Below are 72,089 nucleotides of genomic sequence, written 5' to 3' on the forward strand. Positions count from 1 at the left end.
GGGAGAAAGACGGGCACCAAACGACCAACCCCCTTGTAACTTGGTAGCTGGTCTCTGGCTGAGCTTGCCACGCTGAGTCGAGGGCATCTCCTTTGTGACCGAGACCGCTACCCCCACACGCTCTAAGGGTGTCTGGGAGCACAAGAAAAAGTGCGCGAAGTGGTGACATATTCTGGCGTCCGCGTCAGGACTGTTTCGTGCTTTGTAAGCGCAGAGAGCGGAGAAAGAGTCGGAAGCAGTTAAGCGAAGAGTCGTAAACGAGTGTTTAGCAGCAGAGCGATATTGTGAGGAGTCGCTCTGAAGCGGTTAATGAGGTTCGCAGTGTCGAAGTAATCTTTGTCTTGAGGACTTCGTTCTCCAAACATGGGGTTGCAGGAGCTAGTTGAGATTGGCATCCAGATGGGGATAACCGGAGCCGAATTGGGAAAATGGGTGCACGAGGAGAGAGAGAAGGCTGAAAAAGAAAGACAGAAGGCTCGAGAAGCCACCGAGAAAGAGAGACAAAGAGAACGAGAAGAGAAAGAGAGAAGGCCAGAAGAGGCGAGAAGAAGCAGAACAGCTCGCCTTGGAGCGAGAAAGAGAATTTCAGAAAGAGTATGGAATTCTTGCGAGGAAGCTGGATGAGGTTCGGCGTTTGAACAACGTCAGGGAGCCAGCGGAGCTTATTCCCGGAGGGGCCGGGTGGAAGACTAACGAGTTTGATTTGTCAGCAACCACAGAATAGGTTGTAACTAGCTCACTAATTGAGAGTTTGGATGTGGAACAGCCCGTTCCTACAACTCAGATTAAAGAGAGTGAGGACCAGACCATAGGGTCGCTCTCTCAAGGAAGTGAAAGTGCAGCTACTACCGAGGTAGAAGGCAGTGTGGACCTGGCCAACCTGACACCTCAGTCAGAGTGAACCTTAAGGAAGGCGCCTGACGTTGAGGAAGAAAGCAGGACTTTCACCGAGAAGTCATAGTGCTGCAAGCCTGATTGGTGCAGTAGTGACCATAAGAAAGAGCGGCCAAATCACGCAGAGCGCGAAGGCACTGTCGTCACTGTAGTTGCGGATAGCGCTACAAGTGAAAAACCGGACCCTGTTCAGGAGGAACCCTCGACCATCCAGGAGGACTTTCCCGATGAGGAAAGCGAGGTAAATTCTTCCTGCGGGGAAGCTGAATGTTCCGCAGACAAAAAGCCTTTTGGTGACTGCACTGAAAGTGACCATCTGAAGGAAGGAATTGAAGAAGAAGAAATGAGTGCGATTGAAGACAATGCGTCTCCAACCTCTGGTGAGCCGTGCCCTGAGCGCGCTACATGAGGCAAGGTCCGAAAAAGGACCACAAAGGAAACATCTGGCCGAGAAGAAAGTTCATTCCTCGAAGAACATAGGGGGACTGAACCAGCGGCTTCATCGCGAGAACTAATCTCGAATGATGCAATTAAAAAGAAAACGGGCTTGCCCCAAAGAAGAATGAGGAAGGAAGTAGGATAAAAGAAAACCAAGCTGAAAACAGCTCAGTCGGGTGCAAGCAAGCTGCACGACCATCGCAGCAAAGTGAAAAAGAAGCTGCGACGAACGAGCCCCACTTACAGAAGGGACTCAGTGTGGAAGCGGAAGCGCAAACAGAAGAGCGCACGCCGAGAAGAAACACACGAAAAGAGGAGTCGTCTGAGCGAACTGGGGTCAAATTTGATCGCAACAGACGTGCTAGCCGATGGAAAAGAGGAAGGGCTCGAAGTCCGAGCAGAAACACACCGAGAAGTACGAGTAGAAAGCGGAGCCACAACCGCGTTCGGAAGAGAAGCCCCAGTAAAAGGCGGAAGAAGAGTAGAGCTCACCACAGGAGGAACGGCCAGAGTCGCGTGCAAAAGAGAATCAAAAATACGACAGAAAGCTTGAGGGAAACAGTCCTGTTTCGAGCACACGTCGCCCGAATATGGAAATATAGGCGCAAGATTGACTTGAACTTGAATGCTCCCTGTTTGTGTGGTGTTCATGTATTGCCGAGTTGCGGTATGCGTTGAAGTACATTGTGACTTTTGTCAAGTGCCATGTATGTAAGAACATGATTGAATGTGCGTATTTTGGCATTCGCCATTGAGTTTGTTAGCGCAAGCATGTGCGCGCGAATTTTGTGTTTTGTGAATAATGGTGCACAGTCTTCTTAAAGGAAGGGGCAGTGTCACAAAATTTGGCGCATATTAGAAAGATAGGGTGCAGCGTGTTAGCCATCGCGCCCGCGCGCGTAAAATAAAAAAAAAACGCGGGGAAAGACCCCCGGGGAGTGCGTGGCTTTGCGCGTACTGCTGCCTCTCAGCTCGCCGGCGCGGCGCCGAGGGAGTCATGGCCGCGCGGGGCGTCGATTTCTAAGCTTGTCGGAGAAGTTTCGGCTCGTTGTCGATGGAAAGGGGGTAACCTTGTCCGCGCTGAAGTGATACCCTCCTCCTTCGCTGCTGCGCCGATGAGTCAGCGTGGCGAGAATAACCTAGATTTTTCTAGACGGTGATTTTCGCGCTCGATCAATGGGGTCGCGAGACCGGCGCGAGAAGGCAAGAAGCTTTTGCAGTTGATACTGCGTGTATGTGCGCGCCTACCTTGGCGCGAAGAAGAAATAGACGCGGACTGCGCCTAAAAATGAGGGGCTGCAACCGCTGTCTGTTAGCCCGATCCGCCGATCAAGCTTCCGATAAGCTCGCTCGCTCGACTCCCGGGAGAACACCACTCGCCCAGCCCGGACCAGCGAGGCAACGTGCGCCACACGGCGGGACGGCCCCGTCCAGCTCCTCAGGTCGTCGGACTGTCGCAGTTCCAGGTGAACAAATTGTGTTTTCTTTGTTTGTCTCTCTATGTGTTAGTGCACTTTAAGTGCAAATTTTCAGTTAAATTGTAATCACTCTCGATTGTTCCTTTGCATGAGTTGCATTGTATTTGTAAATCACTTTGCATGTGCTAGTACGAGTGACTGTAAATTCCTCTGTATCGTCTCTTAACAGCATAAACTGTGTTGTTTTGTGAACCTTTGGCTCCCACCCATCCTCTAGCTTGCGACCGCCGAAAGCCTGGCACCAAACGAGCAGCCCCCTTGTCACTTGGTAGCTGGTGTCCGGCTGAGCTTGCCACGCTGAGTCGAGGGCGTCTCCTTTGTGACCGAGACCGCTACGCCCACACGCTTTAAGGGTGTCTAGGAGCGCACGCAAAAGTGCGCGATGTTGTGCAACCGTCTCGGAAACTCGGGACGTGTTGGTGACAAAGCCGTGCAACTTGGCCAGGAAATCCACAGGCATAGATAAAGGGCAGTTATCCGGGGTGTGCCATGTGTTATGACGGCACGGCGAGGCAACGGGTAACGACACGGAGCTGCCGGTGGTGGTGGCGACGGCACGACGGATGGGCAGGATACATACGAGTGGAGGCGCAGTTGTCTGGAGGAAACAGCGGCGTAGGTGAGTGGGGTGGTGACAGGTGGAAGCCGAAGCATGGAGGGCAAAATGTCGGCGACCTGCTCCTGGATGGCGGGTTGAAGCGTGCGATCAAGGAATAGCGCAGGGTCTCCAGACACAGGCAGGGAGGGCAGTTGGCGGGCCTCCGCTTCCCTTATGACTGACTCGATCTCGGGAAGTAGTGTGGTCCGGTCAGGAGGGATACCACAAGCTGCCGGCGCAGGAAGCAACTCGTTATACACGCCAGAACGACGACTAGAAACCAGCTGTTTCTTCAGGAGATCATAACTTTATCAAAGCTGTAGAACGTCGACGACTGCTCTCGGATTGTTGGCGAGCAGCATCTGAAACGCGTCGCCGAAGATACCTTTTAGGATGATAATTTTACCAGCCTCAGGCATCTATGGGTTGATGTGCTTGCATATATCCACAAATCTTTGATGTAACACGTGAAAGTTTCTTCCGGGTGCTGAGCGCGGGCGCGGAGCCGTTGGTCGGCGTGCAGTTTGAGCACAGCGGGGCGGCAAAATACCTCCGAGAAACTGGTCTTGAAGGCATACAAGGTAGTCAAGTAGGCTTCGTGATTGCGGAACCACAAATTAGCTACGTCGCATAGGTAGAATAGGACATTACCGAGCTTGGTAGCATCGTCCTACTTGTAGCCGCTGATACGCTTGTACGTCGACAACCAGCCGTCGACATCGTGGTCGTCGGCGCCGCTCTAGACGATGGGGTTACGCTGCCGGAGCATCCCGGAACAGGTGATGGCAGGTGAAGGGATGGGGCTGTCTGGCTGGTAACGTCAGGCATGTCGGAGTCGGAGCTAAAATGCGGCTACGGAGCTCCGGGTTGAGAAGGAGAAGGTACTGCAGCCGCTACCAAAAGTAAAGGGGGTTGTGACTCAGTCTAATTCGGGTCACTTGCAGCGTCCCATAACAGTCCTGGCCAAGCGTGCGGTCGGTATGCAGGCTTCACACCTCAGGGTCGTCGTCTTCTGTCACCTCCGAAATTGAGTGTGGCTGCCGTGCTAAAATTGCAATACCTGCTGAAGATTTTGCTTGTCACAAATCGCTTTGGACGGCTCACAGTATTTTGCTACTTTCCCAGCAATTTCCCGGCCACTGCACATTTTCGTTTTTGCACTATGTTACTCGAATTAATCTTAACCAGCTGATCTATCATCTTTGATTGAGCTGGGTATTTACCAGTAGCCTCCGTACTGTGTCCTCCTCATGTTGGTTACTCCTACCTGACACGTTTGTTTTTTTTTTTTGCGTCCACCGTAAGAGAGAACAGAACTCTTTGAACGCTCGTACGCTAAAACCATCCGCATTCTATAACTGCGTGATGATTTCAAAATAGGAGCTCCTCTTCTCCATCGGTGAAGTGGAGATTTTACCTGTTGCTTCTTCGAGCGGCACTCATTCTGTGTTGATACATGTAGGCTCGTTGACGTTCTCACGCTCTGTGCTCAATGGAGACTCGGAACCAAATGACCAACATAACATCGTTATTTCCAGAATTAGGTTATGTGAAATTATTTGATCCTTCTTCCTTCTTAACGCTGAAACTGTACTAAATTTTAAAAGAATTGCGGCAAACGTAGCAGATAAAAACCCTTCTCCGCATCGCAGTGCACTGTCCGAAACGTCGGCGTGCAAAGGTAGTGTCCTAATTTATAAGATGACTTTAAAGAGGCACAAAACCGATTCAATTTGGTTTATAAAGTGCCTGATGTTAAAAACAGGCATCTCTACCCGTCGCGTATTTCACCACCAAAGTAGGGCAACATCAAGAACATTTTTTGTTTCAAGGTTAGATCTCAGCGCAATTAATTTGGAATGGAAGACTGTCGTTTTTGGTCTTTTTGGATTAAGTTTGATTCAACAAGGGATAAAGTTTACATTTTTAAATTAATTTTTCTAAAAATAAATACAACTTTCCCCTCCGAATCAAGGTCAGCTCAGCCACATAGCGGAAAAAATGAGTTTTTTGTCACAAAATACATGAAGTTGGCATCAGTTCTCCCCGAAAGTGGCAAGGCGGCTTTCAAGAATTTTTTTTCGTCGTCGATTTTCACGAAAATATTTCTGCATATTAATAATAACCTTCTTCTATTTTCACAACAGTTTTTTGTTATATCTGAGAGGAAGTTTGTCTGAACTTTACTGCTATCCTGAAGACATAAAACACATCTGCCTTGACAAAATGCCGGTGTAAAATGAGTATTCATACGATATTTTAAGGGCATTGCTTGGACTGCGGCATGCATAGAAATTTTTATGCAGAAGACATGTTTAGCTCACAATTCTGCTGCCCAATCGTCGCACACTGCCAGGAGTAAGAACAACAATTATGGAAAAAATATATGCTTCAGAAAACTGAACGTAGAAGAATGCCATGGGCTGCATTTTAGTTGTTTAAGTGAAAAAAAACGCGGCTAAAAAATCAGACAGCAGTGAATAATTCTGTTCCTTACTATGAGCGAAAAGTGAGAACAATGAGGAGATGAAGGGATTCAACGCTGACCGCCACATTTACTCGTATAAGTTGCGCTAAGGTTTTATTACTTGGTGACATTTTGAATGCAGCCTTTCCCTGCCGCCTCTTTCCACAATCTCGCAGTCGACTTTTGCGTGATAGGAAAAGTGAGGCGTCCAGCACAAAAGCCTACTTGCCAGTCTTTACCGTTTGCCACTTTCGCTTGCATGTGCCCGTAAAATGCGTATTTTGGTAATTCTTTCAAACATGAACTTCGGTACACCGCATAATTTCGAATCCAAAAACAGCGTCTTCGGTTCGTATTTGATGGCGCTGCCAGAATTATATAAACCGAGACTATCGAGCAAGCGTAGCAAGCCTAGCCGAACAGTAGACGCCGCTCCACTGGCTCCCACTCCGGCTCCGCTGGCCACTGCGGCGAATGTTGACAACAGGCTCCACTCAGAATTTAGTATTCTTAAACTTTCGTTTACTTCTGTCAACTCGAAGCACAGTCTCCAAGAATACACTTTTGAAAACAAAATTTATGGGTTTCTGCAGATCTAATCATGTTTTACGGTATGCACCACAGGTGTTAATACAACAAACTTATCGGAGATTTCAGTCAAATTAAACAAATGTTATGGAAGATTTAGTCAAATTTCGCTTAATTAGCAAAAACAAGTATTACGACTGAACATTAGGTATTTTTTACATTTGGAAAAAGAATAACCTTTAAATGTTTTTGTTCATGTTAAATGAAATCAACTTCCCCTTTCATTAGGTGCGGTTTGGATGGCGTCTAAGGATAGAAAACTTGGGAATTCAGAAACGAATTTTTCATTCTTGTAAGTGACGCCATGAAAAACACGCTGGGTGTTTGACAGCTGATCCAGAATCACTGCTCAACTTCTAAAGAGGGAACCGAGTTCTTGGATGCGAAGCTAAAATTTCCTGCTCTGCCTTCTGAACTAATCGCTGGCTTTGCAAAACATTACCAATGGTACATAATATTAAATCCAGAAACAAATTTTAAGGTCAGACTGGCGTGACCTCGCATGTAATCCAACGTAATCAAAGCGCAGCCAATGTATTCAGGAAATTAATGAAAGTGGCAGTAGCGCACACCAATGACGCATCGCGCCAGTAGCCAAAGAGGAAGTAAAGAAAGCCTTAATGGCAATGAAAACGGGAAATGCAAGGTGAGGATAAGGTGACAGCAGATCTGTCAAACTAGCCACCCTGTACACGGGAATATCTTATGACTTCGAGCGTACCAGAAGCTTGGAAGAACGCTACCATTATCTTAATTGATTAGAAAGGAGACGTCATGCACTTGAAAAACTACAGACCGATCAGCTTACCTTGAAATTTCTTAATGATATTTACTAAGGTAATCGCAACTAAAGCCAGGAAAACCTTAGACTTCATTCAAAGAAATAATCAGACATGCTTTCCTAAAGGTTTCTTGACAAAAGACCATATTTACAAAATCAATAAGAGGGTACAGAAATGCACAGAATATAACCAAACTCTTTAAATAGCCTCGATTATTTACAAGAACTCATTCCACTAAGTGGAAACTTTAGCAGTCATACAGGCATTGCGTAACCAGGGTGTAGAAGAGCCTTATGTGAAAATATTGGAAGATCGGTTTCGTTTGGTTTATGAGGGTAAACACCCCAAAGAAACTCAGGCTATGAGAGACGCCGTAGTGGAGGGCTCCGGAAATTTCGACCACCTGGGGTTCTTTTACGTGCACTGACATCGCACAGCACACGGGCCTCTAGAATTTCGCCTCCATCGAAATTCGACCGCCGCGGCCGGGATCAAACCCGCGTCTTCCGGGTCAGCAGCCTAGCGCCGTAACCACTGGAAGATATCTATAACGAATGCAAAGCTAGAATAGCCCTCCTTAAAAGCAGCAATAAAAATGCAATAAAGAAAGGTGTCAGGCAGAGAGACACGATCTCGCCAATGCTGTGCAGAGCACTTTTAGAGATGTTCCGTTGGCTGGATTGGGAAGAGGAAGGGAATAAGAGTGGGGAGGCCACCTAAGAAATCTGCGATGCGCTTATAAAATTATCTTGCTAATTCACTCAGGAGATAAAATGCAACGCTTCATCAATTATTTAGGCAGCCAGAGCAGAACGGTGGGCCAGAAATTTAACATGCAGAAAACAAAAGTAATGTTCAACAGTCCCGCAAAAAGTACAGCAGTTCACAACTTGTAATCAGGAGCTGGAAGTGGTAAGAGAATACGCTTGCATCACCTGCAAGCCAATATGTTGCTCTAAGAGGAACTTCTACGCCCCCTTTAAAATTAGCAATGATCAGTATAGCATGTAGCCACCGACGTCACGGGCACTAGCGCAAAGCCGAAGAGGCCGAAGTGTCCCCGACACGCGCTCGAGAGAACGCTCGGGATATGCACCAAACCCTGGCCAACCCCCGACCGTGTGTATGTGCTATCGTATTTGAGGCAACAGCAACAATAACAACAACGCCCGGGACCTTGGACAGGGTCAGACGCTGCCGCCACCGCTCCGCTGCTGCTTTCTCTCCGGCAGGCCTCAAATAAATGTGGCCGCGGTCGCCTTCGTCGGCGACCTCCACATTGTGGTGACCTCTTACAACTCGAACGCCCCCACAACCGGCGCACCACAGCTGTACTTTCGAACCTTCGAGTTCCAGCCTCACCATGGAACCACCGCAAGATGAGTGGCGCCCGATCCCGCCCCAGGACCCGTCCCGAGTACAGTGGTAGCCATTCCTCCCGCACAGCCCCATTGCATGGTTCGTTTCCCCAGCACGCGCTAGACAGAACGCTCGGAACCTTGGGCAGGGCCGGACGCTGCCGACGCCGTTCCGCTGCTGTCTCCTCTCCGGCAGCCCTCCAACAAACGTGGCCGCGGTAGCGCTCCTGGGCGACCTCCACAAGCACTTTATGAAACGTTCAACTTCAGAAATAAAATTCCTTTAAAATTTCTCATGAAAGGAATCGGTGTAAAATGCCGCGACAAAATAGCAAATCACGCTTTAAAACAACCGTTTAAAACGGCGTTGGGTAGAAAGTTATAACTGTAAACTGAAAAAAGCAGCACAACTTGACGACTGATTCTTAACAATGGTGCCCTAATTTTACGATTAAATGCTATGCTGCCTGTACTGCATCAAATATTTCGATATTATTCTGATTAGAAAAAAAATATTTAGATATGTACAAATGCCAAGTTTACCAGATACATTGACATTCACAAGTAGACGTGACGCTAAACACGTAAGGCGAGCCAATTAAAGAGGTACCATAAGCATCTTTGAGCAACTAACAGGAATTGCTTGTGAGTAATTTAAAACGGGATGGCACACCTATTAGCAGAAGAGTGAAACAGCAAAAATCTGATAGAAAAAGAAGACATTAGCGCCAGTTTTGTCTAAAGGCCAGAACAAGACGATCGTTGTTAACAGCAATGAATGGGGCACGAGCACTGCTGAAGGAAGTCTTCCTCTCCCAAGAAAGAGTTCCTCCGACAAGAAACTGACCAGCTTCCTTCGAAGGCGGCCAAATACTGGCCACACAGCGCGGCGTCGAAAGCCACCAGCGACCGCGGTGCATCGACCACGCCAAAAACAAAAAGACCCAAAACATTTAACAGGCTAGCAGAACGGCCGCTGGGGAAGCGGCAGCGGAAGAAAAAGCTCGAGATGTTCTGCACATGGAATCCCGCAAGAACCTTGTGCCAAAATACACGCGCTACTACGCAGTTGACTCTAGCGTGGCAATTAGATTCTTAAAGCGGGCAATTCGAACAGGTACTGTAGCGTAAAACATCCCACCGCTCTAGTCGATTACAAGTAGGCAGCACTGCCCAACCAAGTTTCCAAACGAAGTCGCGTAGATGGTCTGGGAGAGGTGTCGACGCTAATCGCGCCCACTGAACGCGGCGCATCGGTGAGTGGCGAGCCGCCGGCACAACAGACAACCACAGCGAGCCCATAATGTCCACCACACGGTCTGCAACGATGTAGACATCAGGTGCTAAAGCGCTTACATGCCTGAAAACGCCACTGACGTAACATGGAATGCGGTAGGCTGCTCTGATTGAGGTCCATGAATAACAGGGGCCGAGGGATTCAAAAACCGCAAAGAAGGGCCCAAATAGTACCGCGCCAGGGTTCGCGCGGGAGATGCGTTCCTCAACAGGATACGCAAAATGCACTTCAAAGCTAAAAATGAGGACGTGATAGACGAAGTTCACAAGGCAAAACCACCTCTCTCCCGTGGTTGTCCAAGAACAGCACGAGCCACAAGCTTGGTTCCGCCTAACCGAAAAAAACAATAAATTGTAGTCGGCACCCGCCTTATGACGCGCAGGTGTGGTCTGACAATAAGGCAAAGGTACAAGATGGCACCCAGCATGACCGACTGAAACAGGTAGCGCCTCTCAAGCAGAGGCAGGGCAATTGTCTGTGCCCTCCGTACACGCGCTGTAATGTCCTCTACGCCCGAAGACCACATACCGTCCCATATTCCACCACTGTCTTCACTTCACTTTATTACCTTAAAGGCCCCCAGGTGACGCCTAAAATGCGTATCTGCGCACACCACTGAAATAGTATCGCACATGTAATACGTCTCTGAGGAGACCCCACAAAAAGTAACGACTCTTCGAATAATTAAGAGCAGCCCCCAACAAGGAGGCGTACTCACGAAAAACGTTTAAACCTTCGAGCAGGCTGCGTTCATGAGTGAAGTATAGTGTAATGTCATCTGCTTAAGTGGTGACGCGTACTGCCTCACTGCCTGGGAAAGCCAGACCTCTAATAAGAGGGTGGTGATTGACTGCCAAGAGGAAAGGCTCTAATGCTAAGACAAACAAAAGGGGGAGAGCGGACAACCTTGACGGATGCCATGGCCAGCATCCAATGCGCTACTTTCCCGGCCATCGAGGAACAGAGTGCTTGAAATATCGCTGTACATCTCTTTAATGAGGAGCACGAAAGAAGGACGGAAACCGAAAGCATCCAGTGTACCGTACATATACTCATGGTCTAAAATGTCGAACACCTTTTCTTGATCGATGGAAACAAGAAGACCCTGTGCGCGCCGCCGTATAGTATGCTCTAGGATATGTCGCGTTACGGAAGATAAACTCTGTATTTCACGACCCCGGATGGAGTAAATCTGGTGGCAGGAAATGAGGGATGGCAGGAGAGCCAGTAGATGGTGAACGAGTAATTTTGCTCATACTTTGTAATCTGACTTTAGTAGGGTGATAGGGCGCCAATCTGCCGGACATGTCGAGAAAGGATACTCTTTAGTTATAACGACAATGCGACCTCTTTTAAATAAATCAAGAAAGACATCCTGAGTGAAGCAGATTTTTAGCACATCTGGGAAAACGGGGCTACAATATTCCACAATTGTAAATAGAACTCTGGAGAAAGCCCATCTGGCCCAGGCGTTGAGCCTTTTTTCACGGAATGTAACTCGTCCTTGATTTCACCTGTTGTTGGCGGAGCCATAAGGCCGTCATGAAGTTCAGCGGCAACTAGTAGGACGCGACCCCGTGATGCCGCGACTTATGTGCAGCACCTTGCCATAAGGAGAAACAGCCTTGGCAAGGGTATCGCTTTGTACGCGGGCTGGCAGAAAAAGCAGTCACCTGAGTCACTTGCGGGCTCAGGGGGACGATGACGACGCGTTCCTGGCCGATGATGAGGTAGGATGCATCAACGATTGCAGCCATGGAGGCTTCACTCTTCACGGATAGTTGGTAATTGCGTCCACCGAAGTGCTGGACACGGTAAACTTCTTCCAATCCAACTACGGAAGCTGTCGCATCGATGACACACTGCGGACTAGCACCCTCAGGGACGACAACGTCAAAGGCAAGAGCCTTTGTACGTGGCTGGCTCACCATTTTGAGGCGCCCGCCAGCCGAAGGACACCCGAACGAAAGAGCACGACCGCAGGCCGAACACCGGCCACCGACACAGAACTCGCGCACGGGAGCTCCACAAACACTATGGCACGGAACCGTATTCTGTGTGGGTGGGTGCCGCAGGCAGAGGCAAGGAGGCGCTTGTAGCCATCACGAACTCCTCCGCACAACCGATTGCCACCCTTCACATATCGCCCACTGCCAGATCTGAGGAGGCTGACGAGTCCGCCATTGCCCTAGCCATCACGTGCACAAGGCTCGGTATATACCATCGGACTCTAAAACTGCCATACTAAATTTTGCTCGCGGGAGAGTTCACGTCTCTGCATTTCGCACACTGAACTCCCTCGCCGCACACCCGCCCGCCACATGGAGCTCATATGGGTGCCTGCCCACTCCGGGAATCCCGGAAACGAGGCTGCCAACGCTTTAGCCCGAGGTTCTCTCAACCGGGCACCGGCAGCCTCCAATCTAGGGTTCTCACGAGGGCGCATGATGAACTGACGCAGGCCTGCAAAACTACTGCGCTCCGAGGACCCGGACAAGCAAGCCATCGCTAGTCTCGGCTGCCAGCGTCATGAGCCTCCGAGACAAACGTTTGAGTGCAGTGGGGCCGTGCGGGACTCAAGGACCTGCGTGTCCTAAACTGCCCTGTGCCTATTAAAGTTTTCATCACCACCACCACCGACGCAAGCCGGAAAACACACAAGAACAAAGTCCAGGAGAATCCACCACCGCACATCGCGACGTGTGCGATCCTAAACCTCACAGAGGGATCAGGGCGCTGCTCTTCACCGAAGGCCCTTAAACCACATAATGAACGAATTTTCAATTTTCAAATTTTCATCTATGCTCTAGGATCACGAATTGGAAGCAGTGCTATTATTCTGTACTTTACAAACCTTCGACTTGCCTTCCTGGGCAATTGTGGGGCCGATTTTCAGTGTATTATTAAGGAGTCACACAGAATATAGATGACTGGGCAAGAAATCCACATAATAATAAATTTATATTCAGCTTTATTTTAAGGGAACGCTTTATGGTAGGCAGCAAACTGTTGGAAGTGCTAAGATATGCATTGACTTCGGACATGACTGCACATGCGGACCATGACGTGATGTAATTACGAGAAGTGGATGGGGTGCCGGGGTGGCACCGCGGTTCCCGGGTTTGAACCCGGCCGCGGCGGTCGCATTTCGCTGGCGGCGAAACGCAAAAAGGCGCCCGTGTGACGCAATGTCAGTGCACTTTAAACATCTCCAGGTGGCTGAAATTATACCGTAGCCCTTCACTACGGCACGTCTTGCTGTCTTCTTTCACTCGCACCTTTCGCCCTTCCTTACGGCGCGGTACGGGTGTCCACCTGGCCTCAACGCAATTGCTGGACGCTCGACTACTGATCCGGAGTTCCCGGGTTCGAACCCAACCGCGGCGGCTGCGTTTTTATGGAGGAAAAACGCTAAGGCGCCCGTGTGCTGTGCGAGGTCAGTGCACGTTAAAGATCCCCAGGTGGTCGAAATTATTCCGGAGCCCTCAACTACGGAACCTATTCTTGCTTTCGTCTTTCACTCCCTCCTTTATTCCTTCCCTTACGGCGCGCGGTTCAGCTGTCCAAAGATATATGAGACAGATACTGCGCCATTTCCTTTCCCAAAAAACCAATTATTATTAATATTATTATTATTATTATTATTTCCTTTCCTTAGAAAGCAAACACAGATATGAAAAAGTTACTGCATCATCCCCTCTCTTAAAAAGCCGCAACTGCGGAGATCAGTGCCGCGTTGGCAACGTGCGAAGAATAGTCCACCACCGACGTTCGCGAAAAGTGTGCGCAAAGGAATCCTCGCAGATTCGCTATGCAGGCGGACGGAAGTGGGTATTCTTCATTACGACGGTAATATCGAAAGCCTGTTGATATCCGAGCTTAATATGCAAGATCGCACCGCTAGCTGCAGTGCTTGCTCATAAATTAGCGAAGCCCAGTGGCCGAACGAGTTCGAAACAGAGAGACTAAGCAAAGTACCCAAATGTCCTCGAAACAGGCAGTCCAAATGGAAGTAGGTAAAGAGCTCGAAAAGAGAGGCAAAGCAAAGTAGCTAAACGAGTACGAAATAGAAAACCGAAGCCAAGTAGTTTCTTGTTTGTCAGGTTGGCTCGTGGCTTGCATAAAACGACTGTAAACACGTGCCACCGCTACAGCACTCGGTACATGCAAGCAACAGACCGACCAACTCCTATCGGTAACTCCGCTAATTACAACCAGCTTTCACTGAATATTGCGATAAGCCGGTAAGCATAGATTTACTGTATTTAAAGATGACATCATTTTGCTTATTCTCATGGAAAATCGTTTTGCTTACTCTCAGGAAACTCCTTCAGACATGGTCCAATGCTCAAGAAGAACATGAGTCGGAACCCCTCCTTTATCCCTTCCCTTACGGCGCGGTTCAGGTGTCCAAAAGTATATGAGACAGATACTGCGCCATTTCCTTTCCCCGAAAAACCAATTATTATTATTATTATTAACCTCGATAACACATGAACGCGAAACTGAAGGGCTACATGAGAACCAACTTCTCTGACTATTCTGAAATCTTTTTATCCGAAGAGGAAGAGTAAGAAAACTGTCCATACTTATAGCCGAAGGTGGAATTCGAACCAACGGCTGGGCAGACCGCTCAGCTTTGCTTCCTTCGGTCTGAGACCACTGGCTTATGCACGGATTTATTTTTTGTAATGCGAAAGCATTTTATTGATTAGAGGCAAAAACCTGGCTTCGTTCATCGCAAAAGTGGTCAAGAAAAATCCAGGTGACGTCACCGTTGTATCAAATAAACATAATGTTTTTCTAAGGTACGGGGTATTGAAAGCAGGACTTTCAGATTGTTAGGCGAGAAGGGAACCAGTAGCCTACAAAAACGCGTTGCGTTAAGAGTGTATGGAAATGAGCAGGCTGTAATTGGAAAGGTAGAGAAAAATATAAAGTATATACATATAAAACAATGATTTCGCATTCAAAGCACGCAAGTTCTCATTAGTGCCATCCGTCATTTTTTAGATGCTATAAGTTATTATTAACGGCATGCTCATCCCTGCAGCATAGTTAGTCTTCAAACTTCCTGTCAACATTTTTCTCACAGAACAAATCTGCCGTAACGATTCTCTTCAAGGGTTTAATTTATTTTTGCGGAGCCTGTTTGTACCTCAGCATCCTGCACGCAATGAATTCTTTTTTCGTGTACTTTTCTTCAGCAGTAATTGGAGAAGACTGGCTGAGGTACATCATTTTCTCCTCTTGCATCCTGACATTCTTTCATGAGGTCTGGCTTGAGTTTTGGCGTGACTTCAGGGACAAATTTTGCTTTGCTTCTTAACTGCCTCCCCGTTACAGGAACTGCAGGGCAAACACGTTCGGCTGCTCACACACATACCTATGGAGGTGTGCCAATGACAAACAGCCCAGGACTGGATCAGCCGCGCAACCACATCATGTTCGTTGTTCCCATCACACTCACGTACCCGGCAACAAAGAGCAAAATGATGACAAAGGAGCACCGGTTAAGAACGTGGTTCCAATGTGGCAGAAAGAAGTGGCAGGTGGGTGCGCGTTCTGGACAGCTCTTTTCGCGAACTTCTGAACTTCGGCCTGATTGGCAGCATGCGAGAAAATCCAATGAATAACATGGTCATCGCCAACGCTACCATACGGAGCACTTTGATTCCAGGAGAGTCAATCGCGTAGAACCTGCACATTAAACCACCAGCTGCTCTTGGAGAACATGTCCTGCCACTGCTCTCCGAGGTGGTTGTCCTATGTGTGAGAGTCTAGGCTGCCGAATGGCGTGGCGCTGCAGCCGTCTTTGGTGACCTGCCTCCAGCTCCAAAGCTCGTAGCGTCTTGCGATGCCGGCAATAATTCAGTTGCTGCGCAAGCTTCAGAGCAACCCTTTTCCGCCGTGCTTTGGATATAGACATTTTTCATGACTCTGATTGTGCGGCGCGCATATGCAGGCAACCATGCCGCTCAACATGTCAGTCGCATAGCGTCGCGGATACTCAAGCGATACACCTTTTGTTGATTACAGTATCCGAGGTGACCTCCGCCTCAAGGAGCGGTGGAGAAGACATCTGTCAGCGCCCTTCGCTAGACCTATTAGAGAAGCGGGCTGCGCTGCCCCTCCCAACCACCATTTGTGCAAAGTCTTTCAGACTGCTGGCAACCTTGAGATAGGGCATTTCGTTTGAAACCTCCCAAAAGTATGGGTGGCAGGCCGAGTAGATGGTCGCCAGGCTGGAGCCTCCTACCGGCTGCTCACTCTGAGAGAAGGTAGCAGCGTCCAGCTTTCATGCGTTTGTTCTATATACTGCTTGCGTTTCCGGATACACCTAAGAGAACTTTTTTAGGAAAAGATGCGTGCATTAACTGTCCCACCTATCATTTACATCTCAAACGTTACTGAGGAATGAGAAGTTAAAGGGATTGAAAAAAAGGAAGGGTAATTGTCGCAGTGGGCGATACTGTAAAAAAACTCTACGGGCAATGAATGCACTCTGTAATGCGAAACTTGAGCTCCGCGCTGCAGGTGTTTCAATTTCGCAATTTACGGAGGCAGAGATTCTGAGATACATCTATGCATGTTCAATTAAAAAGCTATGTTTGTTTCCAACGGACACTCTTTGTTCAAGTAGAGCTCCTCTCCCAGTTTTTTATTCTAAAGAAGGTGGCTTCCTGTTTGGAGAAATAGAGGAAGATATGTCAAACCTGCTAGACCAATGTATGAATTATAAGCAGATGGTTTATAACTGAAACACAACGCTGTGAGTGGCCTGGCCTAGGCGGACAATGTATTGCGTACAGCACATATTACAGCAGCGCCTGCCAACGGAGCAAAGCAAGGCGCCGCAGACAAACCTCCCCTCGCCCAGCCACATTCCTCCGCACTTCTAGTCCTCATAGACAACGAAGCGCACGGTGCCCACAACTCTGGTGCCATATATGAGCGAGCGGCGCTACTATCGTTCGCTCGGCACAACCGCTGTCGAGGGAGCGCGCACGCTCTCCCCTCCCATCTCTCCCCTCGTGCTCGGCTACACCGAGGGCGACTGTGTTGTGGCTCAACCCACGAACAGGCGCATAAGAGCTGCGCTCCAATCTTGGGCCAAAATGTCGTTGCTTGACTGCGATGACATATTTTCCAGGGTGCAGATCGCCTATCGGCAGCGGCGTCCAACCGGGCCGAACGTCCGAACGTTTTGGGCAGCGCGTACTGGAGCACTCTTCTCCTTTTCGGCACTTGGTGAGGCTTAAAACCAAAATGCGCCCATTTGATGTGCCATGTCAGTACACGGTAATGATGTCCAAGTAGCCGAAATTATTCCAGAGCCCTCTACTATGACACCTTCCTTCTAGGCGCTTTTAAGGTGGCCACGGAGACAAGTGAGACCGCTACTACTGCGCCCATTCCCAACCTCATACCCAATTTTCATCATTGGGGTCACTACCGACCATTAGCAGCGAATGCAGCAAAGTGTGCTTTGGCTTTCGAGGGAAACCTAAGCGCATGATTGGGGGCGTTCCTTAAGACTCCAATGGGATTACCACCATCTGTGTGCCATCCTGAAATATGCTACAACTTTCATGCAGTGTATTCATTCTTTCGTCTGCTATCGATGACAAAACATGTTTTCAATTCGTCATAATTATTGCGCTTTCTTTTCAATCCTATTATGTTGGGTGTAATGTCCTAAAGCGACTCGTGAGATACTAATGTTGCTGTTATTGAGCGAGCCTTTTGCATTTCCGCTCATTCAAAATGTTGCCAGTGCAAGCGCCCTTCGATCCCGCATACCTGGGAGCAGCTCGTCATCATCATCAGCATGGCTACGCCCATTGCAGGGCAAATACCTCTCCCTTGTCTCTCCAATTAACCATGTCCTTTGCAAGCTGCGGCCACCGTGTCACCGCAAATTTCTTAATCTCATCCGCGCAGCAGGGGGGCGCAGCAAGCCTTCCCTTGGAGTCCACTTCGTTGCCATTAAGAACCAGCGAGTATCTTGACTTCGCATTAAATGCCCTGCCCAAGCTCATTTGTTCCTCTTCATTTGGACGAGGATGACATTAACCCGCGTTTGTTCCCGCACCCACTCTGACCCCTTCCACTCTCTTAACGTTACACCTATAATTTTCCTTTCTATGGTTCGGTGTGGTGCTTTAACTTAAACTGTACACATTTTCGTTAGTCTCCAAGTGTCTGCCCCATAGGTGAGTACCGGTAAGATACAGCTGTTGTACACTTTTCTCCTGAAGGAGATTGCAGACGGTGCAGCTGCCGAGCGCCAAATCTACTGAGGCACCAAAGCTGGTTCCCTAACCCATGTAACGGCTGATATTATGAGTTGCTGTCGCGTAAAATTCCGCAAGTTTTAGGTAATAAGAACAGCAATGGTGGTTTCAGGGCAGGGTAGATTAGATCCCGCTCTCAAAGAGCTTGTGAGACCTAGAAGAGACGGTTGCTTGACAGATTGCGTAGAGTGCCAATTTCTTCATGTTGTGACTTTTCGGTGCATCTGGCTATCCGCAAAGAAACAAATCTAAAACTAGTTTTAAAATAAAAAGTAAAAATTTAGTTGTTCTTGAGATGCTCTACGATTTATCGGCTATAATTTAGCCCTAACGGTAACTCGTTATATGGTGGTAATTTGATTTGGCTTCAGTTTTCATTTATTTTCATTACAATTTTATTATATTTGAACAAAATATAAGAAAATGATCTATTTTGTGTATTGGCCAAGAACGTGATCGATTGTGCGTCCCTATATTTTGCGCCAGATCATTTTTAATTGTTAGGTAAGTTGGGGCACCAAGTTTTATTTTTTCAAGGTTAGTTAGGTAAAATGTAAGCGTAGCAAAGAGTGGACTTGCTTCATACCACATCAGAAATATTTAGTGTTTATTTGTAAGACTACTAGCATTATCTTTACTAATACGTGAAGGTTCTGTATATTTTAAAGCTTACCTTAGTGACCTCCAGGTTACGTTCATGAGAAGTCTCTTATAATGTGAAACCAGTACTAGACCTATTGTATGTTAGCCTGTTTACTCACATATGGTAAAGAAAATCGCAGCGATGGCGAGAAACATCAGATGACGGCGATAAGCGGTCATAGGGCGCACACAGAAAACCAAGCTCCGCCATTTCAGTCAATTATATACATGTCGTTGCTACATAAAGCACCACTGACTTACCTCAATGTGACGCCAGTTTTCCAGACTACATTTGTACCAAAATTATGAGCAGCCGTGTGTCATACAGTTTTCCAAATGGTGTCACACAATTTCTCGTTGCAAGTAACATGCATGTGTTCGTGAGTTTGGAAGGTTGTTTGCGGTAGGGATTTGAACCGATGACATATGCAGCTTCAGTTTTTTGCCTTTCAAGACTTTTTACCTCCTCTTTTAAGGTACAGATGATGTGTGCACCTAGATATAAGACACTTACTGTGCCATATCCTTAAAAGCAATTTTCGTGTCAAACTTGTGATGAAACCGTTCCTCGTACACTTCTGCGGATGGTGTCATACCATTTCTCGTTGCATACAGCATACCTTTCTTAGGTTGGAGGCTAGCTCGCGAAAGGTATTCGAACCGAGTGTCCTAGTAAATCACTCGTAAGTTCGTGGAATCATCGCTTGTGGAGTACACGTTCGGAGGCGCGTCTTTCTTTCATTTCTCAGTGCGCAAGCTGCGTCGTGGTCGAACACTCACGATGACACATATGCGCTTTCGCATTCCACCATGAAGAAGCCTAAAGTGCCCTCTGAATTTTTCTTACTTCCGTGATAGGCACAAGACAGATCTTCTGGCCATAGGAAGCCTAAATTACGTCTAAATGCGTGTGTATGCACTTCAGTTGATCTGATGACAATTCATATGCACTGTGATTCTAATGAGCAGCGCCATTTCGAACGTATGACAACCCATTCATACATCGCACACATAGCGCGAAAGGATAACACAGGGCTAATGGTGGCTTTGTCGTTTTTTTACTGTGGTCTCTTTTTGCTCTATTTTTACTGCGCATTGTAACATTCTCAGTCAGCTATTCGACCTTCTAAAATGTTGATCGGCAGTCATCTCTGAAAAATAGGTTATTTTAACTAGTGAGTGTTTCCTCTGAAATGACCATATTATTCTGGCAGTGCAGAAATAGAACGGTTCAGTGTAGCTAATACGAAAGCGCAGATGTGCATCCGGCTTTAATCACAGATATTATGTTATAATTTAGTACTGAGTCTTCGTAAAAAGTGGGCGATATTAAACATTATGTCAGCAGAAATCAGCGCCACACCATTAGGATAGACCACAACTACTACTACTCGCACTTTGGATGAGTCTCAGCTGGGTTTCTTAGTGCTTACACTTAGGGCTCGCTTTGCTGCCATCTTTACATCGAGTCGAGTAGCGAGTCCACTCCGTCTAACTACCTGCGCGGCTTGAAGTTCTACGACCATTAGCAACTTTCCTTCGATGAGCGAAAAAAGTTTGGTGAATTGGTACATATTCATTATTTGCCCCCTATTTTCTTTAACCCACGGGGAAACCTATACACATACGGTACAAAAGCAACCTTCTTAGGGTCACTGGGAAGCTTTTGCTTTCTTGCGCCTGTTTTTACCAATCTCATCACCTTTTTCACTCAGTAGGGTTATGATGTAATCCGGGTGCCCACTCATTTTCAGCCTGGCCAACTCCTCTGACAAGTTGTGATTGATCAAGTGGGCGTAAGACCTGTAACAGGCTGACCAGATACAAGACGCCACAATACAATCTGGCAGTATTGTGCTGGCAGTATCATCCACGAACTGCGAAACCTTTGTTAAAGTTCAATTCAGGTCGCTCAAAGCTTGTAAAAGATAGTATTGTGGTTTCTTGCATTCGGTCAGCTGTTTACAAGTCCGGTGCCCAGTTGTTCAATGATAGCTTGTCTGAGCAGTTGGCTAGGATGAAAATGATTGGGTACCTGGATCACCTCATAACCATAGGGCGTGAAAAGGTGATGAGATCGGTAAAAAGTGGTGCAAGAAAGCAACAGATTCCCAGGGACCCAAAGAAGGTTCCTGTTGTACCGTAAGTGAATAGGTTGTCCCATGGGTTAAAGAAGATAGCAGGCAAATATGGCGTTATGGATGTTTTTAGGCACCCAATGAATTGAGTGGGATCTGTGCACCACAAAAAAGATCGCACATTAGTCTGCGTGGCTAAACGGTTGGGTGTCAGGCCAAGCATCGGCCAATGTTCATTTAATGCAGTGTTTGAGTTGCTTATAGAATTCCGCTTTCGTGCGGTGTCGTGTATTTTGGCCGGACCGGACGATGCGTTAATAAAAGGCTTCAGGAACGCTCCAATTCCTGCAATAATAACATGTAAAAGTCATTCATTCATCTCGCACTGCACCTTCGTTCGTGCGGTTGCACGCTAGGTTTTTCTGCTGCAGCCATTCTTTTTAGGCTTAAGGACCATTTGGCTAGAGAAATAATGAAACCCTATTACTAGATTGATTGTGCAGAGACTTACGTCAGTCCGTCTTCAGTAGTGGCGTCACAGAATTAACTAGATTTCCCAAAGGGTGCCTATCTTGATTGATAGCGCGATTAACGACTCGTCTAGTGTTATCTTCCTCTGGCCGAAGTGGTCTTGTGTTGTTGGACATGTGCTCGTTAGGTCAAGCCTTGTACGCCGGCTCCGTTTGTGTTTGTTTTTTGTAAGATTCGAAGATGTATTAGAGAACTTCTTGTTTGGCTACTTGGTAATTGATAATTGTACTTTAAGAGCGCCAAAACCACACACACACGTACGAGAGAAGAGAACGGGACAGAGAGCCACTCACAACTGGTTTAATTTGCAGAAACCACTTCCATGCATATATATACAGTCAGCCAGAGCTGCTCAAGAAACATATTCACAAATCAAGTCGTATACGATAAGAATCGCTCAAAAAACGTTTTCCGTCTTGTAAAGAGACTGCCTTTCTTGCTGATATATAAAGCTTCGATCAGTTTTCTGGCTTTTAAATTGCTACTTCTGGCAAGATTTCACTCCATTGAAAAACATAGCTCACAAGAGCGTGAAGGGCCGGATTTAATATGATTAGGTAAATTTGGGCCCTCTTTATTTTGTTCCATGTTTCTTTCGTGTTCCCTGATTCGCTCATTGACACAGCGCCCGGTTTGTCCCATATAGGAACGACCGCACGAGAGGAGAATTTCATAAACTACCCCTTCGGTACATCTCATGAATGGTCGCCCATGCTTAGTTCCACAGCCTCTTTCTTTTTCTTTTCGCTTTCTTTTTTCCACTCGAGGGCAAACGCTTCCGAGCTTCAGGGCAGCTGAGAAGACGAGGGGGACACCATGCCTGCTCGCAACCTTTTTCAGGTTGTTGGCCAACTTGTGCACATACGGCACCGCAACAGGTCTCACCTCTGCTCGAGGGACATCTGCTCCAGCTCTCGCTACCCAAACTTTATATTATGCAAGAGGCTTTCGGCGACCCCTGTCACGAGCGAACCAGCGAATCCGGCTGAAGCCAGCCTGGCCAATTGGTTGTCAAAACTCGGTCGCATGTTGTGAACGCATGACTTTCTTAGCGCAGACTCAGACTCAAGACACAGTGATGCAATGCTTCTTTTCACTAACTGGGAATGCGAGGAGTCAAATGGCGGAAGCCCTTTTTTTGCTCACGGAGCGTAAGCCAGACTCACATGGCCCGTACACAACTCAATCTTAAGATCTATGAACTGTAAAAAACTGTCCACAGGTAGTTAACATGTAAACTCTAGTCTTTGCCATGTTGTCTAAATAAGGAAAAAACATATTGTGCAGCTTAAGCAAAGTTCAAGCTTGCGTTCTTGGTTAAAATAATCAAAAGAGCTTCCACGTATCTAAAAACTATAAAGCCTTTGTTAGCTGGTAAAACCTGAGCAAGGAATTGGTCCATTTGTGAAAGAAAGATGCTGCATACTACCGGCGCGACAAACGATTCAATACAAGTGCCGCATTCTGCAGAAAATACCGCTGGTCAACTGTTATAAAATTGGACTTAAAATAAAACTTTAAAACAGTTAAAAATCATCAATGCAAATAACAGGAGAGTTCTGGAAGGAGACAGGATCATTTCTTTTAAAAATAAATCAACAACAATCACAGAACAAGCACACCCAACCTCAACTTCAGATTTCACGAATTCACAAACTTGTTCGGATTGTTTCGTTAAAAATGGATCTCCTACATCTAGTTTGCTTCAAATGGTTCAACAAGAAAAGACTAATCTGCTTCTGCCACGAACCTTTTTCCGTAACTCTTGTTCTGAATGGCAAGCCTCGCGTATGTGTTTTACCGCAAAGAACACTCTTAGGGCTTTATTTTTGTTTTTCTTAATTTCGTGTTTAACAAAAAGATCCGAAGATCTGTCACGTTCTATTCTTTCGTGCGTGAGTGTGTGTGGATTTGGCGCCTTTAAAGTACAATGATCGAAGATGTATGTATTCTTCTCTTCCCGTAATAAATTTCAGTTGAAGTCAGCACTGGTTTTCTCTATTTCCACCTTTTGTCCGTGTTTCCTACGCTGTTGTGAATCCTTTCTTTCGCCGTGCTACGGGGGCACATGGTCTTCCGCCCTCCTCTTAAGCCTAACAAAATAAATTGTTTCCTTTTCCCGTAAAAAAAAAACTATATCTCCCTGTATGCACAGAGGGATTCCTGAGAACAACAAATGACATTCCTGACAGAATAGAATGTGAAAAACTTAGGAAGGCTTCAGAGCATCTGGGAGGGGCGAGGGCGCTTGAGATTTGTAAGCATTAATTAGGCTTTGGCAAATAAAGTGGAACATAATGAATAAATAGATGAACCGCAGTAGGGTACGATGAATTAGTATATATAGTACATTGCTCTCTATGGAAATGTGAACTTTCGTTGCCCACAGCAGGTCACAGCTACTGCTTCACGTGAAATATTTTTATTTTGCTATTTACAATATTCGGCACATTTTAATAAAACATTCTTCTGTATATATTCTGAGGTTAGCACCATGTCACGAATTATCCTTTTTGAAGGCAGAAGAAGGTATTACTTCTATGTGGTGTAAAGAATTTAGTGCGGTGATCTTTTGAGGAAAATAAGCATGCTGCAGCTGTGGTTTGGAAGTTAAAATGAAGAACTTGATGAAAATAAGCGACAGCATAAAGACTGAAACTTTGGGAAGAGTTCAGTAGCCTGAAATTTGGAATGAAGGTGACGCCTTGCTTCACGTTCAGAGATTGTCGTTGATGAAATTCTGGAGTGTGCAGAGAACGCTTTCACCAATGGACCGAAGATGACGCTTTGCTTGACATTCAGAGATTGTCGCTGATGAAATACCAGAGCGTGTAGCGAACGCTTTCACCAATGGTTTGACTTGTTATTTTTTTAAAGGCACCAAGAAAGCAGTGATCTGTGAAGTACGTCATAGTTTAAGACTCGCGACAATTTATATGCTTTAAAAAGTTTATATGTACGCCACCTATGATGTAGCTGCGACGGTTTAAATCAAATGCTCTGTTTTGGGATTGCGAGCCAAATGCTGCAGACAAGTAGCCGCTTTCCTTTTTCTAGATCTGCATGATTTACGTTATTTCGTGCGACTCCAACATTTAACACCACCAGTTGCGTCGGTTACACCACCCGGCGCGGCAAATCAGTGGATGTAGCGTTTAGCTCCTGGGCTCAAATATGCGGGATCATATGCCGGTCACACCGGCTTCCTTCCAATGCAGCAGACATGTAAGCAAACCCCACCTGCTTTAAGAGCAAACCCTGTGTAACTGCAACCTAAAAAACACCACGAGCTCTAAATCATTTGTGGGGTTTTTTTAGGTTGCAGTGACACAGGGTTTGCTCTTTAAGATGTGTTTTTTGACATGTCTGCTGCGTTGGAAGCAAGCCGGCGTAGCCGGCATATGATCGCACACTTTTGGGCCCAGGAGCTAAACGCTACATCAACTAATTTGTCGAAAAACTCCACGAGCTCTAAATTATTACCCGCCGCGGTGGCTCAGTGGTTAGGGCGCTCGGCTACTGATCCGGAGTTCCCGGGATCGAACCCCACCGCGGCTGCTGCATTTTTATGGAGGCAAAACGCTAAGGCGCCTGTGTGCTGTGCGATGTCAGTGCACGTTAAAGATCCCCAGATGGCCGAAATTACTCTGGAGTCCTCCACTACGGCACCTCCTTCTTCCTTTCTTCTCCCACTCTCTCCTTTATCTCTTCCCTTACAGCGCAGTTCAGGTGTCCAACGATATATACGAGACAGATACTGCGCATTTCCTTTCCCCCATAAAAAACAATTATTATTATAATAATTATTAGTAAATCATAGCGCAGTCTTCTACTTCGGCATTCCAGACTAAACATCTAATCTTCGGAATTACAGAGTATACATATAACCATATATTACAACTCTACAACCATTGCAAAGAGGAAATGGTGTGAAGGTGAAGTTTACCAAGTCATGTGGTGAACGTAGAAGGAACGAACCTCAAAGTAGGCGCAAGGACACAAGATGTGAATGCAGATAAAGGTGACATCAGTGACACTTTTTCCATCATGTGAAATTGCCGAGAACGTAGTAGTGGCCTGATCTACGCGAAATGCAACCTGTTAGCTCTTCTCGTGGAATATAAAGTCCAAGAATTCGTGGGCATCAATTTATTTTTGAGGCAACCAGTCGAATACTATAACTTACTATTATAGCAATATTGAAGGTATTGGTCCAGCCGTCCGATGCGCCGCAAAATATTTCTTTTAAAGTATGTCCATCACTCGCATCTTCTAGTGAAGGCTGCCTTAGAAAACCAATGCGGAACCTCTTTGACAGCAAAAAAAAACATTTAAAACAAAACATTAAACCTCCTGAGAGAAGATTTGCAAAAATATTGATTGCTATAATGAAATCACACGATAAATGAAAAAAAATTGCGTTCAGAAACCACTTCCAGTTAAAAAATGTGTATGTCCAGAATTTCCAGGAACGGCTACTGTGACCAAATTTCCTGAAATTGCGCCCACGTGGTGGGTGAGGGAATGCCTACGGCTATGCTGGACTGAGGCCAATATCCCAGTATTCTATTTAGTAGATTATAACGTGCGCAGCATGTTGCTCAGCGTTTCTCCCACGTGTAAGAGTAGATTTCCCAAAGAGTCAAAGTCAGGCCGTCTAATAATGCTCCTAAATCCTGCAAAATCATCGCTCGACCTGATATCAAACCGTCTAAATTCACCAGCAAGCTAAATCGCCAGTCCTGGAAATGACAGTGTTTTCACGTAAAGAGTAGTAGCTGAGCGCTGTCAAATTCATCTAGATGTATTGCCCGGGTTTCGGCGCGAATGCTCGTCTCTTGGCAAATTGGTTAACCTGCTGTCACCCATTCAACACGAAAAAAAAATTGAGGAGCGTGACCGCCGCATTATTTCTAGCTGTTACAAAAGAATATGACATTGTAACTCAGCAGATCATTTTGGACTCTCAGAGAGCCCAGCGCTCTTCACTCGAACTTTTCAGCCATCCCGACTTACTGCTCCAGTGAGCGCAAATCTCAGTCTGTGGCGACGACATCTCTATTTGGGTATCAGGTGTTGCATGCACACATGTTGGACACATCAAAAGGCGGCAAGTAGTGTTATGTCCTGCCTCCGCAGCAGGCCTTGATATCGCTACTGAAAAGTGCGCTCTTGTTGAAAAAAGTGAAAGAACTGTGCCTGGTTCGTTGTTCATGATGGTAGCAAGGAGCTACACTTCTTACTGAATTCTTTTAGCCTTCGTTTTATCTTCTCCTTGAAACGTTAAACGCAAGACGCAAACAAGGGCATGTTTTATTACACTGCATGTAAATTTGGCTTAGAAAGGTCTGAGAAAAAACTAAGCGCTTTTTTGGAGCTGTCATCGATAGAAATCTTGCCTCGCAGCACTCGCAGTGTCTCAATGATTTGGGCGATAGACTACTGACACCAAAAATCCGTTTCGCTGCCGGCCATGACAGGCGCATTTTGATGCAGGCGAAATGCTAGAGGCCCATGTGCAGTACCTTTAAAATGCACTTTAAAACGATCCTGGTGGACGAATTTCTTCGCAGCCGTCCACTACGACGATCTTGGTAGCATTAGTCTACTTGGGGTTTTAAACCCTGAAAACGCTAACTCTATCCTGGGACTCCCATACCTCGTGAAGAAAAAAAGAAATGGGGAGCTATTTTTCACTTCCTCTCCATTCCCGTAGTAGTCCTTTCTTATGCAATCTAGCTCCACAATACTTTATTCGAAGGATTTTCCGGTACAGCCTCGCTGTATTTGGACACATTTGGAAAACAAAAATACTTGGTATAGATAGCGTTCAAGATCACAAGCACCATTCCTAGATGACTAGGAATGCCGATATGTGCCTCAATGATCGGAACAGTACAATTCGCTCAGCAAAACTTAGTCACTACCTTTATTACGGTTGACGCCCTGACACCACATCGACAGCTTTCTCGAATTCCTTTTCACTGTCTTGACAGCCTTCCTAATACCAGGCAGCTTAAATCGGCTGCAAAAACTATTGACTGAATTGGATTTTGATTTTTTTGTTAGGAAAGGAAATGGCGCAGTAACTGTCTCACATATCATGGTGAACACCAAAAACGCGCCGTAAAGTGAGGGAGGAAGGTGAGACTGAAAGAGTGAAAGAGTGCCTTAGTGAAGGCCTTCGGAATAATTTCGGCCACCTGGGGATCTTTAACGTGAACTGACATCGCTCAGCACACGGGCGCCTTTTGAGTTCTGCCTCCGTCGAAATGCGGTCTTTGATGCCATCGCGCCATTCTGCATTGCCTTTTGCACCTGACTATAGACCTTCCGCTACATTATGGAGCACATCCCCGGCTTTCTGAAAGGGAACGCTATCGCATACAGGTTTCAACAAGAGAACAACGAGATCAAACAAAACAAATTGAAGCCGTATTAATTATTTAAAGGAAAAGGGGCCAATAAAAAACGCACACGCCAAGAAGAAAAACACACACTCAACAAGCGTACAACACTACAGAATAAAACGAAAGAGTACACCAGGTACTGAGCCTCTCAGGTGAAGCGGGGATGTTTTGCAGACAGGGCGAACGCAGTCTATGTAGTGTGACACGTCGCTGGCGATGCGACGAAGGACGCGGCGGAAGGGAGCCAAGTGGTAGTAGGAGCGGAGAGGAACACAGGGAGACGCCGCTGGTCTTCCGTCAACAGCGCGACGAACTTTGTAGCCGCAGGAAAAAAGTAGCCAGGCTTCGTCGACCGCGTCACGAAACGCCCGAGGCTTAAAGCAAGCTATCCAAGAATGCCTTTCGACAGCACGGACCCTCAGTCCATCGGCTGCCACCTCTAAACTTCCAAAGATCGACGTAGGCTTGCGTCCGTGATCCAAAGGAGCTCACGGCAGCACGGACCCAACGTCAGACGGCTGCCACCTCCACGCTTGAATGACACCACCTCCGCTGCGCTGTTTCCCTTCACACCTCCGTTTTCTGACACGTCAGCTCTCCGCTCCTCGTGCTAGCCACGCGCTTTGTCGCCGTCGCTTCGCAAACACCCTTCACACGCCCACACGCTCGGTTGGAACGCGCAGCGCTCCGTTGTCTGACACACCGCTGCCGACACACAGCGTTCACAAATCCTCCGAGGATCTTTTGCGCACTTCACATATGCCCCCCCCCCCCCCCCCATTCGAAAAATCATTTTCACATAGAAAAAACTGCCGTTGGTGCACACAACACTTATGTTCATGTGACAAACAAACAAGTTAGACGCTGCTGAAGTCACGCAAGGCCCTTTACACAGTAACATATAGAGGCACATGGAAATACGCACAGAAGCAACATGGGGTCAAACAATTTACATCTAGAAAAGAGGGAAAATAAAACCACACAAAACATCAGACACACTGTAAACATGTCTGTACCATAAATGCGAACATGTAAACGCTGAACAACACATACCAGGAGAACTAAAAAAGAAAAACAACCTACAAACAATACACAACCCATGCGTTTGCACAGGTTAACATTGCAAACACACCGGACAGTAGCACTGCACACTGGGCATAACCGTCCGGCAAGTTACAAACGACTCATGCAAAGGGTTGGTGGTCAGACTGAATGATGAAGAACGTCCCGTACGAGGATATGTGGAATTTGTCAACAGCCCAGACTATCGCCAAACACTCGCGTTCAATCGCTGAGTAGCAAGATTCGCGAGGTAACAACTATCGACTCGCATAATATACCGGGTAGAGGATTCCCTCATGGTCCTGCAGGAGAACGGCGTCAATGCTGACCTCGGAAGCATCCGTGCGAAGCACCAACTGCTCGCTGAGAATTGGAGTTCTTAATAGGGGCCTGAAAGTTAACGCGTTCTTGAGCTCGTCGAAAGCGGCTTGTCGCTGTCGTGTGGTGTCCAAGAGACAAAGTTGTATTCATTTTTTGCGTGTCAACTCCACGAGCGGTTGGACTTTGTCGGCATAGATAGGGATGAGATTGCGATAGTATCCGGCGAGCCCTAAGAAGGAGTGCATTGCTTCTTCGTGTTTGGAAGCTGTACAAACACAAACTTTTCCTTCACCGTTTCCAACGGTCGGATGGTTCCTACCCTGAGCTGGTGTCCAAGAAGAGAGATTTTAGTGGATCCCATTTTACTCTTCTGGGGCTTGATCGTGAGGCCGGCCTCGCGTACTCTGCTAAATTGCCGGTTTAAAGTCCTAAGATGTTCTTCCAAGGCAGAGGTCTTTACAAGAAGATCTTCGATGTATGAACGACATTGTCTATGGTTTGTAACAAAATGCACATCAAGCACGTAAAGATAGCCGATGCTGTCTCAATGCCAAAGGGTATATAGAAGAAGTAATAGTGACCGAATTGGGTAGAGGATGCTGTTTTTTGTCTCAAAGCTTCCTCAAAGGGTACTTGCCAGTACCCTTTAGAAAGGTTAATTTCGAAAGATACACCATGGTTTCAACGTCAGTAAATATTACGTCTGTTCTTGGAGCACAAGGACATCATTGATGCATCAAAATTCGATGCAAGTCCTATAGGCGTTGTCTTTCTTTTTAATCAGAACCAGGTGGGAAATGTATGGAGAATTTTAAAGTTCAATGACCCCTAATTTTATCATCTCGTCTATCTGCTTTTCGGCCTCGGCCTTCATTGCAAAAGGCAACAGGTATTGCAGGGTATTCACGACTTCATATGTCGAGAGTCTGAGTTGAGCCTCCACTAGATTAATCTTCCCGGCAACCTCTGAAAAGATGTCTGCATACGTGTCATCTAGGCTTCGAATCTCCTGCTGTTTTTCGTCATCGAGCTTGTTAGAGTTCTGCACGGCTTCATTTCCTTTACCGTGGCTCGTGCTAAGGGTAGGCAGTTGTTCTTTGGAGTAACCTTATTCGATTACGACTGAAGATGACGTCTGCACGGTCTCTTTAGGCGCACGCTCTTCGTACCGTTTCAGCATATTCAAGCGCAATAGCTTATTAGTGTGGTCCAAGTCGATTCAATAATCTACGTCATTTTTTGCCAACATTCACAAATGAAGCTTTCCACTGCATCAGGAATTTATTGTGGCTACTCGGCAAAGGAATGAGGGCACGATCTCCAACGCTTAGCTTCCGCTTCTTGCTGTTCCTGTGATACTATCTCTTCTGAGAGTGTTGGGCACGCAAAAGATTCTGATGTGCCACTCTCACAGTTTGCTCGAGACGTTCTCTTAGATCGAGAACGTAACCATTTGTCGTCTTGGTGTCTTCACCTAGCTCTTCTCTTGTCCAGAGCTCTCTGAGGATTGCGAGCGGTCCACGCACATGTCGTCCAAATATCAACTCAAACGAAAAAACCCCAGACTCGCCTGCGGTACCTCTCTGTATGCGAACAGAAGCGGAGCGATATAATGATCTTATGTTTTGGGCTGCTCATGACTGAGCTTCCGCAGCATCTGCTTGAGCGTGCCGTTAAATTTCTCCACCATCCCATTGCACATTGGATGGTAAAGGTTCGTGCAGAGATGTTTCACTGCCAAGAGATTATTGAGCTCTCTCATCATTTCAGAACTCAAACAGGAGCCTTGGTCACAAAGGATCTCTCTCCGAAAACCTATTCAGGAAAACATCTCCACCGAACCCTCGGCCACGATCACTGAATATATCTTTGGCAGAGCCACGGCGTCGGGATACTGCGTTGCAAAATCGACAAGAGTGAGAGTATGTCTATTCCGTTCCACCGATGTGGGCGACAGCGGACCTACAACATCGACAGCGACCCGATCAAATGGAGTGTCGATAAGAGGCATGCGTCCCAACGGAGTTTTCCTTACTTTGCCTTTTGGGCGCGTCCTTTGGCAGGTGTCGCACGACCTGACATACCTCTTAATCTCCTTCTGCACTCCCGGCCAGTACAATGCTTCCAGAACTCAATCTGTAGTCTTCTCAATGCCCCGATGCCCCGCCAACGGGATATCGTGGTCAACCCTTAACAACTGTGATCGCCAAGACTGAAACTACTACCTGTCGAACCTCTGTGCCAGAGGCGAGATGATAGAGGCGATACAGCATCCCCTTTTCGAAAGAATGCGAGTGCGAAGTGGCGTGCTTGCCATGGAACACCTTTCCTGCTTTCACCCAACACGCCTTCAAATACTCATCGTCTCTTTCCTCTGTTTCTAGCATTTTATTGGTGAAAGTAATGGGACCAGTGCTTGAAGCAGTATTTTCCCTCCTTCGTCCAGAAACTTTATTTCCAGCCCTCGCCCTCACAATTTTCATTGAAGGCCTCGTCATTGACTATGCTAGGACATAATTTAACAACGCCCTCCGATTTCTTGAAATTAATATCTGGATGTGACGGCTCACTGGCCGCCGGTATATTTCCAATTATGACATCGTACAATGGTGTCTCCATGCATTTCATCAGGGCCGTGCCGGTGTAATAAGAGGAAGTGATATAGACCTCTGCCCGAGAACTTCCAGACTACTAGCATCAGCAAAGAACACCGTAGATCTCGAGCCAGTGAGAGCTGAGTCAGGAACTAGAGCTCTCCGCACCCCCACTGTACGGCTCCCCGTGCCCCGTAAAACATGTACGAGTTGGCCTCGCAGCTCGCTCCCTAGTATAGGGATGTGTTGGGCGCCTGCAGGCTTTTTTTCGGACAAGTCCGACCCCCACCTTATAATCAGCTGGTTCAAGCCTATCTGCTATTGTGGACACCGTTCCAGACGCAACACTCCCTGTCTTAACAGAACACGACGACTGCTTCTGGTTTTCGTTCTTTCTTCAGCGGGAGCTTATATCATGCCCTGTTTTCCGGCAATACACGCAGTAAAGTTGTTTTGGCTTAGAGCGATAGTCGGCAGCCTTATGTCCAGGTCGGTGGCAAATGAGACACCTTCCTGACTGCCTACTAGATGAAACCTCCTTCTCTCTCGGATTCCAACCTGGAAGGATTCTTCGAATGAGTACACGTTTCTGTGCCGCTCGGCCTAAAGAAAGTTGTCTGCTGCCTCAGCCATTTTGTCCAGCGTCTTGCACTCCCTTTCTCGAAGGAGAATCGCTAGACAGCTATGACAGTTCCTCATGAACTGTTCGGCCAATACTAAGTCTCGTAAATCGTTGTACGTTGCGGCCGTTTCCGACAGCTCGACCCATCGATCTAAAAGACTGAGCAAGCGTGCTTGTATTGTTTCTCTGTTTCTTTATCTAGCGGCTTATTTTCACGAAATCTTCCGTGAGAACGCTCTGCTTTGAATCCAAAATGATGGAGCAGAGCTAGTTTCGCTTTATCATAGTTCATTGAATCTCTGGGAGACAAACGACCGAACACATGGATGGCATCCGCAGTCAAAGACGTACGGAGTATTGTGGCCCATTTATTCTTGGGCCAGCTGTGCCCTTCCGTGATACGCTCAAAACGTTTGAGGAGTGCATTTGAGTCATCCCTGCGATCATCAAAAAGTGAGATCAACTTGTGTGGGCTAACACCTACTGAGGGCCCAGGTGCGGGTTCTCGATTACTCCACCAGCTTCTGCGAGCCTTAAGTGAAGCTACAATCTACGCTCCTCAGCCTGTGCTAGCGTCTTTGCTTGCTCGCGTTCGGTTTCTAGCCCCTTTTAACGCTCGCGTTCCGCCTCGCGTTCGGCTGCACGTTCCTTCTCTTGCTCGGCAGCCTCCCCCGCGCGCAGCTCGGCGACTTTCAACCACAACTCTTTCCCTAACTCAACTAACTCTTTTATCGTGCTCATCGTTTCCTTATACTTAAAAAAATCCCTCGATATAAGTTAAAAGCTTCGTGCTGTCCCGGACGCCAATTGTCGTGAATTGGAAGCGCGTGCCCGACATTCCGAAGGGACGCTATCGCGTGGAGGTTCGAACAAGAGAACAAGAGAGATCAAACAAAACAAAATGCAGCCTATTTATAATTTAAAGGAAATGGGGGCCAATATGAAATGCCTACGCCAACAAGAAAAACACACACTCAACAAGCGTACAACACTACGGAATACAAGGATCGAGTTCACACGGTACTGAGCGTCCCAAGTGAACCGGGGATGCCTTGCAGACAGGGCGAACGCGGGTCGATGTAGTGCATAGCGTCTCTGGCGATTCATCGAAGGAAGCGGCGGAAAGGTTCCAGGTGGTAGTAGGAGCGGACAGGAAGAAAGGGAGACGCCGCTGATCTTCCGTCATCAGCCGGAAGAACTTCGCAGCCGCAGGAAAAATGTAACCAGGTCCCGTCCACGGCGTCACGAAATGCCAGAGGCTTAAAGCAGGCTATTCGAGAGTGCCTCACGGCAGCCCGGACCCAGCGTCCGATGGCTCCACCTCCACGCTTGAATGAGAGAACCTCCGATGCTCTGCCTCCCTTCACACCATGGTTCTCTGACACGGGAGCGCTGCGCTTCTCCTGCTCGCCACGCAATTTGTTGGCGTTGCCTCGCGCAAACCTCGTGGTATGTACTCTATTGAAAAATCTCGTCTATATGTGTTAGATATGTGTCCACATATATGCTCTGATGCATACGTGGTCGTACGGCATACGCGTTCCTCTCCGCGTATGGCGAAACACATATATACGTGTGATACGTGCCTCACACATACGCTATTGGAAACGTGTCACACATGTCCCTCGTATATACGAGGGCCTCGTCATGTGGATACAATGGCCTTGCAACACGTATTCTGGTGTACAGTTAATAGCTCTGAATATGTAGGCTACCTGAATGAACTTACAACCCTTCAGTGCAGCAAACGCTGCATCCCAGCACTTAATACCCGGCGCAGTCAATTAAATAATTTTTCTTGCTGCTTTTATTTTTTCATTTTTATCTGACTACAGTCACTGACTACAGGGGCACGTGCAGGCGATGATTACTTGATGTCCCTTAGCATTTCCGCCAGGTAGCAATTCAACTGCTCTCCGCATTTTCTCATCCTCGGCAGTTCGTGCAGCTTTGATGTATGCATCAAATGCATCTGAAAGAGTATTAATCATGACAAAATTGAAGACATGCAGGTGCTGTAAAATAAAGGTATTCAAGTCATGGACATATAAATAAACAAATCCCTTTGTCAGTCAGGAAATGTACCTAAATAAAAGAGGCTTACTGCCCACAGCTGCTAGTTTTTCTGAGCTCATCCGAGGCTTCTGGATGGCACCAGCCTAAAGGAATTACCGGCATACTGATCCGGTGATGCTCCTTCCCCGAACGCTCTTTCCCCTAAGGCTCTTCGGGGAAGTAGCATAACCAGGAAGGAGCGTCACTTCTGTGGGGAACCCCGAAAAAGTTTTGTGGCATCCTTGCAAAACAAGAAGTCTCGACCTCGGTAAAGAAACCCGCGCCACCGCTCTGCACTGATAATTTCCGCTCCCGAGGTGGACCTGCAATAAAGCAGCTGAACATATGCTTTGTATAAAGCCCTATAACAGATTGGGGAGAGTTATTATTTTCCACATTAAAACTGCTAAAATCCTATTCCTCAGGACTCCAATATGTAACATTACGAAAATGGCAGTTTTGCTTGCAAACGCTACTAATGATAAAACATGACACATCGCTCTCTTCTTTGGAGTGAGCAGCGCGATGGGCCACCAGGTCACGTCTCTGTGCAATATCAAGCTGCCTTTGACAACATAGACGAGCCTTTTTATCTCTACTTCTGGCTCCAATGCACCCTGGCAAAAGTAATGCTGCCAAATATTCGGAAGCACAGAACAAACAGATGAAAGATTATAAATATTTCAAACAGAGCAATTAAATATTAGCACAAAACGCTGTGCTAATTAGGACATGACCGGTGAAAGGTTGTGGTCATGGTCTAGTGATCTAAGCCTTCATTAAGCAAAGCTGCCCTGAACTGTCACAGGTTCAAATTGTGCCTGGGGCTCCTGTGCAGGCAATTTTTTTCCGCTCCATGCCATTTGGACGGAAAATTTCACGTGTCCTGGAGGTGTGCACTGATCCTCAGCCCTATACGTTTCCACAGTTTCTAGATTGTTTGCCTGCAGTTACCAAGAACGAGAGCTAAAAGCATTTAAAGCTTACAAACTAGTTCTAAATATGAGAAGCAATCGTACCTGGCCATTGACCGCAGCAAGAACACCTGGATTCCGTGGTGCAGCAGGACCCATGCTAGTGGAAGCCTGGAAAGTGTGCAAAGTGTTCGCATTCGCAACAAGAGTAATGTACAGTGTCGGTGAAGTCTTAAGGCCAAAGGCTTTTCGCTTCAGTCGCATAACAGAGCCATTACGGCAATATTAAAGACCAAGTGACCATGAAATGCTAGCAGGTTTCTTCTTGCGATACAGAAGCTTCCTGCTTGACTGCAGTTTTGAATGATCCGCTACATGAATCATTCTAGGAAAATTGATTTCACTGCAGCTGAATGCTGTAGCCTTAACACTTTTGACCAAGACTCTACATGGTACATTAAATGACAGTGAGGAGAACTCAATCAAATTTCTTTTTTAAGCAAAATCTGACAGTTCGGCATTTCATGGCTTGGTTGCCGCTTGTCCGGGAGCGAAAGATGCATTTATTTCAAAGAAATTTGGATTCGAAGTTGAAACGTTTTTCCCGCCTCTCCGATTCAAACTCGGGAACTCTTATGACATCACGGCGCACTCTTTTGACGTTGCAGGACGCAGTGACGTGAAACGTTTCGTAAACGCAGACTCCGTGATTTCTCGCGGCTAGCGGTGCGGTCTAGCAGCAGCCAAAATGAAAGCTACCGCCGCCACATGTTGAAGGCGTCTATCGGGTGTCGCTACCGCTGCTTCATTTACGTTTGCACTGGCGTCTTGCCATCGTTACGGTGGATCCCGTTCCCGAGCCCGATGACAAAGTTCTCGCAAAAACTCCGGCCTGCATTTCAGCGACCTCAGCCCCACAGAGCGTGCGATGCTTTTGAGAGAGCACTGTTCAGTTAAACGCCGGCGGGTCATTTCCCCCTTCCGCCGCGAGCAGCCGTTGCAAATTAAATATCAAAACCCCAGGGCGGGGAGTCGCGAGGAGCAAGGACAAGGTCAGCGCGTCGCGCCCATCGGAGGCTGGCCGGGGCTTTGGGGTGAACGGATTGTGATTCCTTGAACGGCGCGGTTGCAAGGTGCAGAAGGCGGCGTCGAGGTCTCCCATGGTTGCAAGGGCAAGGTTATTTATTAGTTTTTTTGCCGCAAAAACGGATGAAAACTCAACGGCGCTCGCATTTAAAGTAGGCGGCTTGAAAGTAAAGCCGACGCTTCAACGGCTTTCGCGCGTTTCCAGATGTGCAGGGTCCACTGGATCGGGCTCCCTCGCCCACTTGCATGTACCTTCAGATGTTTACTGTGAATGAATTAAATTAGCCGAGAGCTCGAAAAGAACAGCACCGCCCATCTACCGAAGCTATTGAATGATGTCACAACGCGCACCTCGCCGCGGAACCGAATCAGTCTGGCCTGGCCGGCGCAGCTGGCGCTCTCCGCGCGAAATAGAGACATGCTGCAAGTCTCCGCCAGTGCGTTCAGAGTTCGCCTAAGCCGCCGAACGCGTCACCGGTCAAGCGCAGTTGGAGTATAGAGGGTCTCACTTTGGCCGACGTGCGTTGGTGTGCAGCGCCGCGCACGCGTTACGCCAGGCTATAAACGCGCATTAAAGGGACACTGAGGAGAAATTGAGGTTGCCTTGTGTCGAGAGAATACAAGCTCCTGATCACAAAAACGCCACTCTTAATGAAAACAAAGCTCTTGTAAGGTAGAAAATAGCAAGGACCAAAATACAGGTATCGCCGCCACAGGGCAATCTTGGAAGTACAAGCGTGATGACATCATAGGACAAGAGACGCCACCTCGTAGGATTGTTCCTTTTTACATGGAAGCTGCGAATCTCTGAGGCTGACAAAAGAAGGTTGCGCGGTTCAGTATTGAAGTAAGTTTCGTTTTAAAACCGATAGCGCACTTTTATCGCACCAGGAAGACAGACAAATGACAACCTGAATGTAGGAAGCAAAGAAAACCAATGCTTGACGGGGCCACAGGCAGCCAGGAGAGTTTCGATTTCTTATGGCGCTTCGCGTCTATGAGCTTTGCGTGCCCCGTGGTTTTGTTTTTGATGCGCCTCGATTTGCAAGTGCCGAACAGCAGAGGAACTCCAAGTGCTGCTTCAAGTGCTAGTTAACCTTTGAAGAAGCCTGTTAAGGCTGGTCAAATGATCGCCACGGTCGATGAAAAACTATGATGGCACGATGGTCGGTGATCGTACAAGGCAATTCGCAGTATAAAGAGCACTTGTGTCTTCGCACGCTCGTCCGGTGAAACATTCTCGGCTGTGCCAGTCAACTTCAAACCACTTAACGGAAATCGGTTATTAGGGACGGGAGACAAGGTACAAGGCAGTTAAAGAAATGTTTGATGGCCTAGCTGTGTTAGGCCAGGATATACGTAGCGAAAGCGCGCAGACTTCTGCATCGGAAGGGTGCATTCACTAGATGTGCCTTTATTGATGGTTAAGTCTCGAGCCGTCGTGGCGGAGTGGTAGAGTCTCCGCCTCAAACTACAAAGGCGCTGGTTTGATTTCGAGCGTCTGCGCAGGTTTTTTTTTATTCAGTGGGTGGGCGGGGCGTTTCAGTGGCTCCCATATATTGTCTCTAACAAACGATTTTCGTTAAATAGTTTGAAGTTGACTGGCACAACCCGGAACGTTTTGCTGGGCGAGCGTGCGAGGACACAAGTGGTCTTTGTACTGCGCACTGCCTTGTACGATCACCGAATATTGCGCGGTCATAGTTTTTCATCGACGGCGGCAGTCATCTGACCAGCCTTAACAGGCTCCTTCAATGGTTAACTAGCACTTGAAGCGGTACTTGGAGTTCCTCTGCTGTTCGGCGCTTGTAAACTGAGACACGTCAAAAACAAAACCACGAGGCACACAAAGCTCATAGAAGCGATGCGCCATAAGTGGAAACTCTCCTGGCCGCCTGTGCCGCCGCCAAGCATCGGCTTTCTTTGCTTCCAATATTGAGGTTGTCTTTTGTCTGTCTTCCTTGTGTGATAAAAGTGCACTATCGGTTTTAAAACAAAACTTACTTCAATATTGAACCGCGCAACCTTTCTTTGTCAGCCTCTGAGATTCGCAGCTTTATGTAGGTAGGAAAATTCCCCCGAAGTGGTGTCTCTTGTCCAATGACATCATCACGCTTGTACTTGCGAGATTTCCCTGTGGCGGTCGGTAGCTGTATTTTGGTTCTTGCTAGTTTCTGCCTTACGAGGGCTTTGTTTTTCAGTAAGAGTGGAGTTTTTGTGATCAGGAGCTGGTATTCTATTGATACGAGCCAACTTGAATTTCTCCTAAGCGTTCCTTTAATTGGCATCTCCAGGAGATTTTAAACCACTTTGAGTTTACTATCACATTACACTTCTTGAACCTTGTCTCAGTTGCCAAGAAATAATTCTGCAAAATAATGAAACGTCAACAACTAGAACAGAAACAAAAACTGGATTTCGACCACAAAGCTATCGCTAAGCAAAGCTGATCTGAGATGCCACAGGTTAAATTTGTGCTTAGGGCTGCTATGCAGGCAATTCTTTTTCTGCTTCATATCATTCGAACGGAAAATTTCCCATTTCCGAGAGGCGTGCAGTGATGCTCATCCCCATGTTTTCAGTTTCTAGTTTGTTTGCCTGCATTTATCAAGAATGAGAGCTAAAAGCATTTTAAGCTCACAAAATCATTCTTGTAAGATCGACAATTGGGCTTTGATGCCCCAGCGCCCCGTGCTGAAGAAGGAGCAAAACACAGGCGGAAGACGAGGCTGAAAAAGTTCAGTTTGGCTCACAGGAACGCTTGGGTACTTAGGTGCGCTGTACTAGTAAAGATTGTGGCCGTCGACACTTCTTGTTAGCACGGCGCACCCACCCCTCCACATGTGTAAAGACGCAAATCAAACAAGAAGCGTGGGCATCCACAATCTTTGTTAGCACGGCGCACCCCGGTAGCCAAGCGTTCCTGAGCACTAATCTGAACTTTGTCAGTCTCGTCTTCCGTCTGTGTTTTGCTCCTTCGTCAGCACTGGCCGATAGGGCATCCAATACCACTTGTCTGTCTTACATTCTAAATATGTGACACCTTCGTGCCTGGCTGCTGACCTCAGAAAGATATCCGGGTTCTGTAGTGCAGCAGGATCCATGCCATTGGAAGACTGCAAAGTATGAAAAGTGTTCACATTTGCTACAAAAGACTAATGTACAATGTAAATTAAAGGGCAACTTCAGATGATTTTCAAACATATTCAGTTTTCTATCACATTACACTTCTTGAGCCTGGTCAGAGTCCCAAGAAAAAATTTTTACAAATAAGGAGTACAGAAATAATGAAACACCTTTAACCAGAACACAAAAAAACTTGATTTCAATCAACAGATCAAAATATGATGTTAAAGGGTTTGATTGGTAACACTGGTGACTGGTGGCTGTCATATTCTGTAATGCACCAACTAGTTTTAAAGGAGTATAAACACCTATCTTTTGGGTGTGTGTTTTTGCTTTCTAATGAGGCATCAGGCATTATTATACATGGATTACCTTGTGGTAATCTCCTATTCTCAACAGTCTAGCAAGAGAACAGCAGTTCACAATTGGTAGTGAGGTAAGAGAATTGGTAAAGGAATACGTCTATTTAAGGCAGGTATAAATAGTGACAAGTGATCCGGATCATGAGGGAATAACTAGAAGGATAAGATTGCGACAGAGCGCATATGGCAGGGTCGCTCAGGTCATGAATGGCAGTTTACCAATATCCCTCAAGAGAAAAGTGTACAACAGCTGTATCTTACCAGTACCCATCTATGGGGCAGAAACGTATAGGCTAACGAAAAGGGTTCAGCATAAGTTGAGGACAACGCAGTGAGCCACGGAAAGAAAAATGATAGGCGTAAGGTTAAATCAGTACAACACCTAACGTTTGGGTGCGTGTTTTCTTGTTTGTAATGATGCGTAAGGCATTATTATACATGAAGTAGCAGCTAGTAATCTCTTACGACCGCTTATTGATTTATAATCGCATTTATTTTTCTTCCAGTTTCGTCTTCAACACTTGAACAAAGACAGTGACGTCAATGTGTGCTTACACGTTACATGAGACATGAAAAAACAGCAATATAATCGCTGCATGCACATTCGTTGTCATTTCGGCAATTGACGAAGACTGATTTCAACACTGCAGTAAATTAGAACAATGACGCAGCGATTCTGCGGACATTTTTCCATGGCTCACGTGAAAGAAAAGCCCTCTTTGACGTCACAGCCATCGTTCGGTTGTTGAAACCGAAACTGAAACAGCATGACAGGAAAAAACAATTATAAATTATTTTGCGGTCGTAGGCAAACATCGCATGGTGGTTCATGCATAGTAGCGTCTTCTGCATCATTGAATAAATGAAAACATGCCACAAAATTTAGGTGTCTATACTCCTTTAAGAGACCGGAAGCAGGAAGAGTGGTTGAGAGAACCCACGCGGGTTAATGATATCCTAGCCAAAATCAAGAGGAAGAAATTGGCTTGAGCGGGGCATGTAATGCAAAGGTGAGATAGCTGCTGGTCCCTAAGGGATTCTAAGAGAAAGAAAGCATAGCAGGGGGCGGCAGAAGGTTAGGTGGGCGTGTGAAATTAAGAAGTTTGCAGGCATAAGGTGGGCGCAGCTGGCAAGACATGGTTTATTGGAAATACATGGGAGAGGCCTTCACCCTGCAGTGGGTGTAATCAGGCTGATGGCGATGATGATTCTCCCATGACTGTTAAAAAATTTATAATCGAATTTCTTTGTCGCACTGTTTCAGTTCCAAGAGCTGAACGGGGACTATGACGTCAAAGTGAGCTTATAGGTCATGCGAGGCATGAAAAACTGCAATATAATCGGTGCTGCTACATTTGTCATTCCGACTATGTAGGAAGGCCGGCTTCAGCACTATAGTGAATTCAAACGATCAAGCTGCAATTATATCGCATTTTTTTCATGCTTCACTTTATATATAACCTCTCTGATGTCACTGTCTTCACTCGGCTGTTGAAACCAAGACAGCATGACAGAAAAATCCGATTATAAATTATTTATATTCCCAGGCAAACACCACATGATGATTCATTCATAGTAGTGTCTTCTGCATCATTGTAGAGAAGAAAACATGCCACCAAAATTAGGTGTCTATAGATCTTTAAATTATCATTGGGCTTTTTCAAATTGCCGCGCTCGAAGAGCCTGTTCGCTGCCGGAAAATTAACTCCTGACAGGAAGGTGCATCATGCTCACATGAACTGGTCGCCGCCAGAAACAGCCCGCTGGCAATCATGGCGCCAAGGCCGTCCATGGATCACGGAAGGCGAGTGCCTTTTGCTGCTTTGCGTGCTGTTGCGTCTCATTGTTCGCATGCGTACGGTAGAAATCTGATCCTTGGGAGCGAAAGAAAGGACGTTAGTTATTCAGAACAGCCGCGGACTCTTGCACTCAGATGCATACATCGGCGGCGACAACACAAGTATATGTCCTTCAGTGCGTTGTGTGCTGTCGTGAAGTCTGCATGTAAGCTTCGAGATATCCTCAAAAGCATGTGACGGGCAGTCGCACTCTAGAGACTTGCATTTGACACCACATAGGAGGGTTAATGGGACAGCGTTAATTGGAAAGACATGAGTGTAGTGAGGCTGATGATGATGAGTAGGAGCAGGGAAAACTGCGCATGCACTGCTCAAACAGCATGCTGTAGTCTCAGGTTATTGCATATTTGTTAACTACACACTAATTACTTGGGCGCCAATGATCGACCCTGCCTATACTGACTCTCCTGTGGTAGTTGCAATTTCTGTTTGTGAACTAATTCCTGTGGGCTGTAAGCAGAAAACAATCAGACTATGTTCCGCTAAACTGTAGTCTGCCGGCCTCCAGCTGGTATTATCGCTGCCAGCAAGTAATGCACGCATAATTTTGAAAAGCGTGCATATCAACAGGTTGAACATTTTTCTGAAGTGCGTGTACTGTACAAATTTAGCTGCACGTCGTGTCTGTATGCTATCGCTATTACTGCAAAGCTAGCACTCGAATGAAAGGCATTACAATCTGGCCTTGCATGTCGGCCCCGCACTGTGTGTGCAGGCATGATGATTCACACTGGGAAATGTTTCTTTTTGATGAGTCAAATGCAAGGTGAAGTATGCATACGGTATTTCTCATGTATTTAAAGCACTTGTGGCAGAAGGCCCGGGCACCAAGCTTTATGGCAACGACCGAATCGGCACACACAAGGTTAAGCTTCATCTTCAGCTGTCAAATGAAAATGACCTCCGTAGAGAATAAAAATTTCGAACAAATTTGGCAGAGCACACATGCACGCCAGCCGGCAGCCACTAGTTAAAGGGCCCCGACCACACTCTGGCTGAAAATGTCCTCTACCAAGGTTTTGAAGCGTAATCCCCGGAACACACAACCGCAAACAATTCTTTAATATAAGACATTATATTGGAGTTACATATATGGCAAACAAGCTACTTTTTCATGCTCCTCTCCTTCCATTCCCTCTCGAAGGTTTTTCTCCCTTCAGCTTTGTCTACTAGCTTTAGTCCTCCATCCCTGCTTGTTTTGTGTGGCTGACCTTCCATTTACAAGAGTAGACAGCACCCCTTTTGTTTGAAAGTCAAATGGGGAGCTTTCAGTGGCATCCGCGTTCGGCCTGTTATGAACGGAATGCACACCAGCCGAAGAGGATTAAGGTGCAGATCCCATCGACAGGGATGACCACGGTGGCGCAGCAACAGCAGTGGCAATTTCGAAAGCGTCATCAGGTGGCCGACGAGTGCACAAAAAAAGGATGACTAGCTCGGAAGGAGTCTGTGAGATTCTTCCCACGCTCGGCTCGATGCAAATGACCTTCCCCCTTTGACTGATTCCCTGCACGAAGCGACCGACGATGGACAGATGACGGGAAGAGGGGAACGGTGCCTTCCTGTAATTAATCGTGTCTTGACAAGAGCCGGCCCGACCGGAGAGAGCCCAACGCAGTTGTAGCCCACAACGCAGCACCGGTGTTTTCGACAGACATGTGCCGCTTGCAATACGGTTGCACCACGGTGTGATAGAGCAGCGGACCTGTGAATCCCCCTCATCCCTTCCCACGAGTGCCTCCGCTCGCTAAGTGCTACGTTCAAATTTTCTCATCGTTAGGAAATGTGCCACATATTTTATTGACCCCCGCCGGTGAAGGGGTGGGCCCTTAGGGTATTTAACAAGCGCCCCCTTTAACATGGCTCATTCACTTGGCTCAAACCTAATAACTTTTAATTTTGACTGTTTGCTCGTTTCTAAACTATGTAAATAAGTTTCTTCAAAGTGCCAGAAACCCGCTTTTTTGTTTTCCCCAAATGTCAAGCTTCCATCGTTCCTCATCCCCTCTCCGGCCCAACCACACTACCCTGCATCGTAACTAGTGCTGGAAGCGGTGCGATGCTGCTACCCGACCCATAACTGGCCCCATTGCCTGTTGTCTGACCTCAATGGATACCCGAGGCATGGATCCGGAATCCCTCCAGCATTTCTTGGAAAGCAAACCTACACAAGTGTGCGTGTATTCTGCGTGTTCGTATTTTCTGTGTTTTTGGGACGTCACTGTCAACTGCGCTGAGAGAAACAGTAAAAGTGCAGTAAGTGCAAGATAAATGAGCACGAAGCAGTGTATAGGGTCGTTCGGAATATATGCGAACACGGCTCAGTGTGGCCGCGCTCTGCGGAGCGCATCCGACGCGCACCGAAACTAAGCGGCGCAGGCGCACAGGGGCCTGGAGGCGGTGATTTGTGTCGTCTGCTACAGTGCAGAAGCGCACAGGTACTGTGCTTCCATTGCAGTGAAGCGCACCAGACTGTGTGCCGATAGCGTCCGAGCACACCGATACGGTGTTTCGGGAAAGCGCACATCTCTCATTGCAGCGTGTTGTCTTTGCTTCGGCTTGCAACTCAGTGGCTTGTTTTCTCGGTGCCACAATGCCGGTTAAATATATGTATTGTTGGAAATTTAGAAGCCCTGCTATTGTTCGGTTATGCAGCTTACCAAAGCTAATCGGGCTTCTTGGGACGCCAATACGGCCCCGAACGATGACGACCATGAGGAGGGTGGTAACTTGCACTGAAATCGCGCATTAAACATCTGCTTCGCGTTTGATTTCCACTCAAACGGGGTCTCTGCACTTGAGATCGATCTCGGATGCCCCGACACTGCAGTCGGGCGCTCTGCATTGAGCCAGTGCGGCAAGGCTTCCTCAGAGCTTTACCGCACTCTGCAAGTGACGTGGATAGCGGATAACTTCATTTTATGCGCGTGCTGTGTGAGGCGGATGAGATACTTTGCAGGATCTGCTAATCTCTGTGCATATCGATGAAATCAATGTCATTCTTCTCGGCCACATTTCGCTCATAATACGTCTCGCGCGAAGGTGTTCGCTGAGTGCACCGCTCTACATCGAATTTTATTAAAGAACTGATAAACATCATCAACAATTCTAATGAGTTTGAAAGAAATTAGAATACGTTTAACTCACCACAAAATTTTTGTTTTATGGATGTCATTGGTTCCAGCATTAAGCAGGCTGTGCGACAATGCATTTAGAAGCTCAAGCGATCATTCACGGGACGCTATTTTTAGTGCGTTGTAATAGCCTGCCACGCTGGTCGCTTTTTCTGGATCCGCTCTGATCCCCGATAATATAAAATAGCGACGCCAGCAGTCACCGAAACTGAGGTTGCGGATCGGCGCGTGGGTACCGCATTTCAATGGATGATGAAATGCAAGTATGCCTAAGGGCTGTGCAATGTGCGTGCATGTTAAAGAACCCTCGTGAATAATACATTTCAGAGGCCCTATCCGCGTCTCACGCGACTCGATTCGCTTTGGTAAGCCGCATAACCTAAGAATAGCAGGGCTTATAAATTTCCAGCAATACATATATTTAACCAGCATCATGGCACTGAGAAAACAGGCCACCGAGTTGCAAGCCGAAGCTAGGACAACGTGCTGCAATGAGAGAAGTGCGCTGTCACGCAACGCCGTATCGGTGGGCTCGCTACAAGGCTCTCTGTTGCTGAAGGCAGCCTGGCTGCTCCCCCGAACCATAAATATTTAGACAACAACGCGAGGAGGCAACACGAAAAATGAACCTTTGACCTGACATCAAGCACAAAATACATGAGAGAACAAAAAACAGCACCATGCTTTCATTCCACATGCGGTTCTCTAATGTCCTACGCAATCTTTCACAATGGTGGCATTGAAGCAATATGTCTATACTATATTTCAAAGATCCGCTACAAGGCTCTCTGTTGCTGAAGGGGGCCTGCTGCTTCCCGCAACCATAAATATTCTAGACGCACACAGACAGAGACGCCTGTCTCCTCTGAAGTATGCTGCTATGTAATATAAATATGGCGACTGGTAAGCGTGCCAGAGGCACTACCAGAGGCATCCACAGTAAAACTTCGCTCAGTACATAAATGTATCTGTGCAACTGTTGTTTCTGGCTCAGATTTTTCAAAGTCCGTTGCAGTGATTTTTCTCTTCGACATCCTTTGGATACGCTCCGCTTTTGTTACTGGAAGAGAAGAAATGAGAGATAAAATAATGAAAGCGACAGCAAACACAGGGGAAGCTAGGAAAACGGATCTGTTATTGTGTCGCGTTCATTGCTTTGCAAAAACCATATGATGCGAAAACCTAGCAGATCTCAACACAGCCGATTTGTCCCTGTCTCATGGAATTACTTGAATTTATGAAAAAAATCACGAAATATTATTTCGCTCAGAGTGACGCTTACGTCGAGACCTGCTACAATGCGACCATGCAGTTTTTCCCTTCTTTGGGAAGCGTATGCTGGGCTGCTGTGTGCACGAATTACAAGCACAGGGGAAGTGGTATCGTAAGCGTTCTGCAAGTGCTCGCAACAGTCAAAAAAGCATGTGCATCGACTTTATGTAAAACGCCACCTAGCTTCGCTAAAAGCTTTAGGCTAGACTGTACGCTCATCACACGTTTGGCACTTCTGAAATCTGACCACATAGCGAAGTAACTTCAAAACTCTCCTCCAAGTTCCATTACTTGGGCAGAATAGAGAGCCTTCGCATCTTTTCCGCCGCGCCAGAAGGCGTCCTTTTTTTTCGCCAGGTCGCTAACGCCAGTCGATGAGGCATCAGGGAAAGGTGTAGCGCCAAGAAAACAAGGGCGACATAGAGACGTGTGCGATAGCTTTTGCGCCGTCAATCGAAGTATTTCACGCACACATAGCTCGCGGCAGTTGACGAACCCATAGTGGAAGTGTCACATGTGGCTGCAAAACACACAATCTAATAACTGTAACAACCACACACACCGACACGAGTGACGACGCAAACGTTGGACGCGAACGACCGCAGACTTGGATTGGCTTGGCGACGCGCACCGCACAGGGCGCTGCATACGAAGATAATGATGACCTCTTCGTTACAAACTAGAATAATAAATACGTTTTATTTGTTCAATTTCATCTGTTTATTACCTGCGGCAGAACTTGCGTCTCCGACCGTGATCTCTATACCGCTCCATGTCGCAGCCTCCTCTTGCAGCGCATCCGGCCATCCAGTTGACTGCTGATTGGCCGCATGTAGTAGCAGACGACGCGGAGCTCTACACACCATGAAATAATTATAGTTGAAAAGTTACAATTACTACTTTTAAGGGGAAATAGTTATGAGGTCCGGGTCAAGCCGTGCCACATAGCGTTGGTCCAACATAGGCAGAACCAACTGCAGAACCAACAAGCCCGTCAAATCGGTCTTTCACCTCTGACTGCCCATGGGGTGTGAATAGGGTGGCTTAGTGTAGCTCTATGGGCTCTATCATGTATAAGCTTTACGGTACCGCTGTAACCAAAATGTCTGGAGTGTTCTGCGATTTTGGATCGCCACTGCATTACACAAAGTAGTCGCTATGTGACAAATCGCCTTCAGTTTCAGTTTCAAAGCTGGAAGCTATAGTGGCGCCTGGTGCCTGATTGTGCTTTGCGCTTTTTACTTAGTGCTTTAAGCAGAATTTTTTGTGTGGCTTACGACAAACAGGAAGCACCGATAAAGTCTGGGCCTAGCCGTCAGACGACGCTAGAACATTTTCAGTTTCGGTTTCGAAATATAAAAGCTCCAGTTGCGCGACTCTTGATCGTAAATAACGTTGGGCCCTTCCCTGTTCTGTGCGCTGTAAACAGCAACTTCTGTGTTATCTACGATAAAATAAACACTTCTTTTAGAACTCCCCTAAATGCAGCAAGTGCTTTAAAAGTCTGTATTTGCTGCAAAATACTATTTTCTGACACGGTGCGTGGTATATATCATAAGTACTATATTGCCACTGACCTGAAATCAAAGACTTAGGACCAATAGAGGGGGAAATATCGATTGCTGAATAAAGTAAATTGATGCACTGAAAGAATTTATGTTAAGAAATCAGAAGTGTGCAAGGTACGAGGAGGAAGAGGTTCTCAAAAATAAACTGCTAGTGTGCGCTAGAACACGGAACTGGGTAGCACAACCGCGCCCTCGATCGAAGTGCTTCGATCGAGGTGATCGAGGAGTTCTATAAGTTTAGTTTCGCAGTGTTCTCTGGCACACCGCTGTCGCGTCCGGGTCGTAATCGGAGCGGGTAAAGGTTTGGGCTATGCTCGAGACAAATAGTATAGCCAGGAACTCCGGAACTTTTTTTTTAGTGGGAGGGCAGGACTTCGAGCTTATTTTGTTATTTATTTAATGCTCTTTTACATAATAAATTTATTATATATATTTTTTCAATGTACAAAGCTTGATGCATAGTATCACGTTTCGGTGACGAGACTCCAGCTGTCAGGAAGACAAAGAAAAGGCTTCCAAATTTAACTGTTTAAGTAGCTGACTCACGCCCACTAAGAACTGAATTACTCGGCGGCTGCGATAGGCTTAATTATGCGTGATCTGCGGTCATCGACCTCAATGTTATGCAGTTCTTGGTCGTGCTGAATTTAAAGCTGGCAAGGAACCTTCGATATAAGGAACCAAAAGCAGGAAGAATCTGAAAAAATGTGGAATTATTTGCACGTGGCCATGATCAACGGCAGAAGTCTGGTCGCACCTCACATTCCAAAACAAAATAATAAAGCCGCGTGCCGGTGGTTGTGAGTGCGAACGAACAAATAGTGGAAAGATTTATGGCAATATAAAATTTGAAATAAGGAGCTTATAGATGGGAAGCTGTATGCACGAGGAGTGATCAATTCCATTAAAAAATCCTGTGCATAGTTTGTTTAAATTCTGCTAATCATGATCATGTACACGGTCAGGTCGATATATAGACATGGCCGGTTTAGGTTACTCATATACGAAATGCTTTACAACTGGCTACTAAGCCAAGCAGCTCATGCAGCCCCACTGTGCTTCGAATTAAAAGAGTCCTAGAACTAATGTGTGTTTCAATTTTCAGAAGTCTGAGCCAAGTAAAAGCAAATAGAGATTGAGGGGGGCGCTTCCCCCCCTGAAAAATGTGGAGGGGGGGGGGCGACCTTCCCTTTGCCCTCTACCCCACCCTCCCTGTTCCGTGGTTCTTGAGTATAGCCCACCTGAACTCGGGTAGGCGGCCCTATAGATACGTGATCGGCCCGCTGGAGTGGGTGTATCTCGCATATTGTATATCTGATATTGGTCGCAAAGACGATGTTTATTGGTAAACAAGTTTAACACGTCCGAGGTGTTCTGAGAGATGTTCGATCCGACGTAGCATTCGGTCAGGAAAGATCTTTGAAGCTAGTTCGCAGTGTATAGCAAATTGTTTTTTTTTCGAATATATAGCTTTCGTCGAACTATAGGAACTTTTTGGAATTCTTTTATTGACATATCTAAAATAAACCCTTCATTTCTGAAAACAAAAAACACACGGGTAGGCGGCCCTATAGATACGTGATCGGCCCGCTGGAGTGGGTATATCTCGCATATTGTATATCTGATATTGGTCGCAAAGCCGATGTCTATTGGTAAACAAATGTAAGACGTCCGAAGTGTTCTGAGAGATGTTCGATCCGACGAAGCATTCGGTCAGGATAGATCTTTGAAGGCAGTTCGCAGTGTATACCGGATTGTTTTTTTTTCGATTATATAGCTTTCGTCGAACTATAGGAACTTTCTGGAATTTTTTTATTGACATATATCAAATAAACCCTTCATTTCTGCTAGAAAAAACACACAGTGAACGAGGTTCATGAAAGTCCCCTCTCAGTCTAAAAAGACAAATAATTAACGTAATTGAGAAATTGCGAACTACGACCGTTGAACGTGCGCAGCAACCATGAGAACGAGAGGTACATGCGACATGCAAATATAATGCTTGGACTAGAAGGAACAGACTCGTACGTGTACAATTTTGAGGAAAAACGGTACGCGCCAATTCGATGCTGCTTGCGGAAATCGTCTCTCACTGCATCTCCATGAATTTTCACGGAAAGCTGCCTTTCTTTTATATATTGAATTCAAGTCTGCATTCATTTCTTTCGGCGTGGCTTGTCTGATGTGGTTTAAAAACATTTAGCATATTAACTGCACGAGTGATTTCCAATCGCCTCTATCCTTGTTTTCACAGGTCTGGACAAGTAAGTGGTAATGGTATTCACGTGCAGCAAGCAATATGCGTTCAGAGGCTTCGGAATGTGCTTCCGCTTTTGGAACATGATGTCATGAACTTCGCAACTGCATGCAAGGCGTTTATAGTAGCTCTGTTGCTGGGTAAAACCTTGAACCGTTTTCCCTATCGCTTTATCTGCAAGCGATAACCTGAATGTGATAACGACCGCGGTTTCTTGTTCCTCTGACTTGAAGTAAAGATTTGGAACGTTGCAGCTGTGTATTTTTGTATCGTTACAAGTACGGTCCTCGATGCGTCACTGATAACAGACTTTCGTGGAACAAATCAAGGAAATAAACAGAAAAAGAACTCTCAGCGAGGGCTACTTTTTGTTACAATGGCAGTCACAAAAACATTGTGTGTCGTCTATTAGCGGTTCATCTGAAAGCGCTGCCTTGCGGTGGATGCAGGCTAGGTGGCGTGAGCCGCCGTCCAATTTTAAGGCTTTGGCCTTGTTCATCCATCCATCTATTTATCCAGTCATGCATCCAGCCAATCCAGCTGATCCAGCTTTGCAAAGCGTGTATGGCGTGTCTTCTACAGTAAGTTGGTCAGCAGTGGCAAAAAAGCTCTTTAAATCACGTCGCCTTGAACTAGAACAGCCAATCTACGATTCCAAAGCGTCGCAAGGTGTACTTGGCTAACGAAAGCAGCGCAGCGGTCACTCACGTCGAGCGAGGCTGCTGAAACGCCGCCTTCTACGTCTGGTAACCGGAACCCAACTTGTCTCCTGCTCCGCTCGCGTTTCATGTAGCTCTAGTGTCGCTGTGTCTAGCAGTGAATCCCACTTTGGGTCTGTGCCGTTGGTGGACGCCACAGGTGAAACTGCCAGCAGCGGTGAATGTTGTCACTTGTACGACAGCAGAGACGACGACACCAGAGGGGCCCACCATGGTTTCTGTCGCACACGGACTACTTGGAACCGCAGATAGATGCCAAAAGCGAGGGTGACTGCAGCAGCAGCAGCAGTGATGAGTGCGGTGACCCGGACGACGGCTAAGATGACGGTGCACTGGACCGCACGGTGGTGCTGTGCCACAGTTTAATGGGGCAGTGCTCCTTGCTCAATATGTACTGGACTTATGACGCCAGAAACACTGCCTGGATCGTCGACGACATTGGCTGCGGCAGTTGCTCTGATAATGGCCTTTGTTGTCGCTAACGGGCTGATTTGGGCAGCGCTTGATGCCTTGTTCGGGTACCGGTCGGGCCTGCCGCAATCAGATTACCTCTTCAGAAAGTTGTGAGCGCCGAAATGTGCAAGCTTCGTTCAACGCCCTGCGAAGTGTGCATGTCTCCCCTCCAGGCCACCAAAGACCGCCAGAAGCTAGCTTGCAAAGTGTACAGAACGCAACCAGAAGTGTTCATTTTTAAGAAAAGAGGCTGTTTTTTTGTGATAATGAACCTCAAAAAACGGCTTTGCCCTATTACGGACAAAGCATTTTCTGCTCAACACCGCTTTGTTGCTCCTTCAAAAAGCGCACCTAACATAACACATTATCTAAGGAGTACTTGTAGCTAGGCTTATTGGTGCATATTCAGGAAAGGCACAGGAGCGCAAAATGTGGACAAAGGTGAAGTGATTTTGACATGCCAGCATATTTACCCTTATACAGAGGGAATGACCGCAAACATGCACGCATTTATGGGCAACAGCTATACTCGGGTACAACTTAAGAACACTTGGCTTTTCACCGTCAAAGACCCCCTTCCAGCCTGTGGCATCGGGCCATTCTCATGACCCTGCTGATGTGACCAAGCAGGGAGTGGCGGAAGAAAGGGGGTAATCCCTTCCCACTGTGTCCAGGGATAGAACCCTCTCTTCATTGCGAACTGCCTGCAAGGTTGAGCGCTACGATATTCTTAACTTAGCACCGGTGCGGTGTTATGAGCATGTGATGCTTCGTGCTCCTCAAGACATCCATATTCCAGCACAGTGCATTTCGCAGGCCCAGCTTTTGTGCTTCTCTTCAGCGAATAATTGACCACACAAATCTGATGCTTCTACATGTAGACATGTAGACAACACTCATGCTGGTAGCATTGTGTGCCTAAGCTAAGTGTTGAGCTACTTTTACTGCATATAACAGCAAGTTACTTAGAACTTGTAGTTGATAGCATGGAACCGGATAAGCCACTTCGATATGAAACAGGTTTTCAGATGCAAACAGCCACCCTGAAACATTCAATCAGAGATACTACCGGAGGACTGTGTAAACCTGTAAAAGAAATGAGAGATGGGAGATGGCGGGAATTTGTTTTGGCATCTGCTCGTGGTTCCCGGCCTTCTGGTGGCACTGAGTAGTTGTGGTAGTTATTGCTACCCTCTTGTGGTCATTAGCAATGCCGGAAGCCAGGGTGAGTTTGTCGAGGCCCACTCTGAGCGGATCAGTAATCCCCAGGAGAGTTGTCAGCATACTCTCCACAGCATTTTGAACTTAGTGCAGCCCATGTTGCCTATTGTTTCTGTCCATAAGAAAAAACGGGTAGTGGCTGACATACTCCAAAATCCTGTTATGAAAGCTTTCCATCGCAGTTTGTAAGGTCCTCTTTTTATAACTAAGAAAAATCTTGTACACAATAGATGAGACACTGGCAGATACTGGTTTTTTCTATCAACAGTTTCTGTACCCATGTAACAACTGTGGCATGCAAAATACAAATGAAGGGTGAGAAGCTCCAAAAATGCCCTGAACAGAAATATAGCACTTGGCTTTAAAGGCAAGTTCGTCATTTTTTCATGCTGTTCCTTTTTACAATGAAACAACTAACTCATCTAGCTCTCCATGTTATCGTGATTTATGTCTCTGACACTTGCAGGTACTGAGCAAATATGTTGAACAATGATCGTTATGTTAGCATAATGTTAAAAAGCATGCCAATATGTAACAAGTGTGCACAGGCCCCTTCCCCTCTTCTGCACATTTTGTGCTGCATAGTTCTGGCTATAATTGTGCCGTACTGATATCATTTTAATGAGACTGTAATATAGAAAGCTTAATTGTACACAGGTCATTGTATTTGTTGTAACCCACAGCTGACTGAAATGCCAGTAAACAACCCTCACAAACCTCGAAGAAATTGTATATGTGTTGTATTAAAAAGTATCTTAAAACTGTTCTTATCCTTAACCAAGGCATTTCTGGTGCAAACTGTTTTTGCAACCTCTGTTTTACATGACCAATTCAGTTCATGACAGCTCATTACTTTTTTTTGTCAATGTGTGAACACCAAAGGTGCAGTGTTAGGTAGCATGTTTAAATGAACACTGAATGCAAATTTCAGTTTCTATGTATCAACAGATTTCTGCATTCCAATTACGAAGTGGTTACTTTCATTAAAAACTTTTTAAGCTGGTAAAGGTAAAAAATTGAATATAGGTATCATCACCTCCAGCCCTTTTCTCAAGGAAATTGTGGTGGTGCCAAGACTGGCTTCCCACCATTCACTTACGAACAGGGATGAAAGAGCATTTCTCAGTCTAGATAGGAATTCGAATGAAGAAGCTAGAAAAAAAAAGCTCATTTTTAAATCCGGTTTTCCCAACAATAAATATATATTTTGCTGCTAAAGAAGTAACAGATTGGTTAGAAAGGGTCATACAACATATTTTACTAAGAACAGAAATTGCGTGGACAGGTCCTTAGTGTCCCTTTGAGGAGAAATATTTTTTTTTGTGTGTTGTGTGAACTATAGTTGAATACAACTCAAGAATGAAGTGGCAAATGGTTCTCTATAATTCACTTCGCAAGTTGTTTGCATGGAAGGTACGACAACCTGAGGCAATCAGGATGGCCCACACTATATAACTGGGTTGCTGCGTGCCTACCACACCCATTGCCTTGTGACAGGTAGCTCCATTTGTGTGAATAAAGGTGCACTAGTGTTGAGGTTGTTTATTTCTTCAGCAGGTGACACTTGATGTTTTTTTATTTTTATGTTTGTTTTCAGATGGGTGGACTTGTTCACACAGTGAAGAGGGCATATATGGTCCACTATTCTTTTTCTCATTACCTGTCCATATCAGTTCTTTAGTTGTCACGTAACAGTTGTTTCGATGGACATTTATTCACTCCATTGTGGTCTATGCCCAAGGAAGCTGAGTCAAATCCAGGCGAGGGCAGCCACATGTTGATTTAGGTGAAGTGGAAAACACGCCTCTTTGCTGTGCTTTGTCAGCGCATTTGCGGTTGAAATTAATCTGGAGCCCTCCACCATGGCGTCTACAATAGCTCATCAGAGACATTGTCATTCTCATTTTTGCTAATCTCATTGAGGCAGTGCTCGATGTGCTCGGCTTGTATACGCAGATGTTTAATGGATCACATTGGCCCGTTAACGGGCTCACATCCTCCTCGTCATCATCAAAACTCGCATGCACTACTGGTTGTGTCCTCCTCCTCTATGCTCATTACAATGCCTGGTCCTTTGAGAGGCATCTGCCACTTCATTCTTAAGTTGTATATGAGTGTAGTAAATAAAGAGAAATCTAACATATTATATGTCACTTGCTGCTGTGTTGTTCGTGCTGTCTGTGTACAAAATTCATTCTTCTGCCGTGATATATTATGTAGTGTTTTTGTGCATTATTTAGGGTTGTTTCAATAAACAGATGGCATTGGCGGATTCTCTTTATACGAGGGGTGATCAGTATATTTTTTACCTCCTGGTCTGTAACACAGTTATTACTTCATGAAAGAAAAAGGCGTTACAATGAAAAGAAATTTTTGATGTTTCCACTTTTCATGATATTTTCATGCCCCGCCGCGGTGGCTCAGTAGTTAGGGCGCTCGACTACTGATCCGGAGTTCCCGGGTTCGAACCCGACCGCGGCGGCTGCGTTTTTATGGAGGAAAAACGCTAAGGCGCCCGTGTGCTCTGAGATGTCAGTGCACGTTAAAGATCCCCAGGTGGTCGAAATTATTCCGGAGCCCTCCACTACGGACCTATTTGTTCCTCACTTCTTTCACTCCCTCCTTTATCCCTTCCCTTACGGCGCGGTTCAGGTGTCCAACAATATATGAGACAGATACTGCGCCATTTTCTTTCCACCAAAAACCAAATATTATTATTATTATTATTATTATTATTATTATTATTATTATGATATTTTCATTTTGCCCATGGGACCACTGATATTGAAGTAGTCACAAGGAAAATGTTAGTATACATCAGTGTACGGTTATAACAGTTTTTCGAAACCAAATTATGGATGGCAGAAGGTGTTCTCCCTATCATTATCCACCATCGAATGAGTCCCAGTTATGGTAATGGGTATGTTATGTTTCCTGTCAGAAGGTGGGTGCAAACCAAACATACATGCAAGATCCAGCTGTGTTGAGTGTGAAAGACGAGGAGTGCAGTGAATGTCCACTGTCTGCATCTCACATCTGAGCTCGTGGCACATTGTCACATTAAGCAGACGGTTATTGCGCGCATTCTTGAACATGAGGATGCTGAAGGATGGTTACCCCTTTTTTTCTGGCTCAGTCTTTCTAGCTGCGCTCTTCTTATTGTCTCAATCAGTTCCTGCCATCTGTTCTAGATTCCCATTCCTTGAAGCTTCTCCATTGAACTGAATATAAGGATTCCTCGCGCTCGCTTTACGCGTTTCCTAATTTTGGCATCGTTTCTGTCGCGCTCCATTTTCTTAATGTTTATAAAGAGTTTGGCACAGCATATGCCACCAATAATGTAAGCTTGGATCATCTTGAGGAAGCTGCACTCTTCGAGGCGGTGGCTTCTGTGCGAGACTCCTGAATATGCCGGTGACAAGTGCCAGGTAGTTTTCTAATTTCCTTATGGTGCTTGTGTTTTTTCCAGTTCCGTCAATAAAAATTCCCAAGATTCTTATTTTAAAAGTTTGGGACTTTAAATTCGTCTCCTCTGTTGCTGCTAAACCTTTGGTAGCCCGATAGTTTGGTTGGGTTTTTGCCTGTCTCTTGCAGCACGATAGCTGTGGTTTATCATCCGATTGATCGATGTACTGTTGCAATAGTCTTCTCTTCCTCTGGTACCCCCGGCAATTCAATGACCAGATTGTAGTATTTTCCTCTGGTTACCTGTTCTTTTCTGTGATTGCTGAGTCTTTTCCTCTACTTTTGCGAATCTGTTGTTTAGTTCTGTAAAAGCGGCAACCATATTTTGCGTGGTTTCTTTTAGTTCCTGCAATTGCATCCGCATCTGTCCCTGGGCTCCAATAATTTGCTGGATGAGTTTCTTTTGAGTTTCTATATGTTTTTCCAGTTGTGTTCTCAAGCATTTTTGAAGACACATTTCTACTAAAGTTAACAAATCGGTCTCCCCATTTGATCTTTTGCGGGGGTGTCACGGATCTCTCCGGAGAACACTCGGACTGAAAGAATGGACTAGGCGACGGGTGTACCCACACAAACGCACATCTAATACACCCTACATATCACACACACTAGAACACAAAACTAACAAAACTAACACAAAACACAAAGACTAAATACACACGACCCGGGCACACTGCTACTAGCGTCTACAACTAGTGTTCTACTATTAGCGGTCGGCGTTCGTGCTCATGGTTGGTTCGGTGTGGCTGCGGCGTTGTATGGATCCAGTAGGCGGCGTCGAGGCGGCGTTCGGCGTGCATGGGCTGGCATCGCCGGCGGCGTTCGACGCGCTTGAGCTGGCGTCGCTGGCTGCGTCGTACAAGCTCCAGGTCCAAGCGCCCGTGGAGGTGATGCCGGTGTTGTTGGCGTTGGGGGCACCACCTGGATTAGTGGTGACAACCACGCTGGAGACACTCCTATATGGTATTCATATGGTATGAATTTACTTTTTGTTTCGAAGAGAAATATGTTTTTTGTGAGCGTTTTGTTTGTATTCCTGTATTTTTTCTCCGCAAATCTTATAACGCTCTAATTTTCAATTTAGGAATAGAAATGTTCGTTTCCGCGTGCTGCAAATGCATTGTATTGTGTTGGACCCAAAACTAGCCCCTGGCTATGGGTCCAGTTATTATTGTACATATTGAATTGTGCTGTTTCATTTTCGAATAATAAAAAAAAACTCTTCCCTTCCGAACTGTGCGCTGGCATATATCACATGAGCGAACAAAGCGCTTAACGTCACTCTGACCACCCGGCCAAAAGAACTCCTCGGTGATCCTAGACACCGTTTTTTGAACACTCTGGTGCCCGGCCATATTGGCGTCATGTCCTAAGCGTAGTACTGTCTCTCGCATATCTCTCGGTAACACCAGCTGTTGGACCCGCCTTCCTGAACTAAATATGCACTCCCTGTGCTGAAGACCATTTACCAATTGATATTCGAAGGACGTGCGAGTCTTCTTTCTTTTCACTTTTTCCTCGACTCTTTCGAAGCAGGTCTTCAGGCTCGGGTCTTCTTTTTGCCTAATTGCAATTTCGCCCGGTGTTACACTCAGGCAAATCGTAACAGGAGTAGAGAGCGGACGCTACGTTGTACATGCTGTCGCTTGAGCTTTTGTCTCTATTGCCGAGGAGAAACTGACTGCACCCATCTGAGCTGTCGCGGGCATTTCATCCTTTGGATGTTCTTCAGCGTCGAGCATCCTCCACTCGGGATCGGGGTCTTCGACATTTCTGGCACCCTTAATGTTTCCCAAGATGAGATCGTAGATGCGTTGCTCTACGCATTTTGCAACTACCTGTCCTGTATAATAAGGCGTGGACACTAGAATCCTTGCTTCAGGAAGGTACCTCACTGTGCTGTCTACCAAAGTGACGGCCGACGCTTCCCCTGTAAGATCCTCGTCCTTCACTCCGAACCAAGACTGTGTTGACTCCGCTGTCTCTAAGCACCAATATAGGACGGTCCCCTATTTTCCCAACCAACACAGGCATTGCTGCTTTCGACTTGGGTGTTCCACTCACTGCCTCATTTTCCAGCGGCGTTTGCTCTCCTTTCAGCTGCAGAACTTCGGGTGGCGTGACATGTTCTACCCTTGTGTCGACAATGCGTGCAGCTCGGTCCTGCGTTCTTTATCGGCACTCAACCAGAGTATGACCCCTCCTCCTACAACCTTGACACACAAACTGTGTTTTTTGGGCAGCGCTACTAGTCCGACAGTCAGCTGCACGGTGTCCCACCTTGCCGCAGAGAAAACACCTTACTGGCGCCTTAGATGCACTGCCATAAGCTCTTGGTTTTGCCGCATCTGTCTCTAGGGTCTTTTGGGTTTCCTCTTTTTCCTTACACAAATTCCTCAACTCTTGAGCTTCGAGGAATTGGTCTGCAGTGTCGGCGAACTCTTCAACGAACACAACTTTCCTTCAGGAATAGCGCCAGCTTTGAGCTGCAACACGCTAAAATTGCTCTGTGGCCAGCTTGTCACGCACACCTTCAAAACTCTTTTCTGTGTTTGACATATCAAGCCACCTATCAAAATAGTTGGATAGCCTGCAGGAATACTGCTTAGCGGTTTCCGAATCCTCAGGTTTCGCGGAGTGAAATCTCACACGAAAACCTTCTGCCGTAAGCATGAATCTTTGGAGGAGTGCTTTTTTGACTTTCTCCTAGTCCATGGAATCAGCAGCAGACATCCTTACAAACACATTCAGTGCCTCTCCGACTAAACACATGCTTAATGCCGTGGCCCATTCACTGCGCCCCCAGCCTTACCCAAAAGCTATCGGCTCGAATCGTTGCAGATATGCATCCAAATCATCTCTCTTGTCAACGAAAAGAGCCATCAGCTTTCTTGGACAAACTCTGGCCGGTCTAGGAGATTCTGTACCCGGTAAGGAACGCTGATCATTGTCCGTGATTGCCTCATATCCTCCCACGACATGCGCCTGTTTCCACAAAATAAACTCCTCCCGTTCTATCCTTCTTTTCTGCTGTTCTTCTGCCTCGCGGGCTCTTCTAGCTTCTGGCTCTTCTGCCTCGCGAGATCTTTTCGCCTCGCGAGCTCTTTTCGCCTCGCACTCTTCTGCATCACGAGCTCTTTTCTCTTCTCGCTCTTCTGCCTCGCGAGCGTCTGCGTGTGCTTGCGCCCTTTCCTCTCTCTGCCTTTTTGCCTCTTCTTTCTCGTCACCGAGACGCATCGCCTCTTCCTTGCTTAACCCTAGCTTGAGCACCAGCTCTAAGGTTTTTGCCAAGTCCATACTTTCTGCCGTCGAGAGATCGGAAAAATCCGAGACAAAGCAAAAAGAAAAAGGAAATGTATCCTGGCACAGGCTCGCCACTTACCTTTGTCACCGATCTCTCCGGAGAACACTCGGACTGAAAGAATGGACTAGGCGACGGGTGTACCCACACAAACGCACATTTAATACACCCTACGTGGCACACACACTAGAACACAAAACTAACAGAATTAACGCAAAACAAAAAGAGTATAAATACACACGACCCGGGCACACTGCTACTAACGTCTACTACTAGAGTTCAACTATTAGCGGTCGGCGTTCGTGCTCACGGTTGGTTCGGTATGGCATCGGCGTTGTATGGATCCAGTAGGCGGCGTCGAGGTGGCGTTCTGCGTGTTTGGGCTGGCGTCGCTGGCGGCGATCGACGCGCTTGGGCTGTCGCCGCTGGCTGCGTCGTACAAGCTGCAGGTCCTGCGCCCGTGGAGGTGATGCCGGTGTTGTTGGCGTTGGGGGCACCACCCGGATGGGTGGCAACAGCGCTGGAGACACCTCTGGCCGTAGCAGGTGGTAGCGTCCTCTGTTGACTCCCCGGAACCGGCTCAGGAAGTCCACGATGCGATGTCGTAGAACGCGAGCTCACGGGAGGAGTAGCCGTCGTCGCTCTCTTCCAGCCGATGTGTCCCTGACCTGCCGGAGCCTCCACTTCTCTGCTGTTTCCCCCCGGGCCTTGCTCTCACTCGCCCTTTTATAGCCTCGGTGTTAGTCCACGTATGCCTTGTCGTCGTCTTCTTCTAATCTCCACCAATCATCTCTCTCCACCTCACCGAATGCTTCTCCACCAATCATCTCCCTCCACCTCACCGAATGCTTCTTCTTCCTCTTCTTTATTATTCGGTTAATTCGCGTCGTCTTCCTCACACCTTTTTTCTTTAAAATTTAATTTAGGCTCCTCAATATATGTGACCGGGGGGGGGAGGGGGCGGCGGCCTAGTAAATTCCAGATTCATGTCCTCCGGCTCGTCCGCTTTTTAATCGGGTGGCTGTGGGTGAGTTTTACTCTTCAGTTCTTTCGGATGGTTGGGTTTTGAAGTTTGTGGAGGGTATTCCTTCTCGGGTTTGCACTTGATTTTGCCTTCTAGATTTTTTAGTTTACTCCTTAGTTTTTGATAATCTTTTTTCAAGCGTTGTCTGTTGCCTCAGGGCATAAAGGTAATGAAATGAGCGATGAGCAAGAAGCTTAAATAAATGAGAAAAGGTGGGTTGATCTAAAGAAATCAAGTAGTGAGCGATGATATGGACCCTGTGTCTAGACAATACAGGAATCCGGATTGTCTGGACTCGCCGCCGCCAAGTGCCGAATTCTCGTCGGCTTAAGCAGTGGGAAAAACCACAACAGGTGGTGGATATCCACCTCACAGTCTCTGATCTTGCAGCCTGGACACCCGGGGTGGGGACATATATCTTTGAAATGCGGCCACTTGCGTGTCACTGCTGGCGTTAGCGCAACCCCGACCCGTATCTTCCGAAGCGCAACCTCCTCTGCACGGGTAAGACCACGGAGAACGGTTACCGCACACGGAGGGATTAGAGCACGTGTGCTGCGCCGCAGGTGTTCATTTCTTGTTAAAAGGAGGGTGGTGTCATCCAGAGTGAGGACTGGAGGCAAAGACGAAGGTGGGGTGGAAAGGCGGGTTGCAGAATCTGCGTGGCTTTGTGCGCTCAGGAGGTCACGCGGAACCCACTCAATACTGATTTGTTGCGGGATGCTTGCCGCTAGACGATGCACGCCTTGGCAGATTTCCGGGGTGCAACTAACTCGTCGTAGTAGGCGTGTTACGTGAAGGGCGTCGGAGCGAATGACAATGCGGGCCGTAGGTAACATGGGAACGGCGGCCACAGAGCGAAGTGCCTCGTGAACCGCATATACGCACAGGAGGAAAGAGGTTCTGAAAGGCGAAACCTTGACACTTTTTTCAGGGCAGGCTTGCAAGGACAGTAAACTGCCGTTGTTGTTTCGCAGGCCTGGATACTCGCGCCAACGTACATAACGATGGAGCCATGCAGCAGATTGGCGTATTGCTCTGTAATTCGGTCGCAAAACGACTGTGCCGTGCGGGTAGATGATGGCCGACCTAGATCAGTTGGTTTGTTGTGGCTTAGCTGCACAAAATGCCTGGGAGGAAGAACTGGCGGGGAAGCTGTAGAATGGAGTGCGATGAAGCATAAGCCCTGAGGGCACACGTTGTGTGTGTAAGGCTTGACTTTAGGCGGCGAGCATCGCGTCGTAGCTGCACCAGCTCATCTAGTGTATTCAGCTGGGCATGTTCTTGGAGCGCCACGATGGGGGTAATGCGGAGAAGACAAGTGATGACCTTCAATTCTTCTCGATTAACACCTTCTAGACGATGCCTCTGAGCCATCTTCAAATGCTGGAATTGGGCTTAGTAAACGAGGTGCTGTTGCACAGCCGCCCGCACACACTGTCGTGCAACATGAGAACGGGCTCCGCCTGTTCTAGGAGCAATGCGTCTAATTTTACCCAACGCCCGAATTGCTTGCTTTGCAGCAGGAGAAATCCAAGCAGTACCTGTTCCTGCCTCGTGTATTGTTTTTACGGTCGAACTTCCTTAAATCGGAGTTCCGGATACATTGGAGACGAATTGGTGTTGCAGCTAGTTTACGGCGCCCCCCGCGGTAGGCGACTGACACATACGTGGTTTTGCTCACTGAAAGGTGCAGACCAATTGAAGAAGTAAAAGTCGACATAATATATATGGCTGATGGTAGCCCTGCTGCTGGTGTCATCAGGTCGTTGTGAGCGCTCCACTAAGTTATGTCATCAGCATACAAAGAGAACTTAATCTCAGAGACATCATTTAAGCGCCAAGCAAGCGGGATAAAAACAACATTAAATAATGTTGGCGATAACCGATCCCTAGGGAACGCCACGAAGAAGCACAAATGATCCGACGGCCTCACCACTGAGGCGTATGGCAAAGTGTCGGCCTTAAAGGAAGAATTTAACAAAATTGCGCACTCTAACGACGAAATGCAGCATGTCATGCGATTCCAGGATGGCAGCATGACTGATATTATCGTACGCATTTTCAACGTCCATGGCCAGTACAGTGCGTACATTGTTACTGCGTGTTGAGGCCAGAACTGCTGACGCCAAGACAGCCAGTCCTACTTCTGTACCTATGGACGTACAAAAGCCAGTTTGGGCGGGATGGTAGAAACCATGGTGCTCAAGCCACCACGACAGTCGTGTGGCAAGCATTTTTTCGGTAAGCTTGCACAATGTTGGCGTAAGCGATATAGGCCGGAAATTTCAGAGGTCTGTCGGCGGCTTACCCGGCTTTGGAATGGGGATCACAATAACCGATTTTCATGATTCTGGTACGACGCCTTCTATCTATACCTTGTTAACGGTGGCGAAGACTTGAGGCAGTGCAGCGGAACTTAAGTTCTTGTAAACCTCGTACAGAATGGAGTCCGGACAGGGCGCAGTCTTCCGATGGGCCTTGTCTATTGCTGCAAGCAACTCGGACATTGAAAATGGGCTTGCAATTCCCTCGGCGTCGACTGTGGAGGGGAGCTTATCGACATATGTTGGAATGGCAGCCAAGAATGTCTTATGACCTTTGGAGGCAACACATCATACTTGGGGAAACCTTCCGCGCTGCCTCTCTGGTGAAATCATCCGAAGCTAAGTTAGCTACGCAGCATGCTGTGGGCGCTGCGTCAGGACGATGCGAACCATGTTCCATTGCACGAAACGTGCGCCAGAGAGCAGCATTCGATGACTGTCGAGAACTGCTCACACCAAGCATGCCACTGCCGTCGCGAGAGATTGCGTTCATATCTGCGAGCCTTGGCAGTAAGGTAATTCAGCCCTGTCCGTGCTTCCGCAGAAGTCTGGTCTCGAGAAGCGGTCATGTCCGCTTGTCGGCGAGCAGCCCACAAGTTAAACAGACCCACATCCGTCGCCTGGCGATTAACGTCCGTCCAGGTGACAGTAGTATCTTTATTCAGCGCAGTTTATATGCTGTCCACAAGTAGTGTAGATGAGTGCAGAGAGAAATCTTCGATGGCGCTGCGAAACGTGCCCCATTAACCACAGAACACCTACGGCATAATCGGAGGGCCCTTGACGGAGGGAGACCGATGATAGGTTAGTGGTCACTAGCCCCGCAGTCTGGCTCCAGGTGCCACGACGAAGTCTCGGGTCCTGACCACCACGTAAGATCCGGAGCAAATGTTGGACTGCGAGCGTGACGCACAGTCCGCGTTGCTGAATCTGGATGGTTGAGTAAAACGAACAGCGCATCAGCGAATGCGTCCCACACACGCCTACCACAAGGGCTTGAAGTTGGCTGCCCCTCGTCCGGATCAGGGGCGTTAAAGTCACCACCGACTAAAATAGGCCAGCCTGGTTGTTGTCGTCGTATAGTTAATAACCACCCCAGATTAATGCAAGAGGGGGCTCTACCGGCGGGGTTTACATAGTATGACACGACCACAACAGTTGCCTTGAGAAGCTTCAGAGCCACTGAGACTACCTCTTGATATGAGGTGCACCAGTTTTCTAGAGAGAGGCGAACTTGAGGAAAACGCACATCAACGTTGTCACAAAAATCGGCGCATTTCCGAAAAAAAACCGCGCTGCGCCTAAGCAATTGCGCCCGTACGCGTTAAAATAAAACAAAATCAACAGCGGGGAAGGACCCCCGGAGAGTGCGTAGCTTTGCGTACTACACAACACCGCTCGCCGGCGCGGCGCCGAGGGAGGCACGGCCGCGCGCGGCGTAGATATTTCTCGAATGTCGGATAAGTTTTTGCTCATTGTCGACGGAAAGAAGGTAACCTTCACCACGCCAAAGTAATACCCTCTCCCCTTCGCTCCGGCACCGATGATTCACCGTGCCGCGAAAGACCAAGGTTGTTCTAGAAGGTGGTTTCCTCGATCGACCAATGGGGTCGCGCGCCCGGCGCAAAAAGGAGAAGGAGTTGGTGCAGTTGAAGCTGCGTGTATGTGCGCGCCTGCCCTGGCGCGAAGAACAAACAGACGCGGACTGCGCCTATAAATTAGGGGCTTCAACCGCTGGCTGTTAGCCCGAGCCGCCGTTTAAGCTTCCGAGAAGAGCGCCCGCTCGACTCCCGGGAGAACACCACTCGCCCAGCCCGGACCAGCGAGGCAACGTGCGCCAACCTGCAGGACGGCCTCGTCGAGGTCCTCAGGTCGTCGGACTGTCAAAGTTTCTGGTGAACCAATTGTGTTTTATTTATTTGTCTCTCTCTGTATTTGTGCACATTATGTGCAAATATTTTGTTGAATTGTTATCTCTCTCTATTGTTACATTGCACGAGTGCATTGTATTTGTGAATTCGTATCTGCTCGTACGAGTGATTGCGGAACTCTGTACCGTAACTAAGCTGTATAAACTTTGTTTTGTTTTGTGAACCTTTGGCTCCGACCCATTCTCTGGCTTGCGACCGGCGAAAGCTGGGCACCAAACGGGACACCTCCTTGTCACTTGGTAGCTGGTCTCCGGCTGAGCTTGCCATGCTGAGTCGAGGGCATCTACTTTGTGACACAGACCGCTGCCCCCACACGCTCTAAGGGTGTCTGGGAGTGCAGGAAAAAGTGCGCGAAGTGGTGACAAACGTTCACCGCCGCCTCTCCCGGAGAGGCAGCATTGTGCACAGGACGGTCGTTCATTGAAGGAGACATGTATCCATTAAAGCCCGGAATGGATGGCAAGGCATTGGCCTCCTGCAGTTGCAGGGCCCACAACTGGAGCTTGTCCATGCGATGTCGAGATTTGCGCTCTCCCAGCTTTGTGGAGAGGCCTCTGCGGTTCCATTGGAGCACACCACAACAACGTGTACTCGCCATTTTCGATTAGGCTTCCAAGCGTTGTAATAGAACTGTTGTCAGTTTAGGTTTACCACAAACTTTTTTACCACAAATCGGAGGAGTTATGTGGTTGAGTTACCTTGCAGTGCTGCAGACGACCTGGTAGAGTCGGCGAAAAACGCATTAGAGCTGGACATAGTCGAAGGCGCTGAAGCGTTGGTTCGCGTGGAGTGGGATTCTGCTGGATTTACACGGCGAGCAAGCAGTTCACGGCATTGCCGTAGCTTAGAGACCTCGGCTAAAATGCGTGCAATTTTGTCGTCAAGTGCTGCCATGTTCTAGCGCAGAGGTTTCAGTATGCTGTGCTTTTGTGTAGCTTGAAGTGGACGATGATCCTTGCGCACTTTATCACTGTACGACAGTTGGGCAGGGGCTTAAGGTGGATTGAACTTAGAAAGCTCCGGCCAGTCGTCTTCATCCCACTGGAGAGCCGCAAACCTGTTGGATGTCTGTATCGAAGCTCTCGTTTCATTCGGAGGCACTTGCTTACGGATACCACGCCGAACCTTCTTAGTTGCTTTCCGCTTTGTTGGGCGAGTTGGAGAGGTGTCTCGCTGTCGTTAGTCTTGCAAAAGTCCGCACCTGTAAGAAGGTATGCCTTATGGGCGAGCCTCATCTTGCGTTGTAAAAAGGCATGATCGGAACATGTGGCCCGGTCTGAAACCGCTGGAGCAATAAACAGCACTCGGTTTGTAAGGGGGAGGCCGCAGAATACTGCCATAGTAGTAAAGTCGTTCTGGAAGAGTTGGTGGGCCTTGTAGTGTGACGATGCAGGAGGACCCCTTTCCCATATACCGCACTTGGATGACAGGGTGGGATGGACAGTAGAACTCACGCTGGAGTGTCGTCTGGTCTTCGCAACGTCGACGTTCTCAACACAGCGTTGTAGGTCCGAACCTTCTACTAGGTACACCTGGACCGGCACCGAGGTCTCGCTTGTAATCAATATGCACTTGAGCGTTTGCAGACGCTCGACAGCAGCCAAAGTCGGGAGCCACACAGCGATGGCATTAGATTCCGTTCTAGACGTGAAGCCACGAAAACCTTTGGTCCCAAGACACTCGTCCAGGTTCGCCTGAAGAATCCTGTTCGAAATGTCTGTCAGGCTTTTGGCTGCAAGAGATTTAATGGCCCTTTATACGATATCGATCCCCATGTCGGCACAGCCTCCTGGTTGGCATACGCTGGGCGGAACGCTTGCCTTGTGAGCTGCAGTTGGCAGAAGAATCCTGAGCAGTGTCCCATGATGGGCGCTTCTGAGAACAGCGGGAAGCCGGTGGCAAGAATGGAGGTGCTGAAAGGAGGTCCATTGGAGAGCTCTCCTCACGCTGCATGTTTGAAGCCCCATTCAGCAGTGGAGGCTGGGCAGCCATTGCCGAGTTCCGCCCTGAGGGCAGATCGCTCAAGGGCTGAGGTGCATTTGAAGAAGTCGGGATGTGCGCTGCCGCTGATGGACTGGGAGTAGGAACCAGGAGCTGGGACCCAGGGTCAGTTGTCAAAAGAGGTGTTGCTGAAGCCTTGGTGACCGACGCCGGCGAAGCCACCTCGGCTAGCGCGTCACCGGTGGCCCTAGGTCGAGCCTAGGTGCCCAGTCCAGCTGCTGGGATGACCGAAGGACATTTGCTGACTGCCATCCGGTCACACGGCGCATGAGCTTCAGGAGCTTCCTCATATGGCATGAAGTCAATGATCTCTATATAAGGAACGTATTTACGCGGATGGAAAGATTTGTCACTGGAGCAATGTGCAGCCACCTTAGCAGAGACACTTCGTCTTTTTCGACATCGTTTGATAATTTCACTGAGCTTTTCGTTTTCTCCTCTAAGTTTATTGATTTCTTTCTGCTGAGCCTGTAAAGTTTCACTGGCTAAGATTACTGTTCTGGTTTCTGTGTTCATTTGCTGCTGACCCCACGGGCCTTTTGGCTCCCTAGGTGGTATACCGGGTCCTCTTCCCTCCGTGGTTTTGGAGCTCTCTCTGGATCTCGACCTCGAGTTGGATCGGTCTCCGGGCGGTCCGCGTGATTCTCGTTCCTGGCCACCTCTGTTGGCTCGCTGCTGCTGCTGTTTTCACTCTAGTTTCTTCCACCACAGTTTTTTTTTGAACAGATAATAGATTCTGCACATTTCGCGGTATTTTCTGTCACCCAGGATGTCGACATTGCAGCAGTGTTGGCACTTGGGTTCGCAGGTGTGATCGGTTCCCGGTGTTTTCATGCCGCAACCGCGGCAATTCATGTTTGCTTGGTCCGGGCAGCCGTCGGTTTTGTGACCTAGTTTTGCGCATGTCGTGCAGACTTCGTACTTTTTCTTCTAAAGGTAACACATCATGCTGACACCTTGAAATTTGTCGAAGTTCGGCACTTACAAGTCTTCGAAGAGAATGAGGATGGCCTAGGATTCCTATCCGAGTCTTCTGATTATCAGGATTTGCGAGGTGGCTCCGTTCCACACCGCCATTTCCTTACGTTCTTCTTTCGAGTACTCGAACGGGACATCGTGAACATCGCCCTTGTCACCAGTTTCGAGCAGTGTCAGGTAGGACATGGCGTAGAACGTGCTCACTCCGATTTTTATAGCTCTGATAGCTTTGTATTTGTTTGTTCATTCTTCGTCCGTCGAAGCGTCACGTACTGATTGCTAGGAAATTATGTTTGGGGAAATTATGTCCCCGTGCGCAGTCCTTGGATCGATGTCTGCGGGCAACATGACGACTTTGTTGACGTTCATTTTCAGTAGCAGGTTGAAAATGTTGTTCATTCCACCCTTGCGCCGGATAATATTCTTGGCTTCGCTTGGGATATTCACTCGCTGTCTCTCGATCGATCTCTCTGCTAGCTTCTTCACCGCGGTAGGGTTAGGATTCATTAGGCTTAGGTTCTCCTCGTGGTCGGCCTGGAAGGCGGCGTCGAGGGCCACGTTTCGGTTTTTCGTCCTGAAGAACCATAGTCCATTCGATAATTCGGCGGCGGGAACATTGCTTCCCTCCTTAGTCCCCATCGTAGCTGCTCAACTTCGGCTGAGCTTCTGTCCCGGGCGAGGTCGCGGATGAGCAGAGCTCGATATAGGCCTGACCTACCGCCAAGCGTCCCAAAGTCAAACTAAGCCTAACGTTTGCCTTCAGTGCAAAAATCTTGAAATCCCGTAAAAGAAAAATAAATGGGCCTACCGTGGAAAATTTGTTGTACGCTTGTTCCTCTGGTGGTCCTGCATTCGACTCTTACAAAATTTTCGGATTGAGACTCGAAGAACCGCATTCGCCAGCGAATTTTTGCGGAGCTCGAGCGGGCACGTCCGCCCTCCATGGCGACGTGCGAAACTGCACTCTGCGAAGTGAAATATAAAGACGGAAATGACGCACGCATACCGCTGTACACGACAAGTTAGGAGCACTTTCCGATTACTGAAACGGTCAACAAAAAAGATGATGCAAAGCATGAAGTCTTCAGTAATGGCTGCATTGGAAGCGGTTTCATGCGTAACCAGTAATCAGTCATGTAGAAAAATCGACGCTGGTCAGTACAGACATGGTAGCGCGTTCTGCTCACAAGGGATACAATTTTTTACCGAACTGCTATAAGGTAAAAAAGAGGCAGGAACATTTCTGCGCTGAGGACAAATTTCGGTAAGTAATAAATTAAATTTCGGCCCTTTTAACCACATTTTTAAACAAGCTGATCCACCTCCAAATATTCTGGTGACGATGGTGCTTCTTTGGCGCAAGGGCATCTAAGGAGAAGGAGCCCGACACACAGTTTACCCCCAGATATTCTAGACGATCCCACAGAGTTTGGAAGTAGCCCACCCCACAAAATTCTTGAAGGTGTATTAGTGCGTGCATTAAGGTGGGTTAGTGGGTGAACTATTAAGCACCATTGGGATTAGCTGTGGACAACTGGACTGCTGGGAAGGGCGTCAGAGGAAGTGCGTCAATAAGTAGGGGCGTCCGAAGCCTGAATTGGGAACAGTTGGGGATAAGAATAAACGGAGAATACCTAGATAATCTGCGATTCACTGAAAACATTGCCTTGCTGAGTCACTCAGGAGATAAATTGCAAAGCATGATCAATGATTTAGACAAGCAGAACCGAACGGTGGCTGTGAAGATTAACATGCAGAAAACCAAAGTTATGTTCAAAAGTCTAGCAAGGGAACAGCCGTTCACAATTGGAAGCGAGGTGCAGGAAGTGGTAAAGAAATACGTCTACTCAGGGCAGGTAGTGCCCGCTAATCCGGATCATGAGAGGGAAATACCTAGAAGGATAAGAATGTGGTAGAATGCAGATGGCAGGGTCTCTCAGATCATGAATATCAGTTTACCAATACCTATTAAGAGAAACGTGTACAACAGCTGCATTTTACCGGTACTCACCTATGGTGCAGAAACGTGGAGGTTCACGAAAAGGGTTCAGCCGGGGTCCTTAGAAGCAGTGTACTCGAGACATAAGATTTTATAGTTCTTCCGCTACAAAGCATTATCTTACGCTACACGGTCATTTTTTAATACGCATATTCTCCCGCAGGTTTTTGTTTTTTTACACGCAGCCACAGAGCCGTCGAAATAACATTTATTGACTGCAGGCAGAGCAGATCGATGGGTCTAAATATTAACATGCAGAAAACCAAGGTAATGTTCAGCAGCCTAGCAAGAAAACAACAGTTCACAATTGGCAGCGAGAGCCTAGAAGTTGTGACGGAATACGTCTACTTAGGGCAGGTAGTGACAGCTGATCTGGATCATGAGAGGGAGATAACTAGAAGGATATGAATGGGGTAGAGCGCATATGGCAAGTTCTTGAAGATCATGAGTTGCAGTTTACCAATTTCCCTCAAGAGAAAAGTGTACAACAGCTTTATCTTACCGGTACTCACCCACGGGGCAGAAACGTGGAGGCTAACGAAAAGAGTTCGGTTTAAGTTAAGGACAACACAGCGAGGCATGGAAAGAAAAATGTTAGGTGTAACATTAAGACACCGAAAGCGGGCCGGGTGGGTGAGGTAACAATCGTGGGTTAATGACATCCTAGTCGAAATCAAGCGCAAGAAATGTGCTGGGGCAGGGCATGTGATGCGAAGGCAAGATATCCGCTGGCCCGTAAGGGTAACGGAGTTGATTTCAAGAGAAAAGCGTAGCAGGGGGCGGGAGAAGGTTAGGTGGGTGGATAAGATTAAGAAGTTCGGTGGCTAAGGGTGGTCTCAGCTGGAAAAGGAGAGGGTTAATTGGAGAGACATGGGAGAGGCGTTTGCCCCGCAGAAGGCGTAGTCAGGCTGGGGATGATGGTGATGACTGGGATTAGTGGGTGCATTAAATTTTATGGGTGGATATGCTAGGCATTATCATTTATGGTAATAAAATGGAACATACACGTACATTGTAGTCCTCGAATTTTGAAATTTGGTGGCGCTCATGACCCTGTCAACTAAACACGGTGATTTTGCTGCGCAGAAATCGTGTTGCTTTGCAAGTCAACCTAAAGTCTTGGTGGAAGGCTCTGCCCATGTCGATGCCATTTTGTGACATCATAGAAGCACATGCAGTTATGAGTGAAATGTTCATAGACAAGTCAAAACGACCGCTCTAGATGTCTCTTTTACCAATATTGAGCAAAAGCAGTCGAGAAAAAGTCTTGAAATCTGTTGCTCATTCTTGCCCACCCCCCTTTTCATTGCAGCTTGAATGATACGACAATGATACTTTGGATCGCCACGAGAAAGCGCTACCAGTATGACTTAATTCTGATCGAATCAGAGAAGTACATTATTCAAACGTCGTACTGAAAGAGAAAAACTGTATGTCACCTCGGAGTGAAATTTCAGCGCGAATTAGCGAGCGTCAGTCATCTATAGTTAGTAGGTGGACAGATGGAAAACAGACGGAGAGAATTTGCAGACAAGGAGACACTCAAATATAGCCATTAAATACATTCCTCAATTAATGCCCGCGAATAAAGATGCTTATTCGCGGCCTTTAAGAAAGTGAATTTCGCGCCAACCAAAATGCAACGCACTTACTAATGCAGCCAGTGAAATGAATCCATGAGGTGGGCCAAAGAGCTCGCAACTACACCCTGTTGTTTTTGCAGGATGCGCATCATATAAGAGTTTATGCCTCACAAACTTGTAATAGAAACCTCAAGGGATTACACCTCCTGGCTGGCAACGATCGAAAGGTTCTGAAAGAGAGTGCGTTTTTTATTCTAAATGTATCTCATAAGACCTCGTCCAATTTGAAACGAAAAGGTTTTTTTTTTGCTTACGAGCCACTAGAAGGTTGCGTAACTAATAACAAGTAGTGAACGTTTTAACTATTGCGGTTAGCCTCGATGCTTGGTGACCGAGAGGTGTACATCCCACCGGAAGTAATATCTGTATCAGGTTTTAGAATTTCTAAAACACAGTTCCCCTTGGCTCAGTGGCCCAACAAATTTTGACTAATTCGATGAGTTACGTGCGCTGGAGGGGTTGCTTTGCCGAGAAGCGCTTCGAAAGCAAATATATTTTGGTGCAGTAAAGGTAAAATTTTTATGTAATGAGGCCAAATCTGCAATATTGCGGCAATATCATTATTGCTAAAGGCTTTATTGAATTGGAAGGGTGCCAGGTAAGTTTCCAACGCCGCTTGTGACTCAGTGGACTTTTTTTTGCTGTGTGCGATCTATCTTCTCTGAAGTTCAAGTCGAGAAGTTTTCGGAAATTTTGCAGTTGATAGGAGCCCATGGTAAAGAGAGGGATGGTTTGTGGGTTTTTGCCAATACAAAAGTGAACAAGGCAGGAGGTAGCGTCAGGGTACTTAGCCAACGTTACTGCAAGAGGAATTGCAGTTTGCTAAGAACACTCAAAACACCTTTCCTCTAGTTCACCTTTTTGCGTTATTTTGAGTTGACACATCAGAAACCTTAGACTCGTCTCTCTGAACCACAAAATGCCGTTTTAGAAAGTG

Source organism: Amblyomma americanum, chromosome 8 (assembly GCF_052857255.1).
Source record: "Amblyomma americanum isolate KBUSLIRL-KWMA chromosome 8, ASM5285725v1, whole genome shotgun sequence".
NCBI classification, from domain to species: Eukaryota; Metazoa; Arthropoda; class Arachnida; order Ixodida; family Ixodidae; genus Amblyomma; species Amblyomma americanum.